Source organism: Ictalurus furcatus, chromosome 18, assembly GCF_023375685.1.
Source record: "Ictalurus furcatus strain D&B chromosome 18, Billie_1.0, whole genome shotgun sequence".
Lineage (NCBI taxonomy): Eukaryota > Metazoa > Chordata > Actinopteri > Siluriformes > Ictaluridae > Ictalurus > Ictalurus furcatus.
This window is the reverse complement of record NC_071272.1, coordinates 9183598-9255686: the sequence shown is the minus strand read 5'-3', so window position 1 is coordinate 9255686 and position 72089 is coordinate 9183598. Positions and strand designations below refer to the sequence as shown.

Here is a 72089-nt window from a genome sequence, read left to right as displayed (position 1 = left end):
GTTATTAGTGTGTTATTAGTGTAACCATGTGACTGTGTGTGTGCCGTGCGTAATAATCATAATCATAATCATAATGAATATTATAGGTTTAAAGACAAAATAAAATAAGAATAAGTGAAAAAATTTAGCTAAAAATACTAAAGAAAGAAACTGGGCTGAAAAAATAAACAAAAAGGCTCAAGTTGAAAAGGTAAAGAAAGAATACGAGAAAAATAAAAGCATACAAGGATGAAATAATAATAATAATAATAATGATAATAATAATAATAATAATAATAATAATAATCGATTAATTGATTGAGTATGTAAGTAAACGAATAAACATGGCAACGCATTACTTAGAAGAAAATTATACATGCATGACAGGTCAGAGTAGTCTGGTGTCTACAGATGTTTCTCACCTCCATCTATCATACACATTATTCTTAAGTTTTTTCTTTTATCTTATTTTGTGTTTTAGGTGAAAATTTGGTTTCAGAACCGACGTGCCAAAGAGAGAAAAATTAACAAAAAGAAACAGCAGCAGCCACAGGCTTCCACCACCACGCCAACTCCTCCGGGCTCCAACATCACCAGCAGCAGCGCAGGTCTGGTCTCATCCTCCATGCCCATGACCATTAAAGAAGAGTACTGAGAAAAAAACAACCCACCGTACACATCTGTAATATTCATAATAACAATGATATTCAATATTCACAGAATTCTCACTTGTTGAGTCATTCTGGACAGTGGAAAACTCCAACGCATGTTTCTGCGCTTTATAAAACAGAAATACAATAACTCACTGCTGTGCTTTTAGAAGGAAAACTTTTACTATTCATAAAACAGTCATTAAAAATTTCTTTGGTCATGTTTGTTTCTGCTGTTAAAACTACATTCGTTTTGCTGATTCCACGACCTGAAATATTTGTAAATGCTTTCGATTCAAATGTTAAAACCCCAATAAGTGTATATTTTAAATATAATTTGTATTAAAAGCTTCATTTGTGAAACCTGTTTTGTTTTATTCATACATTTCCACAAGGCACTGAAGCTCCTACAGTTCTAGGTTAATCCATACTGAACTTCCGGAAAATAACATAACAAACTGATCGGGTCAAATATGAAATACGGGGCCCAAGAAAACAGGGTATGAACATGAGAAAATGGGAGGAGGAAGAAGTCTTGCTGGAGTTCCTGCTTAAACACAGAAGAGTTATAAAGACAGTGTTTATGCTAATGACACTAGTGTACAAACTAGCCAACAAGTTCAAACAATGATCAAGGGAGAGGTCAAAGATGAGTTGTAACTGGAACTGAGGAACATTCTGTAACATCAAATTCAGGTACGAAAATGACCAAACAGACCAGATCATTCGTTTATTCATTTTCAGTAAGTGCTTCATTCTGGTCAAGGTTAAGGTGGATCTGCAGCCAGTCCTGGGAACACCTGGCATGAGGAGGACCATCCACACCCTGGATGTATTGTAGAGCACCATGCGTACACACATTCACATGTAGGGGTAGTTTTAGCCTAGCCAATTCACCTATTGGCATGTTTTTGGAAAGAACCCAGAGAACTCAGTCAAACACTGGGAGAACATACTCAGCTCAGGATCGAACCTGAGACCCTGAAGATGTCAAAGCCAACCCAAAATCTGAGGCGCCGGTGGGGGCGGCACCGAGTGTCCTGATTGACAGAAGACCTAGAAGAACCCACTTCCGAGGAATGCTATTTGTTTGGTGTAGGTGGGTAGGATTCACACAGGATTAACCTGTGAAAGGGGCCAGAATTCCTCCTGGTGACCCTGATACGTGTTATTAGCACCGCTGGAAGAATTGTTCACAGCAGGAAATACCAGGTCAGTGGTCAGGGGACTTGAGAACCTGCAGAAGTCCTGGAAGTGGTTGAGATTAAGAGGTAGGGGAGATAATAATATATAAAAGGCATGGGACCAGAATGCTAAGCTAGGGTGAATAATGGCTTAGTAAAACCCTGCCTCAGGTTTATTAGCAGGACGAGTCTGTGCTGGAGACTGGAGAAGCTCAGGGCAGGGATGAGTTCAGTCAGGAGCTGAAGCATCACAAACACCAAGATGTGCATAGATAGTCAAAAACCAGGACAAGAAAACACTGGACTGGTTTAATTCCCCCTCAAGTATTTAAAGTTGGTGTGTGTGTGTGTGTGTGTGTGTGTGTGTGTGAACAGGATTCACAGGGCTGTGTTTTAACTGTTTACTCAGTGTAACGAGACGGCTGGATAAGAGATGATTGCACGCTGGGAGTCCCTCTCCACTCGTCCTTATCAGGGAGGGATGGAGAGATGAAGAGATGCAGCGGCCATGTTTACTAACGTTTACCAACCACGCTAACAAAGTCAGGGCGCGGCGGCCAAAGGGCAAAGCCATTGCAGTGCATGAGCAAACACAACATATGTGAGGCCAAGCAGATCATCGACTGACGTTCATAGGTTTTAAACTGGACCAACACTAGCTCGCTCGCTTTTAAAGTTTACTTTCAATGCAGAAATACCTGATATGATTAATTCACTTTTCTTTTTGGCCCTATATTAGTGCAAAAGATGACTTAACCCCGTAAAGTTCCTTGATGGTTTCATTATTCAGTTATTCATCTGGAAGAATGGTAAATAAGTGCTATAAATCCAGAACTTCATTAAGACTAATAAAATTAAACATGTGTCTCGGTCTCATGATTATATCCTAAACTCACTGGCTATAAATGTTATACAACCAGGCTGAAGAGGCGTGAAAGTGAGAATGGGTCACCGAATCGTGGTGACCAACAGGCTGAATTTATCAAGAGATAAGACTACACACATACACACACACACAGACACACACACACACACACACAATAACACTTTTGTCCTGGCCGGGTGAGTTAGTGAGTGGAAAAAGTCTGTCAAGAATTTTAAACCCAGTAGAGGAAATGATCTGGTCATGACTTTGCAGTGTGACTGAAGAATGTGGCAATATTTCTGAGAAAAACACACTTCCTGTATCCAGCTACGTCTTGTTTAAATGCCAGTAAATCGTAAATGACACTGCTGCTAACCTTTGATCACCAGAGAGAGAGAGAGAGAGAGATGCACTTCATGAGAAAGTAACTCCACATGACTTCATATGATGGGCTGTGATAATTTTGATAATTATACATTGATAATTATACATAATTATACAGACTGTGATAATTATACATTCTCTATCTGCATGTGTCATGCTCCAAATATCAGTATTCTGGTATTCACACCTGAAGTGGGTGTTGCCTAATCTGGAGGTGTTCTGTTCTTTCTTTCTTTCTTTCTTTCTTTCTTTCTTTCTTTCTTGTCAGCATAATTGTTCATAATTGGTCTCAACTATGTACATTTTTAATTTATTTATTTAAATCGATGAATCAAGGAAACAACAACAACAACAAAAATTGTCGCACCTCCTATTTATATCTGTATTCCTATCTGTTTATAGCACAGTAACTCTTTGTATTAATTAAATCTCTAGAAAAACTATGTCTCATTTGAAATGATGCATAAATACAGCTCCGTATTTTGGTAAAGATGCAAATAAACAGCAAGTTAAGGTCTAATCTCAAAACGTGTCATTTTTCACAAAGACGCATGTTAATAGTACATACAGTCAATACGTGTGATTATTTTCTGTTCTTTTAGTGACAGTTTACAGAAATAGCATGCTATTTTTTTGATATGACAGTTTGCTTTTTAAAGAAACTTTAAACCACCGTGACGTTTCCAAAAGAAGGACTCTTGACTTGCAAGACAAGCTGCTGATCAGAAAAAAAGATTTGATGATAATATAATATTGAATATTATGATATTCAACTGATTATTGGTTATAACTGCGCTGAGGAAATTGATGGATCAAAGTATTTAAATTAAAGGCATTTCTACTCAAGTAAAATATATAGCTTTAACATATCTGTATAATGTTTATGCTACTACAATTAACTGAGTTCGTAAATGCTCATATTTCTATTAGATGAGTTTAACAAAAACCTGACATTATTGACCTGTTTACTTTTTCATTTCATTTACTTTTAATTCTGCCCTTAATTTAAATCCATCGATCCACTTTCATCATCGGCTGTGGTCTGAGTAAATCAGAAATAGATCAGAATTGCCTTTCAAGACACTGAAACGCTTGAATAACTTCTTTGAATAACATCCTTTTGTAAAGAACTGCACGAATACTGAAGCTACATTTTATATTCAGCAGGGTTTTATCGCTGCTCAGATTCTCATGAGCGATCTATTTTCAGTAAACACGATGTTAATTGTTAAAACAACAGGAGGCATTTGCTTCTTTCCCCAGTGGCTCGTAAAGTTTATTAGAGGGCTGCTGTCGTAAAACTGGCCTCACCACAGTAACACAAACACGCTCGGGGAAAGTCAATACAACAGGATCTAAACGGACGGACTTGTTAGAAGAAAACATTAGCGTCCTTCCATTTAACCGCTCAAACAAACATGAAAAAAAAACATCAAAAAACTTACATCATGTCAAGCTGGACATGATGGAAAATCTGGGATTTTTATCTCGGCAGCATTTTATCTATGGTTAAAGAGTTTTCAATCTATTAAATTAAATAAATGTGAAACTATATTGCTGAAGAAGTGAAGGATATACCACTATGTTTGTAATATAATCTAATCTCCAAACTGGTGTTAAATTGTGAATGTCGTGACTCCGACGCTGGCACGTGTGAGATCTGCTGCACTTCATGTCGATTACTGCTCAGTCCTCGTACCGAACAGTGTTTATGGGGCAGTTTTACCATAAACTCTCATTTACAATATACTAACTGCCCCCCTAATATCCTCTATATTGGTGAGATTTATTCTGAATAAACACTGAAGCTGTAAAGCAATAGCAATCAGAATGCAGTAGTCGTGTGGAAATTACAGACAGGTTGAAGAGGCCGTGGTGCGTTATGGCTTTTAATCTGGACCGCTGGAATCCGATCGTGGATAACGGAACACGCTCGGCCGTTTTTACATGCTTCAACAACACTGTATCTTAATTAGAATATCAAAAAAAGATTCTTAGGAGTATTAAAAGCAGTAATTAGTAGCAGTTGCACTTATAGTGGCAGTAGTAATAGTTTATACTTTAATACTGCATTCATTTTACACTCTTAGAAAAAAAGGTCAAATCTGGAATTGATAAAAGTTCTTTGTAGAACCATGTATATGGCCGAGAACCCTTCATATAGCCTACAAAGAATCCCTTAACCCACCCGTTTAAACAGTGAAGACAGGAGGAGTAGCAGCAGTAGTAATGTTAGTATCAGTAACAGTTTAGTAATAATATCAGTGTCAGTAATATTAGAATATTGTCCGTAGCATTCACACTAATTTTAGCACTGGTTTTAGTAATGTAACATTAGCAGAATTATCAGCGCTACTAATAATCATAATACTGCTGTTACTACTAAAATATACTACTAAATTACTACTACAATTAGTGTTAATGCAACTGCTACCTCATCTATGATAATGCCATCAAAGCTAATACTACTTTACCTTACCTACTGTACTAACACTTTAGTAGTAGTATAGCATTATAAGTACAATAGTAACAACAGTAATACTAATACTATAACTGTTATTACTATTGCTATTACTATTACTAGAGTGTATATAGGAGTATCTATAATAGGAATAGCATTATTAATTACAATAGCAATAGTAGTATAAGAATTAGTAGTATTCTAGTAGAGCTAGTAATATTAGTACTAATCCTAGTACTAATCCTAGTGTGGTATAGTTATTACTATAAGTAGTATTAGTATAGCATTAGCAGTATTGATAGCAGCAGTAATAATAATAACTGGCACACTTTACTAGCAATATTCATACTAGTATTAGGAGTATTAGTCACAGTATAAATATGATAATACTTCTACTAATATAATAGTAATTGTAATAATACAAGTAATAATACCATGATAGAGGTGTTGGTAATAAGCATCAATACTAGTACTAACACTCTAAACGCACTTTACTAGCGATATTAGTATCAGTATTAGTAGTAGTATACAGCACTGTTGCATTATAATAATAATAATTATTATTATTAGCAGTAGTAGTAGTAGTAGTAGTAGTACATTAACAGGATAAACATTAGTAGAAAAAAGTTTTAAGGACGAAAGCATTACTCCTAGGCTTGGTAGTGAAAATAGTAGAGACTTTGGTAATATTAGTACTAAACAAATACATGTTACTAGCAATAATAATATCAGTATTAGTATTAATAGTGTAGTTTATTACATCTGTAATATTGGTATTAGTAGCCTTAATAAAAATAGCATCTGTATTAATAATGTTAGTAATAGTAGTAAGAGATGTTAGTTGTAGTGAGGAATGTATTAGATTGTGGGATTAGTATTACAGGTGGGAGCAGTAGCAATTTTTTAAAAATTGGAATAGTTCTTGGAGTACTGTTAGCACTTTTAATACTAGCAGTAAAATAGCAACAGTGGTAGTATAACTAGAGTACTAGTAACAGCAGTGAAAGTGTAAGTAGAACAACTTTAGAGAGGCCTGTTTCAGGCGAATGTGTGGTCATTTTATTCATGCGGTTTATACTGGAGGCTATAAGCTTGTATTACTTGTTAGTACCATTAGCATTAGCGTCATAGCCTCAAGTGCAAAAACACATCTCGACTGATCGGCCACATCTGGTGGGTGTTTGATGTAAGTTTTGCCCAAACTGTAACACGTACACACACACACACACACACACACACACACATACACACACACACACACACAGCTCCAGTTAAAGACTTTCACCCTTCACTCAATTCATTAACCTTTGCCTCCATTGATAAATGTAAGAATTTCACCATGACCGAGCAGAATGTGTGTGTGTGTGTGTGTGTGTGTGTGTGTGTGTGTGTGTGTGTCTGTGATGCTTAGTTCAAGTTTAGTAACATGAAGTATATTTCACCCTTTGTGAATGATTGATACACTTGGATAGTAATATATTCTGTAAAATCTCACGACATTCCTATAAACTTTCGAAAGCTGAAAAGCACAATAGGTTATTCACGCGCCTCACACTGCTGGGGTAGAGTGACCAAGCAGAGTCACTCTTATCACCCCAACGCTGCTTATTTTCCTATTCCAGCATGTCCCTGATAGTCTTATTCCTCTCACTCCACAGCAACTTACCAACAATTACAATGTTTTATTTACTACTAAAGAACAGCACACTATGCTTTTATCCATTTAGAGTTACATTTAATGTTGTTAGTTCACGTTACCACCAAAAGTGTAAACTCCTCTGTGCTGAAGATGTGGGAAAACTTAAAGTTACAGCTTTACCTCTGACTGTTACACAGCTCTGACAGTGGAGACTCCTTCCATACACGTTACATAAATAAACATCTCCTTTCTTTAAGAAAACAGGACCACATCCACAATGGAGTCCATATGAACAAGCCGTTACTATAGAAACAATAACGTATTAGAAAGAGCACATTAAATGATATATAAACCTGCACTACTGTCAGAGCTGCTGTTATAGAGAATGAATCAACACCTTCTGACCAATCACAGTCCAGATCTCATTAGCAGCGCTGTGGTATAGTATACACAGTGTTTATCGTTTATTGTATAATGTTTAATGTCTATATTTATGGTCTTGTCTCTAATCTTATTACCTGTCACTTTTCCTTCCTCACATTACCTCTGTGTGTGATGAGATGAGAGGAAAGTCAGAAAAGCCGACTCGACCCGACTCGACTCATGCGTTTGTGGATCAGCTGACTCGGGGAATCCTGTAACATCATGTCACTGCGCTATGCTGCACTAGTAAAGAATGCTGACTCATTAAGGTAATTAGCCATATAGAGATTATATAACTCAGGTATACAGTTTCTGTTTTATAACACGTGACAGGCTCATCACCTGTTTACACACATATTATTATTATTATTATTATTATTAGTAGTAGTAGTAGTAGTAGTAGTAGTAATAGTAATCTATTCACTTTTTATTCAATTTTTTTCATTTATTCATTTTTATTCAATTCATTTTTAACACTTATTTCACAATCTTAACTTGTAACTTGCATCATGTTTTAAAAAAATAAAGCTCTATAAAATATCCTCTTTATTTGCTCTTGCTTATCGAACCAACACTAAATATACATATTTATTTAAAGTCTTTATTATCTTGTATTAATATGTATAAATTTCTCTTTATTTTATAGTATTATTATTATAGTAGTTTTATTTTTATGGTATTAATTTGTCTTTAATTATTTGCTTATTACTAATAATAAGGCGACTGTGGCTCAGGTGGTAGAGCGGGTTGTCCACTAATCGTAGGGTTGACGGTTCGATTCCCGGCCCACATGACTCCACATGCCGAAGCGTCCTTGGGCAAGACACTGAACCCCAAGTTGCTCCCAGTGGCAAGCTAGTGTCTTGCATGACAGCTCTGCTACCATTGGTGTGAATGAGAACCAGTGTAATGCGCTTTGTATAAAAGCACTATATATAAGTGCAGACCATTAACTTTTATATATTTATTCACTTAACTGGTATATTTTTATTTTTTGGCATTTTACTGTATCGAGTTTTTAAACCATAAATTAAGATCTATTTATTTCTCTTTATTTATGATCTGAAAATGATGAAGTAATTTATTACCTGTATTTTATTTTATATAAAGTTTTTATTTTATAAAGTTTTAAAACATTTTTTTTTTCTGTTTTATTGTAGAGGTTTTAAGAGCTATTAATTTATTCATATTTTTTTGTGTATATTATATATAAAACAAATGTGAATATAAAAAATGTTGTAGTGAAGTGTTGTAGTAAAGTGAAGAGTGTGTCATGGTGTGTGCTGTGATATAAACACATACCTGCTGCATCGTCATCCAGCAGCAAGACCTCAGCTACGCTCATGAGAAACTTTTATTTATTTTAAATGTGAATAAAATAGGTGTGATAGCTCAGGTGTGTGTGTGTGTGTGTGTGTGTGTGTGTGTGTGTGTTTCACCTGTCTGTGTCACTGTCACCTGTCTCATTAATGATTGACTAAAGTAAAGCAATAAAAGGTGTAGATTATGGAAAGGTTGATCATGGCATGGTTGTAAAGATCCCGCGGTTTATTGCTCTCAGCGCCGTTTTACCTTGACACGATTTGCATGCGAGCCTTTGACCCTTTCTGAAGAACTCGCAGGTCCTCAGCTCACTGATCACCTTTACACAGCGCTTCTGTTTATTTATTTCACGTTAATGTTATTCACCACAGGTCTGTCGAATAACTTCATACGTTATAGCGCGCAATCCGGTTTTAACGCAAGTTCGCACACAGTTAGATGGCAAAAAAGTGTGTTTGATTAATCATGTTGTTCCATTACGTTAATTTAGTCAAACATAAGAAGTCTGTCCAATCCAAATGAAATCCGCTCTCACAGGGACATTTCGGCTTCAGTTGGATAACGTGTGGATTGACACTACCGCCTTCTTCAGAGGACCATGGAGTTTCTGTTAGAGTTGTTTAGATGTGTCACAGCGTAATTAAGTCAGGTAAATGTGTAAAGCAACACTAGGAAGTGCAACCAAAAATGATAAAAAACAAATAGACAAGACACACAGAACACAGTAATGCAGAGACAAATAGAGATAATAATGGCAAAGTAAAGCGTAAGTTTAATAGCAATAACAACTCATTAATAAGTTACCCTGGACGTAAGGGTTCCAAAACCAGGGAGCAACTGATTTACAAATCTCCTCTTTTGTTTATTTTGTTTATTTTACAAACACAGTACTGCTGGGTCTCAAATCGTCCTTTGGTTTGCTTTAGAAACACTTTAGATGCATTGTTTAGCTGTCTTTCTTTGTTAACGTAGTGCAAAACAGCACTTTCATTCTCATATCTATTCCATAACAATCAGCACAAATGTCTGCCATTTGTTTGAAATGGAAGGACATGACCAACAGATGGACGTCTAATCTAGACGTTATTGAGTGCTACCGCTAACCCTGTTTCCTGTAATCATTAAAATTGTTCAACCTTGCCTTCAAACCTACTGAAAGCTCTGTTTTTAGTTCCAGCCTTCTGGATTTTCTAGATTGGCTAAATACTTTTAAATGTAGAGTTTCCTGCGACCCTCACCAGGATGAGCAGTGTCGAAAATAGATGGATGGATGGAAGAGTTTCAATTTGAGATGCAGCTCATGACAGCAATCACGACAACAGCAGCAAATCTTTAAAAAATTTACATGAATGACTGAAGCTCCGCCCCTCATCGTCTCCTATTGGACTCCTGCGGCCAGTCAGATAATAAAACATAATAACAGAAGCAGAACATTCCAACCTAAAATAAAGCCTTTTTACAAAAAACTGGGCAAAATGGGGTCTCTGTATATATTTTCATACAAATTTAGATAGTATATTTGATTTGTTCCTTTAACTATTTATGGCTTTATGCAGAAGTAGAACGCTCCATTTAACTGTGTTATGCCTCCTGCTGGTAGGGAGCAGAACTGCACGGTAGGAAATCTCAGCTGTTTCTCTCTCTCTCACACACACACACACACACATTGCATGTACCCTCTTACACTGCATTTAAATTGCATTTATTATTTTATAGACCACCATGTGTGAATAAACCACAGTGATTTAATAGAACGACAGTCGAGTGAACAGGAAGTCTTGATAGATTTGATGAGCACGAAATTCACATGTTAGACATGCTGGATAGGCTCTCTGAAAAAGAGCAGACTAAAACATCATCGATATGATCATCTTCTTGAGCAATTCTCCGAGTTAGGTTTGCTATAACTAACGATAGTATCAGGAATCACTAATAGGTTCCATCTATCATGTTGGCTATTAAGGTGGAGGATTTCAATGTCTGTGGGAAAACATGGTGTCGTCTTTAAGACCGACAAAAATAAATGATGTTGTATCTCCTAATATGAGTTTCCTTTCAGCCTGTTTTGTATCTTGAACTGCCATAACGCTGTCTGACTTCAGAGCAAAACATGAAACTTAGCTTCCTTTGTTCATGCTGCCAAATAGATCAATCCATGTGAGCCTTCCTTCCACAAATGGAATGTCTTCACTCACAAAACATGAAGAGAGATTTAAATCATGAGTAAATTAAATTTGTTTACTATTTGTTTGTTCTGAGACAGACACAGGACCAGACCAGTCATGTGGCGATGAGGAGGAAGATCATCACTGAGCATATCGTGAGAATCTGAGGAGTTCAGGTGGTAGTTTTACCTCAGGAAATTCAATAGAGCTGGAGGATACGCTAACCACACAGCAAGACTGAGAGGACCTGGGTCTAATGCTGCATTCGACTTACCTCAGAAACAGGATAGCAGACCTCAGAAATTAATCATTTTGTGGAAAAATCGTGGAAAAAAAAATCATGGCTGCCACTATGGTTGCCGTCTGTTAGCAACAAGCTAGCCAGCTAACTGTGCTGAGTGGTATATATTTACCTCAGAACAGTGAACTGTAGAGTCAGTGTTATAGATTTATTGATATAATAAGTGAACATGTCTGTATGGGTTAGGGTTAGCACCCCGGTGCCATCTGGTAGCCCCTCAGGGTGCCACGGCCCCCAGTTTGAGAACCACCGATTTAAGCCACTCCAGTGTGTGTGTGTGTGTGTGTGTGTGTGTGTGTGTGTGTGTGTGTATACGTTCCTGACAATCTGTTAATGATCCAACTAAAAGCTCATTCAGAACTAAAACAGTTCATGTCAAAGTCAAAGTCAGCTTTATTGTAATTTTTAGCACCTTGCATGTCAATGAATAAAAACAAAACACACTTCCTTCAGAAGTCTATACCGTGCAACATGTACTAGATAGACATTGACGAGATAATATTACCATAAGGTACACGGAGTCACAGTTAGACATGGCAGTTCAGAAGTCTGACTGCTTGTTCTGAATACTTCTTAGCTTCTTCCCGGATGGGAGGGGCTTAAACCAGTCGAAGGATGGGTGTGAGGGGTCCTTCCTGATGGAGGTTGCCTTCCTCACACGCCTTGTGGTGTAAATGTCCTTAATGCCAGGAAGGTTGGTACCAGTGATGCACTGTGCCATCTTCAGTACCCGCTGCAGGGCTTTTCTGTCAGATGCTGAGCAGTTTCCATACCAGACGGTAATGCAGCAGGTGAGTACACTCTCAGTGACACGCCTGTAGAAACCAGTGAGCATGGAGGGCGTGCCAGCTCTCTTCATCCTCATTAGAAAATACAGATGCTGTTGGGCCTTCTTTACTAAGGAGGAAGTGTTCAGTGACCATGTCAGGTCGTTGGAGATGTGTAGGCCCAGGAATTTGAAGGTCTGCGTCGTTTGTGTGTGTGTGTGTGTGTGTGTGTGTGTGTGCAATTTTACAAGAAACCCAGTGTTATATTTTTATGTAGGCATTTCTTCGGAAATGTTACTTCATCGAGCTGTTCTCTAACCTTCTAAAGATCACAACCTCGGTTACCAGAGAACGGAAATAAACACTTCCTCCTCTGGCTGCTTGGCACGAAACGGGTCAAAAGGTAATCAGGGTGTTGGGAAATGCTTTTGTGTAGATTATTAAGAAATTGATTCCAACTACAGTAACTTATGTGATAACCTTCCAGAAATCAAGAGAAACCTCCCAGAAATTATCTGGAACAATGATGACACTAGGCGTTACCTGAAACTGAGTAAAAGTATAAGCCTTCTCGTGTCCTATATAAGACTCGGATCAGCAGCCGGATTTCACTCGTTGGTCAGGAAGAACGAAAAGCAAAAAGATGGCAAGCAGAATTCCCAGCGGCAGCAAAAGGACCAGAGACCCCTCTACTCAGGTTAGATCTTACATTTAATAATATCTGTGATACTGTGATACTATTCATTGCTTGCTTTCTCATTATAAATACAGTCAGGAACATAAGTATTTGGACAGCGACACAATGTTGGTAATGTTTCCTCTGTATTCCACCCCAGCAGATTTGAAACGAAGCAGTCAAGGACTGCAATTAGGAATTACAGTCATTTTTTTTACAGCGTCCCTCCATAATATTTATGGTTATGTTTGTTTGCCCAATTACTTTTGAGCCTGTGAGACTCTACCGTTAATGCAATATTTTTGTTAAACTCATTGAATTAAAGCTGAAAGTTGACACTTTAATCACATCTTGATTGCTGCGTTTCAAATCCACTGTGGTGGCTCCACAGCCACTAATGTGGCCTCCACAGAGGTAGCATTACCAAAATTGTGTCCCTGTCCAAATACTTATGGATTTGACTGAATTTTAAATGAAAAAGTAAGCCATTTTGGTCACTTTTGTAGATTAGACTAATTAATGAACTATAATCTGCGCCTGTCCAAATACTTTTGGACCTGACTGTAAGTGTGTTCTGTCTCTTCAGAGGGTAAAGGTCAAGTTTTTGATCAATATACCTTTGAAGGTGGATTCAGAGGATGAGGCACAGAAGAGGTGTGGTTATCTCCTCGAAGCTCTAATTGAAGGATTTAGGGAAGAGGATAGGAAATTAATAAAGGATAAGAATGGCAAAGTCGTTCTGGAAGACGTAGCTGTGATTTTTGGCATGAACGGAAAATATAACGTAAATCTAGCTGAGGTCCTCAAGAAGCTCCAGACCTTCAGGTACAATTGTAAATGCGTGGATATCAAGTATTCTATAATCACGTACACCTGGGGAAGCAGTGGAACAATGGCACCAAATGCGACTATGACACCGTAACAGGATATTCGAGAACATCTGAAAAAGGACGCTGCTACAACAAAACTTGTGGAGGAGTTGAGGGGGGGCGATCCAGCATGTCTGGTTTACTTCAGTTTCGTTGATAGCGACACATTCAAATTCAACTTCATCTACAGTGAATACTTACAAATTGTGAGAGAGGAGCTGGACAAAGACTCCATCCCGCCCACCGTGATGTCGACTGGTTACGAGTTCGTCCACAACAGCAAGCAACACATTGGGAGTTGGCTGGACCGCTGGATTCGTGTAGCCATGGCAGAGGTCGATCCTCTGCTTGTGTACTACCCAGAACCAAACTTCTGTGTTCTAGTGCGTGATGGACTCAACACCCTACAGGAGAGCTTCATCAAGCCACGTAGGAGGACGAACAAGTACAGGATGGAGTCACCAGTTCTGATCTCGCAGGTCAAAAAGCGTGACCATTTTAAAGCTGTGTTTCCTGACAGAAAGCCCATCATCATCAGTGCTCCGGAGAGATTCAGCCTTCGTGGCGAGGGCTTAATTACCGGACAGTCAAGTCTGGATGCGCGCAAATTGGCAATCTGTGCTTACTCTCATGGGGTACTCAAAAATAAAGAAACATATATAAAGGGGGATCGCCCAAATGAAACCAAACTGCTGAAAGGAGTAACTGGCTTAAACAGAGGGTTTATCATTGACTTACTTAACTCTAAAGATGACAAGGAATTTGAAAAGCTGAGTCAGAAAAATCCACACAGAATGTATGAAGAAGATGCAAAACCACTAGTCGATGCTATTAGAGAAGCAAGAGAATTAAAAAAGTTTTTTTATGAGTTTAATGACAAGCTCCCTGAATAGATTTCATTAAACTCATCTGTTTCTTCCCCTCATTCTGATCGGAAAATGACTGTATGCAAATTACACATATATATCCATACGTTTATATACAGTACAGTCATTTGAATCTGGAACAGCTACAATAATTATGGCCTGTTTTATGTAAATAATGTGTGCATGTTATGGAAATGAAGCTGATTATGAAACTGATCATTTTGATGCCGTATAGCATTTTAATGAATAGTTCGTAGCCTGTGTTGAAGCTTGAATCATAAATAACAAATAAATGTGTACTTATTAAAGTGGCATCTAATGCTATCTGCTGAGTAATTAAAATATGAGTGCATTCTGAATTATATTTACCCTTTTACATTTATTTCCCCAAATGATTTTAGTTGTTTGCTGTTGGCCAGAAAAGTGTTTATTAATATTAATTACATTTTGATTTGTGCATTGCTATAATCAATAACCTATAAAATGACTATAAAGGGATTATTTGTCAGTGTATTATTATTATTTTTTAAACAAATCATAATTTTTTAACAAATCGGAAGCTTTATTTGATTCTGGACAAATTTATTAAAGATGGAGAAATATATCCTGGATATTATCATGTTTACTTAATAATTTAAACAAAGAAATCAAAATAAAAATTGATTTTAGCCTTGATTTGTGTCATTTTTTGAGTGTTAGCTCTTAATAGTGAGTTAGCCTATTTAAAAAATAAACAAACTAGATACTTGATTAAAAATATAAGATGCCTTTCTGGCTTAAAACTAATATACAGTAACTGTGGACTGTGTGTGGGGGAACTTTCTGCTTTATTACTGAACACCACTGATGTGTGGACCACAGAGTGTGGCCATTTTACATTTTAATTAAAATGTTTAACGTCTCAAATATTTGGATTTTTATTATTTTTTTCTGATGAGAGCTTTAAGTGATCCCTAAGTGATATTAAGTGATATTTAAGTGATCTGTACATGTGAATTATCCACTACAAGAGGATTCTTTAGAGGATATATTTATATAAACATTTACCCACGTTTCAGCCTTAATTACTTTTTCATTTACATGTTTGGGTTTAATTCATTCAAAGAATTCAAACAAATAAAAAAAAAAAAAAAAAAAAAAACCTGCTCCTCATTCAAGTCACGTGCAGAGTAGAAGAATTAACAAACAAAACAAAAAGCCAAATAAATCAAATATATAATAAATATGAATCAGTCTATATTAATAAGTACATCAAGCAGATACATATTATTTAACATGTTTGATTTATTTATTAAATGTATGCACGAATTATAAATAAATATAACATTAAAGATGATTAATAAATCAATAATAAAATTATAGTATTTGTTATTATCAGTAAATAAACAATATAACAAATATTGTTAATAAATTAATCAACAATAGCCTAATACATGTGTTTTGGTTGGTGTTTTAATGTGCTGCTCGCGCTCCTCTATTAAACATATGTATATTAAACATGCGCCCTCTGCTGGAGCAAAGCGGAAGTGCAGTGTCGGAAAATCAGCCATTTTATCACGACAGAGCGGAAAGCGGAAGGAGGCGTTTAATTCTTCTTTCACTTCCGGTCGGTGCTGATGTGAGTAAAGTGAAAGATGCAGGAAAGTGAGGGAGAAGAGCAGCACACTGTGTTCGTGTTCAATCTGAGCAACTGTGTGAGGGAGGAGATTTTATATGAGCTCTTCCTGCAGGTGACACACACACACACACACACACACGCACACACACACACACACACACAGTAATAATTAACTGATTAATGAATAATTAATTTGAGCTTTAATTACAGTTAATAAAATTTTTAATATAATAATTTATATATAATTTTTTTTTGTTATATTACTGTATGTTACAGAGTGTGTTTATAAGGGTGATGTGTGTTAAAACATCTCACACCACAATGCTGTTGAGTTCTGGATTGTGATTGGTCAGAAGGTGTTGATTAATTCTCTGTAACAGCAGCTCGGACAGTAGCGCAGCTGCAAAGTTCAGGTTTATATTAATGCGCTCCAATGATAATAATAAATGAATTAAAATAATCATTGATGTAGTGACGTTTTCATAAAATAGGGAGATGTTTATGTAACGTTGATGGCAGGAGTCTCCAGTGTCAGCACTGTGTAACAGTCACATTTAAAGTTGGAACTTTAAGTTTTCCCACATCTTCAGCACAGAGGAGTTTACACTTCTTTACTGTTTCTCAGTAAATTGACAAGCTGAGCTTTTTGTCTTATTAACTTGAAGAGAGAAAATAGAGAGAGAAGAAAGAGAGAAAATGGATAGAGAGAATAAAGAGAGCATAGAGAGAGAATAGAGAGTGAATAAAGAGAGAGAATGGTGAGGGAGCTTGGTGAGGGAAGGAGTGTTTACAGCTGCTCTATCATAAGTGACAAAAGGAACTAACATAAATTAACATTAAATGTAACTATAAACAGATAAAAAGTATGACATGTCGTTCTTTAATAAATAATACATTGTGACGTCACTCAGAATTGTACTGTAACACACACACACACACACACACACACACACACACACAGACACACACAAACACACACAAACACACACACACACACACACTTATTCACAGAGTCTCAGCTTTAGTAATTAAGCCTTCACATGTGAGCAGTTGATAATAAAACAGTACAGAGCACCTGGAAAAATCTGTGAGGTTTCAAACCTTCAAAAACAAAATGAATTGAGTTTACTGGCATTAAATGATTAAATGATTATGAAACAATAAACTCAGAGGAGAACTCGCAGAAAAACTCAATTATTATTCTGTATATTTGTATATTATCCTGGATTTTCAGCTCCAGGAGCCAAACTTGGTCTTCAGTATAAACAGCATTAATGACCTACACAGCTACAGGAAAACACACTGTAATTCACTAATAATATTGTAAACCATAATAAAACATTCAATCGGTAAATTTCCTGCTGGTGAAGAATGAAATAACGTATTAACTGATTTTTGTTGCCGTGTTCTCAGGCAGGACCGGTGCGGAAAGTCGTTATTCCCAAAGATCGAGACGGAAATCAGAAATCTTACGGCTTTGTTTACTATAAACATGTCGAGGCAGTTCCCTATGCCATTGCGCTATTGGACGGGATCTGGCTCTACGGCTGTCCAATCACACTGAGGCATCATTACGGTAAGTTGCTCACTTTAACGCACTAAAACTTGTAGGAAATTATCCGCACATTTGGCTGTACCATTTATTTCTGTACAGTACATAAATGCAATCAGGCCTCATTAGCGCATCAGTGGTATGGTGTTTCCTGAGCAAGTCTTTAGCTAACTTCATAAGGAGCTTTTGTTTGTTTATAACAATTTCAGATATGAGAATTTTACTGCTGTAAGTAACAAACACTGTACTTTCTTTTGTAAACACACTAAGACGCTGTCACATTACAATTAAAGTCCCTATTAAAGTTTTAACACCTGCAGCACAGGAGTCCTGAATCATTCGAGTCACTTGAGTTAAATGATTCGTTCACTGATTTGTTTAATTGCATATTTTTGAGTGAATCCTTTCACTGATGACCAAATGATTCGTTCACGTGAACACTGATTCTTTGAACAGGAGAGGAACTTAAGCTTGAAAGATTCAGTGAGTCAAGGAAAGTGGATCAGCACACATGCAGTTGAGCAAATGACTCACGCGATTCTCACTCACTCACATACGGTCAGTGAAATTGCGCTTTGCCACGCCCATTATCAGCAAAGGAATTAAAAACAAAATGACTCACCCAAGTGAAAGTATTGATTCACTCACCTTCACTCAGTGATTCACTCAGTGAGTAACACGATTGAATTATTCACAAACGAAGCATGGCTACAAACGTATTAGCCCGAAAATATATTTTCGTGATATGAACATGCTAATTGCTTAATATTTTATTGAGTTTTATGAAGATCTCATATGATCACTATATTATATTTTTAAAAGCATACATTGTGTTTACCTGCAGCGTTTTATAACCACATATCATTTCTCTTGTTTATTTTTCAGTACACACACTCACAGCTCAGGATGATCACAGCTGGAGAGATGCGGTAAAACACATACACACACACACACACACACACACACACACACACTCTCTCTCTCTCTCTTTTTCAGCTCATAAATATCTTCCTGATGGTTTCTGAGCTTTAAATGTTTTTCTAATTGAATCTAATTCTTTGTAAACCAGAAAGAAATACAGTGCAAAAAACATCTAGTATTCTCCATATAAGGCAATCACAGGAAGTGATGTCACATTAAACATATATACGATGATTGTGCAGAATAAAAGAATTAAAGCGAGACTTCTGGCAAAAATTAAACATCCTCAGTAACAGTGTCTCTTTACTTCACACCAAATGTAGATGATCAGTCAGGTATACAGTATGTTTAAGTTTTTGCACTGGATTTACAAGGCTATTGCTAATGTAGCTAGGAAGTAATGGAAACAAATGGCCACCAGCTTAGCATCATGCAAACCGCTGGTCTAAATCATAAACTAAATGAAGTCTAAGAAACTAAAGCTAAAGATTCCTTCTGTTCCTTTAGACGTATGCCCTACGGGGAGTTCCATCTATGTGCCCTATGCAGGGTCCCTACTTCCCTCCTGTAATTCCATGGGCGTGGCCAAAAGGTGGATTTGTTTCCTGGACTTCCTGTTCAGATGAGCTGACCCAGGCTTCGGACTGTACCAACTCGGAAGAGATGGGCGCAGAGCAAAACACAGAGATGGAAAATCATCGTAAAGGCAGAAGAGGCCATGAGAGGAGAAACAAACCCAAGAAAAAATACAGAAGTTAATTCAAAAGTTTTACACACAGCTGCGTCTGTTCATGTGTTAGGCTGATTACACTGTTAAACATGGTTAATGTGTGTGTGTGTGTGTGTGTGTGTGTTTATTAGCAGGAGGTGTGTTCATGTTTAGACTATCAGGATCATTACAAAACATTTAAGTTTATGAGTATAATAATAATAATAATAATAATAATGATGATGATGATGATGATGATGATGATGATTGGAGGAACAGTCCGGCTCTCGTTCAGTAAAGAGAATTTACACACATCCTACATATTTCTTGAAAATTAGTGGCCTTAGAAGTCAGCTGACCTTCCTAATGTGACGCACTTTGTTCCTGAAGTGTAAATGTTGTAAAAAAGAAAGAAAAAAAAAGTAGAAATATCTCATATATATATTTGCACATTTCCTTATTTACAGTTTGATTGATTTGTTGTTTGTCTTAATTTATTTGATTTCTTGCTTGTACATCAGAAGGTCACCTGTGCGTAACTTTACACTTCTGAAATTAAATGCACTCTTAAATCCAGTTTGTTTTCAGCCAGTTATTACATTTCTGTGAAATCAGACTCAAGAGTGGACGTGGCCTGTATCATAAAATTCCACACGTGCAGCCCGATCAAGACGTTTCTGCTTTTCCGAAGGAGTTGGATTCACATAAAAGAGGACTTTGCATCCACTGCATTTAATGACCTTTGTGATAAAACGATAATCAAACATCTTTAAGTGACGGTTTTATTGCCAGAGGAAAACCACTTTAGGAAGGACACAGAACATTGATCCGGGCTCCAGACGATCCTCCTGATTGATAAATACCCTTTAGATAGGAATTAAAATAGCGGTGATGGAGGAGACTGGAGTTACTGCGTTCTTGGCTTTAGTGATAATATACCGAGTGTGTTTAATAAACCGCTGTGTGCAAGGTCATTCCGGGAAATGATTACATATTAATAAATAAATGTGTTGAGAAATGTATTTACTCAGAAAGCTATGACCTAGGAGCTCTCGTGATTTGAGAAATGTCTGCTCATATGAAGACAGAAAAACATATTGAGAACACGTGGGTAATATTATAAAGACTTAGAGTGCAAAGTAAAATATCAGCCTTTTAAAAACCCTCATTGTGTGTGTGTGTGTGTGTGTGTGTGTGTGTATGTGTGTGCGTGTGTGGTTTGGGACATGCCCTCATTAGACTATTGATGTGTGTCAAACCACATGCCTTATTCACTATATACACACATCAATAATCCATTGTGGATGTGTCCCAAATCACACACTATATTTCATACAAAGGCCATATGCATTATAAGTAACACAAACTAGTGCACTATATAGTGCATGTGTTATCTAGGACGCATCTTTCAGGTTATTTTAACCCATTATATTGAAAAAGCTGTGATCAACTGTGAGTTTAATTGTATTCTCAATGATACACTTGATACCCTGATATGGTTCCTGACTTCTTCTCTGCGTCATTAGCGTTGAAAGCTGCTCATTTGCATTGGATGAGGAGTAATAAACGTTTACAGCCATCATTGCGGCACATAAACAGAGGCGTCATAAAGTTATTACAAACTCAGATCTTCACTGATGCTCGTTCTATTTAAGGAGGAAGAAGGTAACGTGCATCAGATCTGTGTTCAGGGTTAAGAGGGAACACTCAGTAAGTATTAGTATTATAAATATTATTAGGGTTATTAAGTATTATTATAAGTAATATAAGGGTTAGAGTTGGCGAGTAGACAAGTGAATAGCAATGTGCAGGAAGACGAGGAGGACGGCACCATGTTCCTCTCTGGAGGTTCTGCTGAGCACCGTGACCATCGTCTTGTTTGCGGTGTGTGTCGGGCTCATCGTCGTGTCCTTTTTAGCGCTCCAAACAGGTGAACTTTCTGCTATTAATTGTGTACGCTGCATAGACTTGACATAGAGGCTTAGACTGATGTAGTGCACTTTGATGAACAGGTTCACTAAACGAACTGTAAATATTAAATATTACAGTTCCACATGTAACGTACAGTAGAATCAAAAGGGGGTGTGGTCTGGGCAGGGTCGGGAGCGTCATTTAAAAAATTTATTCCGTTAAAGTTACAGATAACATTTTTAAAAATGTCATCAGTAACGTAATCCAACTATCACCATATGAAAGTAATGTAATCTGATTCGTTTTGGATTACCTCAAGGCCCTAAATGTAAATAAAGTCAAGAGAAAAGCAGTATGATCTAAAATTCTTTTATTTAGAGCTTATTTTAGAGCTAAATAAATAAAAGATCACTGTCCCTGATGCGGGTAACATTACATCACAAAAGCTAGACCATATTCTGGTTTTCCAAAGAGAGCTCAGCTTTTATTTATTTGATGCAGTATTAGACCATAAACACATCATAACGAAACTAAAGCTGAATTTTCTCAAACATTTTCTCAAATTTAGACGCATCCTTAAGGTCCGAGGACATGTCCCGGGAAAAGAGGACGTATGGTCCCCTAACAAAAACATTTCAAAGAACAATTTGTGTTCATTTCTACCAAATTAACTTTGCCTGAAATTTATTAACACCTGCACCAAGAGGTTGTTCACGTGAGTCACGACTGGCGAGAGAACCAGAACTTTAATTAAGAGTGTACCTGTAATCTGATTACTTTGTTTTATGACGTAACTGTAACAGATTACAGCTACCAGTGTTTTATATCCTGATTACGTAACGCCATCACATGTATTCCTTTAATCCCCAAACCTGGGCCTAGGACACTCCCACCGTGGACTGATTCTGGTCTACGCATTGAATAGATCATGATTTGGGATTTGTTAATGAGGACATCTTTGTGTAATTAAATCTTTACAGAAATGTTCAGTAATTAAGGACAGTTGTGCTGTTGTAGGTAACGAAGGACAAACAGGAAGCAGCAACTCGTCGTTCAGTGGAACTCTGACCATCTCAGAGGGAGCGAGTTTCACTGAGGAGCTCAGGAACAGTAGCAGTGGGACCTTTAAATCTCTGGCCTATGATACGCAGCTTCTGGTGAATCACTTTGTCTTTATTACGGATGTTATAGTGAATTATGACATTACTTCAAGCTGTACAAGATAAGAGTGTGACATGATGTATAATGTCATCATTTTCAGCAGGTGGCGCACGGTGATGTGTAGACAATGATCTTTGTCTGTGTTTTATTTTGTTTTAGATCACCGAAGCATATGAACTCGGCTCATTAAACTCGCAGTTCAGGAGCTGCAGAGTGACCAGCTTCAGGTCAGAGTTTATTACTGAAAGTCTTCATCACTCAGGAGAAAAGGTTTATCATCAACCAACATCAGCTTGAATCATAAAGCTGTGCACTAATCACAGTTAGAGTTAGAGTAGGGTCGGGATTAAAGGCGGGGATAGTGTTTGTACCATTTCTGATGACCTATTTAAAAAAATATCAGTTTTTACATATATTAATTATTGTGTGTGTGTGTGTGTGTGTGTGTGTGTGTGTACAACAGTTCAGGAAGTGTGATAGTGCACTTCACTGTGCTGTTCAGGGATGTTGTGGAAGTAACAGTGGTGCAGCAGCAGTTAATTTCCGGTTTACAGAATATTCCAGACTCAACACTCATCATAAACAGCAGCAGCATTCACGTCACAGGTACGTCATCACCGCTCACACTCACGTCACAGGTACGTCATCACCACTCACACACTCACGTCACAGGTACGTCATCACCGTTCACACTCACGTCACAGGTACGTCATCACCGCTCACACTCACGTCACAGGTACGCCATCACCGCTCACACACATTTTATTTCTAACACCATCATCTTCTCTCTTATGTTCTATCAGACATTTCCACCACACAGATTCCCCCTACAGCTACACCTGAAACAGGTGAGTGTCTCTCTGCCTCTCTCTCTGACTATCTGTCTGTCCGTCTCTCTGTCTGTCTGTCTGACTGTCTCTCTCTCTGTCTGTCTGTCTATCTGTCTGACTGTCTGTCTCTCTGTCGCTCTGTCTGTCTGTCTGTGAATTTAGACTGCATAAATCTCTGCTATACATGATATTATATGTTATGCATATCAGATTTTTTCGTCAGATTTATATTTATAAACGATGCACTTCTGTCCAATAATAACTGAATGTTTTTGTCTCCGGACTTTAGATTAGATATGGGTTTAAAGTGCAGAAAATCAGAACTGATAAAAACAACAATAAAACAGTAAATAATGACGAGCATGTTTAGTTAATTACTAATTTAATAACTATGATTCATTTTTATTCACTGATTTTCTGATAAAGAAAAAAGTCATGTGCAGCAGATTTGAGTGACGGTTGATTTTTTTCATATTACAGTACATGGTGTGTGCGTGTGTGTGTGTGTGTGTGTGTGTGTGTGTGTGTGTGTTTATGCAGTTAAATGTCCTGATGAACAGAAATTTTGCAGAGACAATGTAACTTGTGTTCCTATAAACCTCTTCTGTGATGGAGAACCAAACTGTCCCAACGCCTCTGACGAGTCTCACAGCACCTGTGGTAATAACCTGTCTGTCTCTTTGTCTGTCTGTCTGTTTCTCTCTATGTCTCTCTGTGTCTGTCTGTGATCAGTCTGTCTCTCTGTGTCTGTCAGCGGCCTGTCTGTCTCTCTGTCTGTTCACTTTTATCTCTCAGGTGTATATCTCTATATTTATGTCTAACACGCTTCATATATGTATAAGTGTGTTAGACATAAATCAGTAAGACTTTAAATTAAGATTTATTAATTGTGTATATAAACAGATATTACATAGTTTACTATTAATTAACTATTGACCATAGACTGTAAACACATTAATTAAGCAATCTGAAAAGAAAATAAAAATCCCATTTTCCCTGGTTTTATTTGGGTTTTTAAAAAAAATTAATGAAACTTTTCTTTTTTTAATGTGAACCCTAAATTTCATCACATTATATAAAATGCATTTTAAACTTCATTTTAATTGGATCAAAATATATTATTTTAAATGACTGATTAAAATGTATGTATTGATGTATAACTTTATTGAGTTAATTGTAATGAATTGATTTATTTCCGAGTGTAACTTGTGTTTCCGTAGCGACGGTGTGTGATGGACAGTTCCTGTTGCTGGGGCCGAATGGATTTTTCCACAGTGATAATTTCCCCCTGGATTATGACAGCAGTACAGAATGTCTCTGGATCATACGGTATCTCTCTCCTACATTTTAATATCTGTGTTTTCCTCTCTACACTCGGTCCTCTGGGGTTTTATCCTCCTTCACTCAGTCTCCACTCCTTTCTGCTTTTCTACTCGTCCTTTTTTATAACAGTTTTAATGATTTTTTAAATTATTTCTTCCGTCATCGTCCCGAATATCATCATACAATAATCATACAGCTTTACTCTGATTAAAGGGTTTGTGCTCCTTAATTAACTTTATCTTACCTGATTTATACTTCTTTTATTATTTCAAACAGTCATTTAATTGGTTGTAATATTAAAAATTACTGATTTATTTTTCACCTCTTTGTCAGTGTTAATGAAGGACTGAGCATAAAAATCGATTTCGAGACTTTTGATACGGAGCAAGAATTCGATGTTCTGAATGTGTACGAGGGAATCGGAGCTGCGAAAACACTGGAGTGTGAGTTTATAAACTATATTTCAGCTAATATGAATATTCTCAGCTCATTTGCATACTCTTTGTGAGTATAAATATGATTGAATTTAAGAACAGAAGGAGTCATGGAATGTTGAATAGAATAAACTTTTAATAAACTCCCATTTATTTACCATTTATTTATAACATTTATTGTTAGTTTTAATGGTGTTTTATTTATTTATTTATTGACTTATTTATTTATGTATTTATAAAAGTGAATTTTAAGCACAGGTCATTGTGCTTAAACAAATATGTAAATACGAAATGTTTTGCTTATTTCTTATTTAAAAGTAGCGTAAATGTCCTCACAGAAGTGCTTCCAGGCACAATTTCCTGTATTCCAATACCAATGTTAAATAAATGATCACTAAACGAGTTCATTATTCTGTATATAGCAGTAGTTATGAAGTAAGATGAATTAATGTGAGTAAGACATGACGCAGTGTCTCGTGTCCTCCTCAGACTCGCTGTCAGGTTCGTCTCCTGGAGTTGTCTGGATTTTGTCCCATGAGGCCACAGTGAAGTTCTCCTCTGATTTAATATACAACCAGCGAGGTTTTAACGCTACGTACCGAGCAGAGAACCTCACACACCTCAGCAGTACGTCTCACATCTCTAATCTTTACACTTCTGCACTTTATACCTCCAACTATTCACCATTATCAGCTCGAGGTCATTAGATTAGGATCAAGGCGACTTCGCTGCAGACTTCGTGACTAACCTTCAAGTCTTTTATTTATCAACAGGTTTATTCGCTTGTCGCTATGGTTATGTCTTGGTCATTTCATGCTCTTTTCGTTAAAATATTTCCACACTTCTTTCGTCTTGATGCATTGTGCTAATGAAGTGTAATCACAGGCCTGGCACAAAAAACACCACTCATTCACCATTCGTTATCATGGTTACATGGCATCTCAGTTTCAACCTCCAATGAAATTAGAGTTTTTTTCTGTAGCTGTGGAATAAAATAAAATAATTGATGATGATGAGATAATAATAATAATAATAATCTTATTTCTGTGTTCAGATGAGGCGAAGATAAACTGCTCGTTTGAGGAGGGATTCTGTTTCTGGAGACAGGACGCTGATGGTGATGGAGACTGGATGAGGAAGAACGGATCTTCTTTGCCTGCTCTGTCTGGACCGAGCTTCGACCACACGTTCGCTAACCAGTCCGGTAAATGTCCACATCTGTAATCAATCCAAAACAATTTGTTTCAGCTTTCCGTCATGTGAATTCTATTCATCATGACTTCATTTTGGACATGTCCCGAATCACCCACGTTTTCTAGGGTACTACATCATAACTCCGACGAGTCCCGGAAGTTGGGAGAAGATTTTCCGTCTCCGCAGCTTCCCATTGGCTCCTGCAACAGAATCGATGTGTCTGAGGTTCTGGTTAGTTCCTTTTGTCTGCCTGTTCCTTTTTCTCTGTCTTTCTAAAGAATACAATCACTGAGCTTATAGGCTAAATATTAAATATGATCAAATATTAACCAACAGCGTTCGTGTTTTGATCTTTGAGGTATCACATGTTCGGTGAGAACGTTCGGCGTCTGACAGTAAACGCAGAGAGAAACTCAAATGTCATGATTCTGTTCCAGAAAGAGGGAAACTACGGAAACAACTGGAACTACGGACAAGTAACCATAAAGGACACGACCAATCAAACAGTCAGTATAACATACAGGAAATGAAAGATACTGGTATCCATAGTGATGTAATAAGATGCTTTATTTCCAGATTCAGCAACATTTTCAGCTGAGTTTGTGCTTTGACTTGATTTATGTCTGAAGTTTAAGTTTGATGTAAAAGTTATTACAGAAAATCTATAAATAAAGTCAACTGGAATTTTGTTCTGTAGGTTGAAAGAAATTCAGTAATTAATATAATATAATAAATAGGCTGACTATTACGGTACACATTTTGAATAATGTACCTACATTTTCTTGTTTGTTTGTAAATATATTCTGTACTGACAGTGTCCGTGAACTGTTTAAATTAATGATTAAAAAATTTATTTTTCATTTTTTTTAACTTATGACTTTCACTTTAAATGTTCATATTTAATTGAATCTTATATCACTGTTATCATTTTACAAAGCAAAAATACAGTGCTTTTCTGGGAAGGGATGAGTTTTTATTTATTTGTTTAATTATTTATTTGTTTGTTTGTTTACGTTTGGAGCTCATTGTCAGAGAAATTAGATTGAGATAAAACGGTGAAGTTTCTCATCGATGAATCAGAGAGAAATGTACACTTTTATAACTTTATAACATTCTTTATAACGCTTTTATGTAGAATTGATCAAATTTAGTGTAGAAAAATGTTCAATTTCATCCGCAAATTTATTTCCATCCATCATCTGTCTTCTCATTTCAGATCGTATTTGAAGCGCGAAAGCAAGGCACGAGGAACGATATTGCACTAGATGACCTCAGCATGACCTCTGGGCCGTGTGGACTGTCGCCACCTGACCCGACTCACGTCCCACTCCCGACCACGCCTCATCCAGGACCAGGTACGACACTCTGCCTTCATTTAGATTCCACTCTGCGTTATACATTATAGTACAGTTTCACATGGTAACGTGCAGGAGGTCATGTGAGGTTCTTCATCAGTTCTCCTGAGTTCTCTCTTTAACCCTTTTATGTTGATATAATGTTTATGTTCTGTGTCCATGCTCGTACAATAATACTTTAAGGTTGTTTTCTTTTCTTTTTCTTTTTTTTTTTTTTTACAAATAAATTAGATCATCTCCAAATCATCTCCAAACCTCTCCAACGTTATAAACACCATGATCCTGATATTTATTACTCATTAGGTGTTTCTCCTCCTAATCCAACATCACACGCAGCACGTCTCAGTGTTTTTGTAATTACTTTATTCGTTAAAAATATAGTTAAATATACATTTTCATCACTGTTTTTAAATAAAGTTCTGTAAGCATGTTAGTGAATAACTTTACAAACTGCAGATCTTTTCACTGTTAATGTTTTTACCCTATTTAAGCACCAGTACTAACTTCTGTCTTCCTCTTTTTAATTCTAATATTGTTTTGCTTGATTAACGGTTATGTTTCTCCACTACAGCTGATTGTGGAGGTCCGTTTGACCTTTATGCATCAAACTCGACCTTCAGCTTGCCAAATTATCCTCACGGCTATGGACACAGTTTATCATGTGAGTAATTCATCTGTAATAAACAGCGAAACACCACACGATGTCCTCAAAAATCAAAAATCCTCTCATTCTACTCACTGTATATATTTATCCCACAGAGCTGCTGAGTTCTGGATCGTGATTGGTCAGAAGGTGTTGATTAGTTTTCTATAACAGCGGCTCTGACAGTAGCGCAGGTTTATATTAATCATCTTGCTCTAATACATTATCATTTCTATAGTAATGGATCATTCACAGGGAAAACTGTAGATGGTGAAGTTTTCTTAAAGTAAGGAGATGTTTATGTAACGCGTATGGAAGGTGTCTCCAGTGACAGTGCTGTGTAACAGTCAGACGTGAAGCTGTAACTTTAAGTTTTCCCACATCTAAGGACAGAGGAGTTTACACGTCTTTACTGTCTCTCACTAACACCACAAACTGAGATTTTTAATCTTAAAAGAAAATAAAGAGAGAAAATAAAGAGAGGGAATAAAGAGTGGGAATAAAAAGAGAGAATAAAGAGTGGGAATAAAGAGAGGGAATAAAAAGAGACAATAAAGAGAGAGAATAAAGAGAGGGAATACAGAGAGAGAATAAAGAGAGGGATTGTGAGGGAATGAGTGTTTATAGCTGCTATAACATAAGTGACAACAGGAACTAACTTGTCTCACTGATTGAGTGTGTCTGTGTCTGTGTGTGTGTGTGTGTGTGTGTGTGTGTGTGTGTGTGTGCGTGTGTGTGTTTGCTCAGGTGTGTGGATTTTACACGCCGAACGAGGGCAAAATATCCGACTGCATTTTCAGGACTTCTCTTTAGAGGCAGCGTATGACGTGTTGGAGATTCGTGATGGAGTTGCGCCGCATTCTACTTTACTGAGTGAGAGAGAGTTTCACATCTCAAAACATCCAACATTCACTCCTCTGTCCTTTCAGCATCCTGTTTACAATCTGAATTCATTTAACATTAATCACACTGCGGCTACATGGGATATAAATCATGGGAAGTCACATTAAAAAGTATATAAAAATAAATATAGTCCCAGATTAATTTCACTGGCATTTAGAATGAGACATGTCCTCAATTCATATCATGATAATAGCTTTACATTTTGCTGTGGATTATGATTTTTCCCACAGTAACTATAACAGGATAAATATTGTGGTTTATTGTGATGTTGATTATTAGCATGTATGCTGTACATTTAATGAAGCTGATGTGATCATAATCGCTTCTCAATGTCTCACTTTCAATTATCTATATTATTTAACATATAAAATTATATATATATATATATATATATATATATATATATATATATATATATATATATATATATATATATATAGTATCTCACAAAAGTGAGTACACCCCTCACATTTTTGTAAATATTTGATTATATCTTTTCATGTGACACTGAGGAAATGACACTTTGCTACAATGTAATGTAGTGAGTGTACAGCTTGTGTAACAGTGTAAATTTGATGTCCCCTCAAAATAACTCAACACACAGCCATTAATGTCTAAACCGCTGGCAACAAAAGTGAGTACATCCCTAAGTGAAAATGTCCAAATTGGGCCCAAAGTGTCAATATTTTGTGTGGCCACCATTATTTTCCAGCACTGCCTTAACCCTCTTGGGCATGGAGTTCACCAGAGCTTCACAGGTTGCCACTGGAGTCCTCTTCCACTCCTCCATGACGACATCACGGAGCTGGTGGATGTTAGAGACCTTGTGCTCTTCCACCTTCCGTTTGAGGATGCCCCGCAGATGCTCAGTAGGGTTTAGTCCATCACCTTCACCCTCAGCTTCTTTAGCAAGGCAGTGGTCATTATCATGCTGGAATACTGCCCTGCGGCTCTGCTTCAGTATGTCACAGTACACGTTGGCATTCATGGTTCCCTCAATGAACTGTAGCTCCCCAGTGCCGGCAGCACTCATGCAGCCCCAGACCATGACACTCCCACCACCATGCTTGACTGTAGGCAAGACACACTTGTCTTTGTACTCCTCACCTGGTTGCCGCCACACACGCTTGACACCATCTGAACCAAATAAGTTTATCTTGGTCTCATCAGACCACAGGACATGGTTCCAGTAATCCATGTCCTTAGTCTGCTTGTCTTCAGCAAACTGTTTGCGGGCTTTCTTGTGCATCATCTTTAGAAGAGGCTTCCTTCTGGGACGACAGCCATGCAGACCAATTTGATGCAGTGTGCGGCTTATGGTCTGAGCACTGACAGGCTGACGCCCCACCACTTCAACCTCTGCAGCAATGCCTGCAGCACTCATACGTCTATTTCCCAAAGACAACCTCTGGAGATAACGCTGAGCACATGCACTCAACTTCTTTGGTCGACCATGGCGAGGCCTGTTCTGAGTGGAACCTGTCCTGTTAAACCGCTGTATGGTCTTGGCCACCATGCTGCAGCTCAGTGTCAGGGTCTTGACAATCTTCTTATAGCCTAGTCCATCATTATGTAGAGCAACAATTCTTTTTTTCAGATCCTCAGAGAGTTCTTTGCCATGAGGTGCCATGTTCCAGTGACCAGTATGAGGGAGTGTGAGAGCAATGACACCAAATTTAACACACCTGCTCCCCAGTCACACCTGAGACCTTGTAACACTAACAAGTCACATGACACCGGGGAGGGAAAATGGCTAATTGGGCCCAATTTAGACATTTTCACTTAGGGGTGTACTCACTTTTAATTAATTAATGGCTTTAATTAATTAATGGCCGTGTGTTGAGTTATTTTGAGGGGACAGCAAATTTACACTGTTACACAAGCTGTACATTCACTACCGTACATTGTAGCAAAGTGTCATTTCTTCAGTGTTGTCACATGAAAAGATATAATCAAATATTTACAAACATGTGAGGGGTGTACTCACTTTTGTGAGATACTATATATATATATATATATATATATATATATATATATATATGCAGTTGGTTATTTTCGACATGTTTATATCTCCTCACCATCTTTTTCTACAAGTTTTTGCACAGTGGTTATTATTATTATTATTATTATTATTATTATTATTATTTAGCACATTAATAACACCCATAAAAAGAATCATATTAGTAATACAGTGTGTTATTTTGTTGTTGTGTTAATTACATGGTGTTGAAGGTGTGTTAACGGGCGAGCGTGATTTTCCGGACATCTTCTCCACGACCTCAGAGATGACGCTGATGTTTTTCTCAGATTCTTCTGGAAGTGATCGCGGATTTCTCGCTAATTTCAGCACGGGCTTTAACCTTGGCCAACCAGGTCAAATAATAAATGTCATAATAAATAATAAATTAGTGAAAAAATGATGAAAAATACTTGTTTTTATTATCACAGCCTGAATATTGTGGCCAGTCAGTCCAATTAATTTATTTTAAATTCAATATCTTTTTAAGTCTGAAAAGTTTCAAAGTCTCAAAGTTCCAGTGTAAATTAGAGCAATATTTTTTTTAATTTAATGTTGAAGTTTTCAGTGAAATGTAAGACATGGAATGGAGTGAAATGGAGCCAGGCTTTAATTACTTTAATCAGTAAGTGTTTAATTCTACAATCAGCTCAAGGTGTTTCTGAACAACATAGAGAATTTCATTTGAATTGAATTCGTTCATTAATAAATGAGATCTTATGTGAATTAAGTAAAATAAAAGTAAATTCTGTAATGTTTCCTGCAGAGGCGTGTCAGGCTGGTGAGTACCAGTGTAGATCCGGAGTGTGTGTGTCCACTGCCAGTGTGTGTGACGGCATCAGGAACTGCCCCGACATTTCAGACGAGGCTAACTGTGGTGAGTTTACATTACCCATAATGCACTGTGGTGAGTTTACACGACCCATAATGCACCGTGGTGAGTTTACATTACCCACGATGCACTGTGTTGAGTTTACATTACCCATAATGCACTGTGGTGAGTTTACATTACCCATAATGCACTGTGGTGAGTTTACATTACCCATAATGCACTGTGGTGAGTTTACATTACCCATAATGCACTGTGGTGAGTTTACATTACCTATTATGCACTGTGCTGAGATTACATTACCCATGATGTACTGTGGTGAGTTTACACTACCCATGATGCACTGTGATGAGTTTACATTACCCATAATGTACTGTGGTGAGTTTACATTAGCCATAATGCACTGTGGTGAGTTTACATTACCCATAATGCACTGTGGTGAGTTTACATTACCCATAATGCACTGTGGTGAGTTTACATTACCTATTATGCACTGTGCTGAGATTACATTACCCATGATGTACTGTGGTGAGTTTACACTACCCATGATGCACTGTGATGAGTTTACATTACCCATAATGTACTGTGGTGAGTTTACATTAGCCATAATGCACTGTGCTGAGTTTACATTACCCATAATGCACTGTGGTGAGTTTACATTACCCATAATGCACTGTGGTGAGTTTACACGACCCATAATGCACCGTGGTGAGTTTACATTACCCACGATGCACTGTGTTGAGTTTACATTACCCATAATGCACTGTGGTGAGTTTACATTACCCATAATGCACTGTGGTGAGTTTACATTACCCATAATGCACTGTGGTGAGTTTACACGACCCATAATGCACCGTGGTGAGTTTACATTACCCACGATGCACTGTGCTGAGTTTACATTACCCATAATGCACTGTGGTGAGTTTACATTACCCATAATGCACTGTGGTGAGTTTACATTACCCATAATGCACTGTGGTGAGTTTACATTACCTATTATGCACTGTGCTGAGATTACATTACCCATGATGTACTGTGGTGAGTTTACACTACCCATGATGCACTGTGATGAGTTTACATTACCCATAATGTACTGTGGTGAGTTTACATTAGCCATAATGCACTGTGGTGAGTTTACATTACCCATAATGCACTGTGGTGAGTTTACATTACCCATAATGCACTGTGGTGAGTTTACATTACCTATTATGCACTGTGCTGAGATTACATTACCCATGATGTACTGTGGTGAGTTTACACTACCCATGATGCACTGTGATGAGTTTACATTACCCATAATGTACTGTGGTGAGTTTACATTAGCCATAATGCACTGTGCTGAGTTTACATTACCCATAATGCACTGTGGTGAGTTTACATTACCCATTATACACTGTGATGAGTTTACATTAGCCATAATGCACTGTGCTGAGGTTACATTACCCATAATGCACTGTGGTGAGGTTACATTACCCATAATGCACTGGTGAGGTTACATTATCTATAATGCACTGTGACGAGTTTACACTACCCATGATGCACTGTGGTGAGTTTACATTACCCATAATGCACTGTGCTGAGGTTAATGGGTCTGTAATGACCCATGATGCATTGTGGTGAGTTTACATCACCCATAATGCACTGTGGTGAGTTTACATTACCCATAATGCATTGTGGTGAGTTTACACTACCCATGATGCACTGTGATGAGTTTACATTATCCACGATGCACTGTGCTGAGTTTACATTACACATAATGCACTGTGCTGAAGTTACATTACCCATAATGCACTGTGGTGAGTTTACATTACCCATAATGCACTGTGCTGAGGTTACATTACCCATGATGTAGTGAGTTTACACTACCCATAATGCACTGTGGTGAGTTTACATCACCCATAATGCACTGTGGTGAGTTTACATTACCCATAATGCACTGTGCTGAGGTTACATTACCCATAATGCACTGTGGTGAGTTTACACTACCCATAATGCACTGTGGTGAGTTTACATTATCCATGATGCACTGTGGTGAGGTTACATTACCCACAATGCACTGTGCTGAGTTTACATAACCCCTAATGCACTGTGTTGATGTTACATTGCCCATAATGCACTGTGGTGAGGTTACATTACCCATAATGCACTGTGGTGAGGTTACATTATCTATAATGCACTGTGCAGAGGTTACATTACCCCTAATGCACTGTGGTGAGGTTACATTACCCATAATGCACTGTGGTGAGGTTACATTATCTATAATGCACAGAGGTTACATTACCCATAATGCACTGTGCTGAGGTTACATTACCCATAATTCACTGTGCTGAGGTTACATTACCCATAATGCACTGTGGTGAGGTTACATTACCCATAATGCACTGTGGTGAGGTTACATTATCTATAATGCACAGAGGTTACTTTACCCATAATGCACTGTGCTGAGGTTACATTACCCATAATTCACTGTGCTGAGGTTACATTACCCATAATGCACTGTGCTGAGGTTACGTTACCCATGATGCACTGTGACGAGTTTACACTACCCATGATGCACTGTAGTGAGTTTACATTACCCATAATACACTGTGGTGAGTTTACATTACCCATGATGCACTGTGGTGAGTTTACATTACCCATAATGCACTGTGGTGAGTTTACATTACCCATAATGCACTGTGCTGAGGTTAATGGGTCTGTAATGACCCATGATGCATTGTGGTGAGTTTACATCACCCATAATGCACTGTGGTGAGTTTACATTATCCATAATGCACTGTGGTGAGTTTACACTACCCATGATGCACTGTGATGAGTTTACATTATCCACGATGCACTGTGCTGAGTTTACATTACACATAATGCACTGTGCTGAGGTTACGTTACCCATAATTCACTGTGGTGAGTTTACATTACCCATAATGCACTGTGCTAAGGTTACATTACCCATGATGCATTGTAGTGAGTTTACACTACCCATAATGCACTGTGGTGAGTTTACATCACCCATAATGCACTGTGCTGAGTTTACATTACCCATAATGCACTGTGCTGAGGTTAATGGGTCTGTAATGACCCATGATGCATTGTGGTGAGTTTACATCACCCATAATGCACTGTGGTGAGTTTACATTACCCATAATGCACTGTGATGAGGTTACATTACCCATAATGCACTGTGGTGAGTTTACACTACCCATGATGCACTGTGATGAGTTTACATTATCCACGATGCACTGTGCTGAGTTTACATTACACATAATGCACTATGGTGAGGTTACATTACCCACGATGCACTGTGCTGAGTTTACATAACCCCTAATGCACTGTGTTGATGTTACATTACACATAATGCACTGTGGTGAGGTTACATTACCCATAATGCACTGTGGTGAGGTTACATTATCTATAATGCACTGTGCAGAGGTTACATTACCCATAATGCACTGTGCTGAGGTTATATTACCCATAATTCACTGTGGTGAGTTTACATTACCCATAATGCACTGTGCTGAGGTTACATTACCCATGATGCATTGTAGTGAGTTTACACTACTCATAATGCACTGTGGTGAGTTTACATCACCCATAATGCACTGTGGTGAGTTTACATTACCCATAATGCACTGTGGTGAGTTTACACTACCCATAATGCACTGTGATGAGTTTACATTATCCACAATGCACTGTGCTGAGTTTACATTACACATAATGCACTTTGGTGAGCTTACATTACCCACGATGCACTGTGCTGAGTTTACATAACCCATAATGCACTGTGTTGATGTTACATTACCCATAATGCACTGTGCTGAAGTTACATTACCCATAATGCACTGTGGAGAGTTAACATTACCCATAATGCACTGTGCTGAAGTTACATTACCCATAATGCACTGTGCTGAGGCTACATTACCCATGATGCACTGTGGTGAGTTTACACTACCTACGATGCACTGTGCTTAGTTTACATTACCCATAATGCATTGTGGTGAGGTTAATGCATTGTGGTCTGATCCTCGCGGCTGTGTTTCAGTGCATTTATCAGCAGCACAGTTTCCCGGAGCTCCTCGTCTGAAGATTGAGATTCAGAGCCGTCTCTACATGGCGTGTTCCTCCGACTGGAGCTCTCACTTCTCCAACTACTTCTGCAGATATTTAGGCTACAGGTGAGGAATCAGATCAAAATGTCCACATCATATAACGCATCATAAATATTAATATCAATATAAATAAATATAAAGCATGATTAGTGAGCAGTGCTGCTGTTGGAGATCTGCTGGTCTGTGAATTTATATTTATATGTGTGGAATTTAGATGTAATTATCAGTCTGTACAGGATTTCTCTCAGCTCTCTTGGGATTGTTGAGGCCAAAAATTGTTTTGCAAAAAACTTTGATTTTGCTGTGGCTTTTAAAACCATTTGTGTATTATTATTATTATTATTATTATTATTATTATTATTATTATTACTATTATTACATTTAGATCTGTCATTAGGTAAAACTATTTTTATTTATTTTTATTTTTTTAATTATTTTTTTTACTGTAGATCAGGAACCGCTTCATTCGTGTCTGTTTTGGGTGAAGAAGCTCCCTTCGTCATGGTAACTCAGGCTGCTGATGGCTCAGTGGATGTCAAACCCAGGTAAAAACAATCCCTGTGTGGAATTAAAACAGTGTTATTATTTTATGATAAAGTAACAGTCCAGTTGTTGTTTGTGTGAAAATAAAAGTGCAGTGTTCCTACTGAGGTTGGCATTGTTTTTCTTTTTAATTTGGCATTTAAATGAAAGTCTTTCCTTTGTTTTTTATTAATAATTTCATTGTATTTTTATTTAATTACATGGAAATTCTTTTATTTGTCTTTTGTTTTTATTTGAAGTGAAAAATGTCCCAGTGAGAAGGTCGTATTGCTCCACTGTGATAACCAACGTGAGTCAGGGTCCTTTAATTAAAATTAATAAATAATTAATAAAACCAGATTTGTAATTTTGAAAGATGAAATGTAAACTGATGATAATATAATGTTCCAGCGTGTGGAAACCGGAAGGTGATAATGAACACGGAGTCAGGCTGGTCCGTGGTGAGAGAGTTGAGAGTGAAAATGAAGGATGAAATCAGAGAAGGTGTGGAAGGGAGGATTGTGGGAGGAGAGGACGCGGTAAAGGGAGCATGGCCGTGGATCGCCTCGTTACGCTGGACAGGACGACACGCCTGTGGAGGCACATTAATCGACTCACAGTGGCTCGTTACGGCCGCGCACTGCGTTTACGGGTCAGACAAAATATTATATATATATAAATGATACATTTTATATAAATTATTTTTATGTAATACAACCAAGCACATGATGAAGCCCTGATGATGATAATGATAGTAGTAGTACTTTCTGTTTCTTAGCTCATCATTTTTGATCATTAACTCCTGCAGGAAGAGCGTTCACCTGTCCAACTGGAACGTGATTTTGGGTCTTCATGCTCAGTACGAGTCCAACACTTCAGACAGACAAAATCATCAAATCGACCAGATTATCATGAACCAAAACTATAACAGAAGAACTAAAGACTCAGATATCGCACTCATACACTTACAGAACAAAGTCAACTTCACAGGTAACTAGCGGATCATTTCATCACACCCTGTATACGCTCCATCATCATGCCCCTCAGTGTGGTAAACGTCCTCTCACAGTCATATTACTGAAAAATGATCATGCTTTTCTGGAGAGTTCAGATCCTACTATTCGGAAACGTTAGGAAACGTTAAAGCATCAGGCCTTTGTTTCACTCCTTCATTATCATCAGTCCAAAAACTGTGTTCTTATAGGAAAAAAGTATACAATAAACAATAATGCAATAATGCAAAAAAACAAAACAAACAAAAAACAACAACAGCCACTGTCATGGCTGACATTCTAGCGTTCAAGACGCTGGGTCAACAAGGGCAGAGCTTACAAATGACATTTGTTCATCCAATTAAAACTTCGCTCATATGACATAACCATCTGCTTTTCTTTAGCATAAATGACTCACTAAGCTAAGATTTCCTAAGCTACCTAGCTATCTAAAGTAGGACTGTGCTAGCATTAGACAGACAACCTTAGATCTCAGCAATTAAAGATAAAAGCACAAGGCAGGTTTGCTAGCACTATTGTGGTCACCTTACAGTATGATCAGATTTTTGATTTGATGATTAAATGTAAATCTTCATCCCTGTTCAAACCAGGGACACTTTTCACTAAACAAACTCATAACTTGTGACACAAAATGGCTGAAATTCAAGAACACCAACGAGACCTGAATTCTAAGTCAGTTGTACTAGTTTGTGATAAATAATAAAACAATAAAGTAGGAGCAGCTCTTTTTTTATTATTATTATTTATTTATTTTTATTATTTTTTACCAGAAATCTGTATAGCTGATAAACTGATGTGCATTTCGAAATCTTTTTTTTTTTAAATTATCATATGAATATTATTTTCCTCAGACTACATCCAGCCGATCTGCCTGCCGAATTCTGCTCAGCAGTTTGCAGCAGGAAGAAAGTGTGTGATCGCAGGCTGGGGGAGATTAACTGAAGGAGGTCCGTCACTCTGGGGCCAAAATATATTTCTTGGCCAACAAATAGTAACCGATCTAACAATCAGCCAATTAGAGAAGAACTTTATTATTTATTTACTAACGTAGAATCTTATGTAAATATTTACTGTCAATTCACAAACCAAAACCCAAGTTTGAAACTTTTTCAGAGACTGAACTTCTTGTAAATATAGTCAGTTGCAGGTAATAAAGTTATACATTACTGTGTGTGTGTGTGTGTGTGTGTGTGTGTGTGTGTGTGTTGTAGGTACTGTAGCTGATGTATTGCAGCAGGCCGTGTTGCCCCTCATTAATAACACTGTGTGTCAAGTGAGACTTCCTGAATACAACATCACTGAACGGATGGTGTGTGCAGGATACCCTGAGGGTGGAATTGACACTTGTCAGGTGTGTGTGTGTGTGTGTGTGTGTAGGTTTTACAACATTTTATGGCTGAAAACAAGTGGGGACCAGTTACAGAATGAGGGCTAGAGACAAAATGGGGACTAGAGACAAAGTGGGGACTGTGTGGGGAAGTGTGGAGAGAAAATGGATTTTTCTGTGTAACAGGGTGACTCTGGAGGGCCGCTGATGTGCGAGGAGGAGGATGGGTCTTGGATTTTGGCGGGTGTGACGTCGTTTGGTGTGGGCTGTGCTCGACCTGGACGTCCTGGAGTTTACGCACTGGTCACACACTTCACAGACTGGATACTGGAAACTCGACGCCTGTACACACACTGGGATGGAGCGAGATGAGGACATAGTGGAAGGGATGCTGTAAATATTGTCAATTTCTAAATAGTATATTGTTGTTTTTTAGATGTAATCATGATATTCATGCTGATGATAAAATCTCACTTGTGTACAGGAGCAGGTTCTCAGTTCATTAAACAATGTAATTGAATAATCAAATAATAGAACCAAAAGCTTCTCTGATCAGGTGATTGCTGTTTTATTCTTTAGGCTTGTAATCAAGTGGCTCTAAATAAAATGATTTTGAAACAACTTCATCTGTGATTGTTGTCTCGTGTGAAGAATTATGGTGTGTCATAGTGCTTCTGTTCAAAAGAGAGAAGTGGAATTGATTACAGGACCTCAGTCTGAGAGCTCAAAGTTTACCTGAAGCACTAAACCTGCTGTAGGGACCAGAGACAAATTGAGGACCTGTAACAATATACCTGAAGTCCAGATCCACAGCCTGACCATTATATAGTGCACTACTTAGGGAGCAGTTTTATAAATCATATGCATTTATAGTGGAGAATATCCAACACATTCCCAATATCCCACAATGCACTGCAGTACTGAAAATCTGCTCACTTGCACAACTTAGATAACAATCAAATAATTTTTACACTGTTTCGAATAGTAAAATTATCATCATCATCATCATCAACAACAACAACAATACTACTACTACTACTACTAATAATAATAATAATAAGCAGTTGGCTGAATTTATTAATAAACACTGTACCATGTTAGCTGGCTAATCAGGGCTTTTGAAACCAACCATGAAACACTCATATCCCAGAATCAGTGGAGCATTTCCAGTAGACTATTAATTTGTAAAGATGATAACTTTATGTGTGAAACTTTTGAAACGTTTAGCCACACCGTTATTATGTATTGTGCAAGTATGAGTTCATGGTTAGTTAAACTCACTACACATGAAGGACAAACGGTGAAACATGTATTGCTGCAATGCATTTAAATGAAAACTTAGTTGTTTAGAAAAGCAGAAATTAAAATAGTACTGCATCTCTATATATTTTATTGTGACCAGTGTAATTCTGATATGTTTATCCACACCTCCAGGCCTATAGATGGCAGTATTTATGGTGCTTGTCAAGTCGAAGAAGAAGAAGAAAGTACCCGTATGAAAACGCGGACGCGCATCACAGCAGTAACAATGCTGCAGAAAAACTGTTTAGGAACTTCATATAGTGCGCACAATGTGTTATTAACGGTTTATATCGCTACATTTCTGATCGGTTATGCAAAACCGGGACTCTGTCATGAATATAAAGTTGAAGTAAGTCCAGAAAGATGCATAATTTGGGGACCGGGTTTGGATCCGCGGGTTGTGGTTCCTGTCCGCTATTTTTACATTCAGGCGGTGAATCAAGACGGAGAAAACATCACCGTGTCCCCGGGTGAGAATATTCAACACCTCTAAACTCCTTTCAGACACATTTAAACTCCTCAACACATTCAAACACCTCTAAACATGTTTAAACACCTCTAAATACATTTCAGCACCTATTTAAACGCATTCAAACACCTCTAAACGCATTCCAAACACCTCTAAACACATTCAAACACCTCTAAACACATTCCAAACACATTCCAAACACCTCTCAACGCATTCCAAACACCTCTAAACGCATTTTAATCATCACCATGAGTTCAGGAGCATGTTAACTATCTGTAATATTATGAATTTACTTTTATTCTTTGTTTTAAACAGAAGCAAGTCAAGCAAAGTGTGTAAATGTAATTTATTATTAAAATATTTATTTAAAAATAATTTTTATCAATCATTTATTGTTTAAAAAAACTTTTGTTCTGTTTTTCCACATGGTTCAGCTTGTATTTAAAATTGTGGCTATTGCTCTCTTCGGTTTTTAACAATTGTTATTTATTTATATTCATATATAATTTATTTATTGTGTCAATTTCAAGGACAGAAATGAAAGGTGACATTTTTTATTTTACATATATTTATATTTTAATATTTTTTCTTTTAGAATAGGCTGTTGACGTGTGTGTGTGTGTGTGTGTGTGTGTGTGTGTGTGTATCAGATACCGATTCGTTCCAGGTGAGAGTGAGCGCTGTCTCGGTACAGGAGCGAGTCCGTGTTCATGTTCCTGCTCCTCTGGACCGGAACGACGGCTCCTTCCTTGTGAGATTCCGGCTTTACTCCAGTGCGGTTAGCGGCCTGAAGGTGGAGGTGTTTCACAAGCACAAACCTGTGGCTCAGTCTCCATACACACTGACAGGTGTGTGACACTAACACTCCACACTAGAACATGGTGTACATTATTACACATGTGTGTTTGATCCCAGTCCTGAGTTTCTGAGACTGATAAAACACAGCTGAACTCAGTGAGACTAGACTGGCCTGGTGGGTGTGGCCTAATATTCTAATGAACAGCTTGATTGACAGACAGGCTGTCTCCAAGATACTCAGACTTTGTTTATTTGTGTTTAAAATATATTTGTTTATTTTACATTAATTTATTTATAAATAAAATCTGTGTGAGAGGTCTGAAATCAGCTGTGTGATTGGTGTGTGTGGAGCTTACAGAAGCGGTACCCAAGATAAGCCCCACCCACTTCACATTAGAAAGGGAAGAAATTATAGATGTTCAGGAGCGGTGTATTGTTGTTGCTGTAAAACACTCTGGCCCCGCCCCCTGCTGCAGGAGCAGTGTATCATGAGGACTGCGATTGTCCCGATGAGGACGCGGAGGCGTGGTTGAGTGTGATGAAGTGTCCGAGTGCAGATCCTCAGATCGAGCAAGATTTCAGCGCTTTTCCCTCCATTGAGCTGCAGCAAGTGAGACAGGAAGTTCCCTTGCGCTTCTCTAACAGGGGTGTCATTCACTACACCATCATCAGCAACCAGCTGCACCGCCGTGCGCTCGGGAAATACACCGACTTCAAGATGTTCTCCGACGAGATGCTGCTTTCACTCACGCGCAAAGTGAGACGTTTCTACACCTTTCACATCACGTCATAACAAACTTCTGTCCTGTGGCTCTTCTGATTGGTCGGCTGTACATCTCCCTGCAGGTCCGTGTGCCCGACGTCGAGTTCTTCATTAACGTCGGTGACTGGCCCTTAGAGACGCGCAAAGTTTCCGACGTTCCCAGACCACTTCCCATTATCTCATGGTGCGGCTCGAAGGACATGCGTGACATCATCCTGCCCACCTATGACATCACACACTCCACCTTGGAGACGATGAGGGGCGTGTCCAATGACCTGCTGTCTGTACAGGGAAATACAGGTGTGTGTGTGTATCATTCATTCATGTATATTTAACATGTAATTTATTTTTATTATCTTTTTTTACATTTAATTTCATTACGTGGCTTGGCATCTATCTTTCTTTCTTTCTTTCTTTCTTTCTTTCTTTACTTATTTATTTTTATTTTCATTTATTTATTTTATTTATTTATTTATTTTGCTTTTATTAAGGTACCATTATTAAAATTTAATACATTATATTTATTAAACAGTAATTTATGCATTTATTTCACATTTATTTTTCTATGGAACATTTCAACAACTTTCATTTATTTAATTGTTTGTTTTTGTTTTTCACATTTATTTATGTCAATAGCAGCTTCTATTTTCAGTAAAGTCTTGATGTGTGTTAAATAAAAAAAATACTTTTAAGTGTGTGTGTGTCAGCTGCAGATTTAGCGTTTAGCATGTTAGCATCTTCTGGTTTATCAGGAGGACAGTAAGCTGCTGTTGTCATGCAGGTCCTGTGTGGGGGAATAAAACGGAGCGAGCGTTTTTCCGAGGCAGGGACAGTCGTGAGGAACGATTAAACCTTGTCACCATGTCCAAGAAAAATCCCGAGCTGCTGGACGCCGGGATCACGGCTTTCTTCTTCTTTCGCGAACGAGAGAAAGATCTCGGCAAAGCACCGCTGGTCGGATTCTTCGACTTCTTTAAGGTGAGAAGGACAAAAAAAATTACTTCTAATGATATTATTATTATTATTAAGATATTTCATTTTTATAACACCTCTATCAGGCCTGAGGAAGCTTTTGCAAAGGAAATTATTACAAGAACACAAATAACAATAATAATTCATAATTTGTCTGTGTTTATAATAATAACCATAATTAAATAAAACAGATGAAATACTCATCAGGTTATTCAGAGGAAATTAAACATTCATGTATTCAGAAAAAAAGATAATAATAAAATACAGAGCGAATTATTGTGTGTGTGCGCAGTATAAATACCAGGTGAACGTGGACGGGACCGTAGCTGCGTACAGGTTTCCGTACCTGATGTTGGGGAACAGTGTGGTAATGAAGCAGGACTCTTCGTATTACGAACACTTTTACACACACCTGAGGCCCGGGCGTCATTACTTACGGCTAAAGAGAGATCTGTCTGATTTGATCGAGAAAATCCAGTGGGCAAAGGTGAGAGATTACTGAGTAGTTATTGTGTAGTATACTGTTTGATAGCTGCATATTTATCATTAAAGCAGAAGCGTAGGTGAGTTTCTCCTGAATCACCTGAGATGTCTGTGTAAAAATACCTGGCCACGCCCCTGCCTGCTGTGGCAGCAGTGTAACTGTGTGTGTGTGTGTGTGTGTGTGTGTGTGTAAAACAGGAGAATGATGGTGAAGTGGAGGCTGTAGCGAGGGCGGGGCAGGCGTTGGTCAGAGAACTGCTCCAACCTCACAGACTCTACTGTTACTACTACATGGTGCTAAAGGTAACTCTACTAATTATTATTATTATTATTATTATTATTATATTACCAAAACGAACTACTGGTGTTACTCTGCTGTTACTAATATTACTAATATTCCTATTCCCTCTATTATTACTACCACTATCTGTGGAAGTACTGCTACCACTACTAATAAATAATATTAATAATGATGATAATGCCAGTAATGAACAGTAAAAAGAAATGTAAAAGTGATGCATATCTACAACATAGTAATAAATGGCAATTTATACCTGTAATAAACACTGAACAGTACACATCATTACACTGTAATATGCTGAAACAATATTAAACTATAATAATAATTACACAGTAATAAAGGATAAAATCACCTCTGCAGCAGCTGTATTCCTGCCCTCTCTCCCCCTTTATAGTGCTTCTTGCGCTCTCAGTTGGAGTTTTAGTTGAGTTTGATCGTTTTCAGAGAAAGTTTGGTGTTAATTCTTAGTTTAGTTTAGAGTTTAGTTCTTCATTCAGGTTCAGGAGTGCGTTTGAGCACAGAGTGTACGTTATTGACGTTATTACTGGTATGTGTGTGTGTGTTTCAGTCGTATGCAGATCGACAGGTGGATAAACCTGCTGTTCATCCCGATATGGAGAGAGTGAGACAGCCGTCTGACCACAGCGCAGCATGCGACTGTCGCAGGAGGACACGGGAACGGCCGAGCGATGAGCTCTGACAGATCTGACTGAGGAGGAGCGTAATCATCGGCGTTAGAGCTCTCCTCTGAGAGCGAGAGTTCCTGCAGAGAACCTTTCCACCTGCCACACTCACCTTCTTCCTCTCAGGCCTTCAGATACCGTTACATCTGGTCCACTGTGGCTGAGTCCCAAACCGCATGCTATGTTTACTGCGTAGGCTGCAGAAACACCTTCACCTGGGCCTGGGGCAGAGGAACCTCGGCTGTGTCTCATTCAGCAGTGAAGCACTCGGGCAGTGCTGCCTGGAATATAGGGACCTTTTCCTTTTACTGTTCCGTATGTATGTGATTACAGTGGGTAAATCATGTCATAATTTTATATGACTGACAGACACACAAACTTGTGCGCGCACACACACACTCACAGTAATTATATTTTGTAAGTGAAGATGCTTTTAGTGTGTATCATATTTTCTCAAAGAGAAACCAAGCCTGGCTTTTAAGCTGATTGTTTACTGTCCTGTACTGTAACAACTGCAACATCAGCAAAGTAAGTGTGTGTGTGTGTGGGGTGGAAATGCTTTTACATTTATTGTTTACATTTCACAACAGAGCTGCTGAGATGGAGTTATTAGTCACTTTGGATCTGCCGTCTGAATAAAATGACTTTCATCTCATATTTTTTATTTTTATTTAAATACTTCTCAGTTTCATCCACAACAGAAGAATGTTGCTGCTTTTTTAAATAATTTTTTATCCCCCCACAATTATTTGTGTTGTGGACATAGTGGAGTGCTTTGGAAGTGTGATTTGGTACAGAGAGAAGAAAAATAAGAGAAAAAAACATGGAAAGATTGGTTGTGGAGACTCAGGCAGTGAGAGTTGTCTGTTCTGCAAAGAGAATTGGAGGTACAATGCGAATAAATATTCCTGTTTGTTTACTGAGTTTAGAGTTCGACCGATAGTGGATGTTACTGATACCGATAACCAATCAATCGATCTTTTTAAAATTGATTCTGAATGAAACCGTGACACTCAAAGTAAAAATATCGCTGAACTTTATTACAAAAATAAACAGTACTGAAATGAAATAAATATTAACTATTAATACATATTAAAGTGAATAAAAGATAAATATCCAAACTGAACCAAAAAGTAACGCAACAAATAAAAATAGAGACGTCCAAAATGAACCAAAACACACTTCAAATAGTACAACAAAATTGGTCAGTGATAGTTTTTATTTTGCCTCTAGAGGCCGCTCTCATACCATATAATCTTGTAGAGGCCCTCCGTGAGTTTGCGATGGCAGAAATTAGCTCAAAATCAAGGAAACTTCACAATAATCAGAGGAGCTTGCAATTTTTCTAAATTAGTTTTCTACAAAAAAGCACAAAAAATATTTTTTGCTGCAGCAATCACAGAAACACCACGTAATTCTGAGTGGACCGTCTAATGACAACGGCCTCTTCTCAGACGCTCTCGCACCGGACGCAACCGGGAAAAACTACCGGTGTGGATTTGTGCAGATAACCGATAGTTACAGATCTGTTATCATACTGATTAATCCTCAAAACCGATAAACCGGTCAATCTCTAGTTGAGTTATTGTGTGTTACGCTGCGACAGGGAACTCGGAACTAAACTTGTGTAGTGTGCGTTTGGCTTTCTGCGTAGCATGCAGAGTTAATGACAGGAAGTGTGTTAGTACAGTTACAGGTTACATAAAGAAGAGGAAAAACAGTTCTGCCATTGTGATATGATCCGGGATGTTGATTTGACTTTCTCCTTTCCCTTTTCTCCTTTATCTTCTCCTCTTCCTTTATTATGCCTCTCTCTAGTTCCCTTTATTATAGAGTCTGCCGAACTCACTGCAAAACATTTCCTCACATTCAGTCTGACATTCAGTGTGTGTTAGGAAACAGAGCTGAAGTGTGTTTTATACACACTGTCATGTGAACACGCCCCTCATCAGGACTTCACTCCGGCTGATTCAGCTGAACACCTCGTCATCTTGTCTGACATCCGTCTGTGGGATTCGTAAAGGAGAGAGAGCCGAGACTGCAGTGATACAGTCTGATTACATCTGATCAAAGCTGATTGGACTGTAGAGAGGAGAAGGTCTGGTGATGAGGGTGAGGCCGAGCAGCGTTTCTCTGTCATGGACCTACAACGATAATGTGATTTATATAACAAAGCTCATAGGCTGAACATTTACCCAAGATCAATGAATATGCAAAATATGCATTAATATGGAAACACCCCCATGACCTCCTGCAATCCATACCAGCCTAATATGGCTGACTTTTAGATACTGCTCACATCCTCATTTTCTCATTCTCACTGATTTATTGAACAGCAGCTTAGAATATAATTCAGTGTTTCCATGACAACCACCAGCAGATCATGGTTAACATTAGCTAAGTAAGCAAGCTAGCACAGCTAGAGGTTCGGTGGTGGGTGCCATGATATTTGGATGTAAATTGCTGTTCTTAAATGATGATTATTTTCATCACACGCATGCATGAGAGACTGATAACCAATGACAGCCGAGATGAAGCGAACTGTGGTCCGCCATTTTGGTTTCAATCTAAAGGTTTTCACGACACATTCTGAAGATCACAGGTTCTGAAATTCAAGATCTTTAATTTGGTCTTCCTCTGATTCCAGAGGAAGAATTAAAAATCTGATCTGTGCTGTAAAAAAGATATAAAATTCTTCATAAATCCTGTAGTGTGATGTTTTTAATGACCGACATAACATCCAGGACATCTGTCTTCTCTCATATTTACCACAAAAAAAAGGGGGGAAGTATCATTTAAACATCTGTATTGTATACTGTAGTACTCCTTTCCTTTCTATTCTTCCCCCGTTCCTCTGACAGTGTTCTGTAGGGGGCGATGTTGCTTCACGCTTCATCCTCTATCATTTCTGTGGTTTTAATCATGAAGCCCTCTGAATTTTGGTGTTATTTTTGTTCTCTCAGGAGCTGAAAGAGGTTTTTGATAAACTGGCTGAAAAGACGACGACGAGCTCCTCGTGCCACAGAAACGTGACAATGCTATTTGAAATGGAGAAGTGGAATTTTTATCCCTCAGAGAGAGAGAAGGTGTAGGTACAGTGAAGATCTGAGCCCTATTATACCTTCACATTATCACAATGTCATTTATAAGACAGTCTGTGCAGGTTTATGACTATTTTCTGTGCATTTTTACACAACGTACACAGCATAACAGGGGACATCACTCACAAGGCTTGTATATATTTATATATTTTATTAAAATCAAACATTTTCCTGTTCCCTCTTAGCTTTCTATCTAATCTCTGGGTTTTCCTTCTCCATATATATATATATATATATATATATATATTTATTTATCTAGAAGCCTCTATAATCGGTACAGTTTAGCACAGTAATATTCTGTATGACGTATAATATAAACACACAGTTGTGTGTTTGCTGAATGAGAGCTCTTACACACACACACACACACAGAGGGTTTTTTTTTATTACTATTTAACAATCTGCTGCAGTCACTGAAGCTGAACCCCACACATGCCTTGTTACACACAGCATATGGGACAAAGTGATACAGAGAGAAAGAAAGATAAAAATGGACAGAAGGTATAGAAAGATAGATATAGATGGATGGACAGCTGAGATGAGAAAAGGCGTATGAAAAAGTTTTGATCTTCATGTGTAAGTGCTAATTGGAGTCAGGTGTTCCGCTTAACGAGGCGAGGTTAGAGGTGTGGGTTGTAGAGGTGCCTCACCCTGTAGAAAGAACATTTCAGATATTGGAAGAATTGTAGAGAAAATACTACATCATTTCTAAAGACATGCATGTTCAAACGAAGTGAATTTGGTACTAAGGGAAGTCCTGCAAAGATCCCACCAAGATCCCACCCCCTCTCAAAGACTGCTGCACATCAGTAATCAAAACAAAACAAAACAATGGACTCATTATATTTGGAGTCCTGCACATCAGCACTGAAATTTTAGCTGTGAAGCATGGTGATGGGCGCATCATGTCCTGGAGCTGCCACTCTAAAATAAAACCAAAACACAAAAATGATTAGCTACTTCACAGGACTCTTTAAATGTTTGGGCTAACTGTGTAGCTAAACGAATCAGTGAATGAATCCAAGTGAATCATTTAACTGAACAGAATCAAATGACTCATTGTCAAAAAAAAGAGAGAAAGAGAGAGAGACTCAAAATTTCAACTCCAGTCCAAAACCAAAGTAGCAGCGTACAAAACACAAACGTAAACATAAAAATAATATTCATTCTAATAAATTAATAAACTCTCAATGGTCATCACAAATAAAATAGTAAAATAGGCAAATAATAACAATGCAATAAATTACACTGCAATAAAAAATAACTGTGACAGAAAGAATGTATATATATCAAGAATATATATATATCAAGAATATATATATATATATATATATATATATATATATATATATATAGAATATATAGAATATATCAAATATAATAATGTATTAATTAAGAGTTTTTTAAAAAGATTGAATAAAAATATAATAATTATCAAAATATAAAAGGGATGTAAAATAATGTGGCAGGAAATAGTGTGATAAATAATAAAGGCTAGGTCAGTTCTAAAATGAACAATGAGATGTTTTGAGCTGTTTTTGTTTATTGGAATGAGCGCTAGATAAATAGCTACGTGAATGTTTTTTGGTGTGTTTCAGATCTTTATTGGATAAAATATAAATCCTGATGTCTGACCGTTATATCCGCCCTTCAGCAGGCAGAATCCCATCATCAGGAACATGTCGAGGTTTTCCCCGTAGCAGAATTAGCTTGTCCTAGTTTTGTCTTTCTGTAAACACAGCGTGTTGCTGATGTCCATGTGGAGACAGTCTGTTGGACACTGATGCAATACGTAGTAATGTCGTACCGTCTCAGGCTCTGAAGTAACGTCACGGTAAAAATGTTCCTCGTTGTGCTCTTGTCGAGCATCAACATGTTCCTGAGTCCTGACAGTTCCAGTATGAGGATTTTTTTCTTGTCCAAATCTGCCATTTGTTTCAATTGTCTGTACTTAAATAGATAATTAGTTCATTTATATCGCATTTTATTTATTTCAATCTGAGGAGCATACACAGGGTGAGACAGCGGTGAGGGTATAAAAATAAGCAGACATGCTAACTGCTGATTTTCCTGGTTTTGAAACTTTCTGATCGTTTAAAGTTCAGGTTTGTTGTTATTGCAGAACTCAGAGAAGTCGATGGTAAGTGTAGAGTCTTTCTACGTCTAACAGAAATGTTGATGCTGCTGTATAAAAGATATACACTAGCAAAAACACGAGCAGTTAGCTACTGTAATACACCTGGTATCCATATCCGTGTCTGTATGTCCCAGTTGCCTAGCAACAGTGTTCTCACGACTTCTCACCAACTCCTAAAGTTTAATTTCATTAAATATATTTAAATTTTAAAATGTAAATTTCAAGAGTCGTGTAGCATTGTTGATGTTTCTCAGTTGAATTAGCAGTTAGCGGGCTATGGAAAATGTTTTCCGGAAACTGAAGTTGCGAGAGGAAAAAAAAAGAAAAAAATTCTTTCACAAACACAGAACTTCCGTGAGTTTATTAATGTTCAGTAGTCTAATGTCATCATGTGTTATGAACAATGCAGTGTTTCAGCCAATCAGAAATCAGCTTTCAGCCAACCATTTGGACTGAAATGTAATTGAACAAAATTTTGACTGTTGACTTGAGAGACACCTAAAAACTCTCTCTGAAGCCATTAGATATTTTGTGTATTTAATAATAAATTATTTAATGTCGGAGTTCTACATGAAAGAAAAGAAAATGCATGGCCTTCATTTGCATATTGAGCCTGATTGGTCCTCATACTTTATGATGCAATAACACTTTGCTGTAATGTGAGCACTGACTTAAATTTTCCTCTCAGATCTTCAGCTGTTTTTTAAAATAAAATGGGGGAGAATTTTTTTTTTTTACACCAAGACCGTCTGTTTCACCCAAAAGGATTTAAACCCGTTGAACGCTAAAGTTTAGACTTTAAAGGTTTGTCCTTGATGGTTTGAATGTCATGAAGCTCCATTGATCTGTAGAGTTTTTCCTGATGGCGGATGGTGAGTTCGGAAGTTCAGTTCTGATGGATTGCCGTCCTGCTGAAGATCAGAGAGAATTAACGCTGTGGCTGAACATCTGAGAGCTGCATTGTCAGCATCATCAGCCTGTTTAACTTCCAATATTAAACTTTAAATACAGCTGAGGACGGCAGTGCAGGACCAACGCTTTGCTATCTTTGCTGCCAGTGCGAAAAGTTTGAGCCATGACGTGACGCGATGCCCCGGGTCTGAAATGATGCAGTTTTTTTTTAATGCTCTGGTCTGGTTTTAACTGCTGACTCACTTCTGGAAATCAATGAGCTGTTTACACTCACACGAGGTCTTAAATGGAGATAATTAAACGATTGAATGAATGAATAGTTTTCACCCTGTAGTATAACTCTGACTCAGAAACTGAGTTTCTCCAGCGATGCAAATGCGCGTCTAAAAATGATCTATTTATGAAAAGCAATGATGTGTTTAAAATAAATATGAAGAGATAATTGAATACATTATTAGACGAGAGTCTTTGGCAATGAGGTGAAATAAATACAATGGGGGAAATATCGTCTTCTTAGAGTAAAACTAACACAGGATTTTATTTTTGGTTTGTTTTTAATATTTAAATCACCATCAGCATTTAAACCTCAAGTATCACACTCGAGATGTCACAAGACTGGATTTGTAAAATTGCAAAGTAAAGATGTCAGACCCCATCCCCCCCGGCCCCTCCCCCATCAGAGGGGCCGTTTGTTCCAGTTTGACCTAGATGGCATTCTTTACTCATCACTGTGGGGCTGTTTTTTTGTCCAGAAGGTCAGCTCTCAGCTCATAATCTGTGTTTAAAGTGTCCGTGTGATGGAAAGTCCAGTAGACCCACCCCCCCCCATTCGAGTCCCGTTTAGGGTTGTTCTATTATTTTATCAGCATCAGTTCATTAGTTGAGAATCGAGTCGACATCACTGTAGACGAGTTTCTTTAACAAATTCCTGGAACAGCTGTTGATAAAGATATAGAGCTCCTCTGTAGTAATATCTGGAGACATGAAGTGTTGTACATTTGACACTTTTTTACACTCTGAGGGTCACAGCTGAGTTACAGAGCAAGCAGAAGGGGCGGAGCCTTCAGAAGTTTGTTTAAAATTTTGTTGAGGAAGCTCAGGTGTCCTGAAGTAACATACTCTGATCTGTCATTTCTTTTCAATGCAACATGTTAATTACAGTGTTCAGTTTAAGACGTTAGCATTACAAATATCCTGCGACTAAATATCCTGCTCCGTAGTGTACCGTCTCAGAATATCCACTTTCAGTCTCTAAATGGACTGTGGAAGTAAATCGATATCTCTTTGGTAACTTTTTGTGACTATAATAATCACTTGTGCAATATGAGCTGAGCTTCATGCAGCGTTTTTTATCCCCACGGAGAAGGAAAGAGAAGCGTATGAAGCTGAGAACGGGCATACGGTATCTAAAACCCTGACTGTGTCCCTGTGTGATCTCATTAATTACTCAGTCTCATGTGGTCACGCCGCTCGGCTGGGGTTTGGTTGCTTCTCCATGTCCCGCTGTTTGTTTTTCCACTTTGTCCCTGTTTCACACTCCAGATTATATTCCACTTGTCCGTGTTGTTTACTCACTCCAGCCCACGTTTCAGTTCAGATCTAACGCCATGTTGCGGCATGTCACCGCAGTGGCCTTGTTTCTCGCTAGCTTGGTGCTGGTTTTAGGTTCGCTCTTCTTCTTGCTCTTTAGCTTCACTCTGATTAATGGACCAACTCGTAGGTCGTGAACTCTGTGCTCTGGTATTTGACTTTTCTTGTATTGGACTTTCTCTCCTGGGATTACTGCTGGATAGCTGGTTTATCAGCTCCACCCATCACAGAGGTCATTGTGTAGGACTGTAGCCCAGCTGTTATGCTGCATAAAGTATTGGCCCCCTCTCTGTGCTAGCCGTCCATCTATACAGCAGTAAACATGTTGATGAAATGAATCCCCATTGGGTTCTATGATGGTCACATTCCATCGGTTATAGAGGGGGGTCTCATCCTGACATGAGAAACTCTAAATTAATCCACAGTAAATCTCAAATGTGAAATTAGTTAAAATGTTAATAATAGAGATATTCGGGAGTTCGATGGTGTAAGACGCGAAGTTGGAGGCTCCTGCTGATTTCAATTAAAATTGTAATTAATTTGCGCTTTTCGGTCATACAATATATTTTGACTTATTCTACTCTGTTTCCTTGTTTGCAATTTTAACTTTGTGGTACGTTAAAATGTCTGGAAAGAACACGAAAACCCGTGGTAGCATTCAGACACGACTGAGGCCAAGTGTGTGCGCCGTGAGCGAGTCTCCTTCTCCCCCTGTGTCCACATCGCCGCATGGTGACCCTGCCTTCACCGCACTCAGGCTTGAGTTGCTGGCTTTACTGAGGAAGGACATCGCCGATATTTTTAAAAAGGAGCTCCAGAAGCTCCAGGAGACTCTCGGGGAAGCGCTGTCTACTGTCCAGCTTCACCTGCAGGCCGTGAAAACACAGCTGGCTAGTGATAAAGTTTCTACCGATGCTACCATATCAACACTGAAAGGTACTGTTGGGGAAATGGAGCACGTGCTCTCCGGTTGCACCGATGACATAGCTCATATGAAGACTACTATCGAGTCTCTCACTGCGACCGTGACTCAATTAGAGAATAAATGTGAGGATTTGGAGTCGAGGTCATGGCGCAATAACGTTAGGATAGTGGGAGTTCCAGAGGGCGCTGACACCTGTACAACTGCTGCTGTAGCGGCCTTGTTAAAAGAGGCGTTTGGTCTGGAGAAGGAGCCGATTCTGGACTGCTCTCACCGGACCCTTCAGCCGAAGCCCAAGCCTGGTGAACGACCACGAGCTATTGTGTGCAGATTCCACTATCACAGTGACTGTGTTTTTTACGCCGTGCGAGAGAGATCCAGCGGATTAAAGCGAGGGATTTGACCATCTCCATTTTCCCTGACTACACAGCCAAGACCGCCCGGGCCCGGGCTGCATTTAACGAGGTTCGGCGTCAACTTCATGGTATTGAGGGAGCTCGCTATGGAATACTTCACCCAGCTCGGCTTCGCATTACATATAACGGTGTTCAGAAGGACTTTATTTCAGCGGAGGAAGCAGGAGACTATGTTAAACTCTTGATATTGGGGTGAACTGCATCACCTACACAGCGGAGTCTTTTTCGCTCTTCTATTATTTTTATTTTTTGCAGTCGGCCTTCCAGCTCTACAGAATTCGGATTTTTATTGAATATATTGTCGTTGCATTACTTCACCTAGATTTTGTGGACTCACTCCTCTTAAAATTTACTTCTGTATTAATGTGTTTCTCTGTTTTGAGGCTCTGACCGGGTTAGAGTTTTTGTTTATTTAATTTTATTAGTGTTATCTCCTCGGCTTTACGTGCTACACTGTTATATTATTTGTTACAAGTCTTTAAAAGGTAAGGACATTATATTTATTATTGTGTGCAGACTGTTTATCAGTCTTGGTAATTTTGTTGGTTAGTCCAGCTTACTCTCCGAGTTGTTTTCACATTGTGGACAACGTTCGGTTTTTGTAGGATACACTGCTATCTCGTTTGTTTATGGAGACTTTGGGTGTGGGAGTTTGGAGGATTGTGAGAGTAAGCAGAACATGCCAATGCTTTGAAGGATGTAAAGTTATTTAATTGCGAATCTGTTTTTAGAGGATTTATACCTAACATGGTGAACAAATTATATTATAGAATTCAGGCAATTTTACTGGGGTTATCTCATACAGTGTAGCAAGTAATAATCTGGAAAAACCTTTGTAATATCACAGTCTAAAACTGGATTTAAAGAGAAGCAAATTAGTAAATAAATCACATGTAAATGAATCATACGTAAATGAATCACATGAAAATGTATCACTTGAATATGAATCACATGAAAATGAATCACATGTAAAGGAATCATACGTAAATGAATCACATGAAAATGTATCACTTGAATATGAATCTCATGAATATGAATCTCATGAAAATGAATCACATGTAAATGAATCATACGTAAATGAATCACATGTAAATGAATCACATGTAAATGAACCATATGAAAATGAATAAATAAATTAAAGACAATAATAGAGATACTCTCAGCATTAGGGACAGAGTTTAGGGTGGGGCCGGGCGTGGCAGGGTGGGGTGTAGCTAGGTGGGGCAGGACAGGCCGGATTGAGACTGTCCATGGCTAGAAGCTTCTGATTTTAGCAAGTGTGTGTGTGTTTGTGTGTGAGATAATCATTATATTATCTATAATGAGACCCCGTGCTATAAGCCTCAACCCCCGTTAGTCAACCTGAACCCTGTAATTTGTTGTTATTTGAGTCTGATTACAGGGCGGGTCATGTGACTCGTCCACGCCCTTGGTTTACGCCATGCCTCTACACATCACACCTGAAGGACAGAAGATGATTCTCCTGTGTTGGAGTTATTTTATATGTACACTCTATAAGTGTGTGGGGGGGTGGGCAGGGGGAGGGGGGGTGCTTAAGTCCCCAGGTGGCATAAAACTATGAAGGCACAGGATGTCAGTTACAGCAGATGGGTAAACAATAACACTGAGAAAGCTGAGTAATGAAAAATTACACAATAAATGAGAGACTGAGAGAGTGGGAGAGAAAGACAGACTGTCTCACTTTCTCTGTTACACAAATGAGCACAGATGTAATTATAGATAGCGGTGAGTTTAATTAGACTCGGTCGGAGGAGAATAAAACAGGCATTATCCACTGAATTTATGTCTGTCTGTGGATCAAAGCTTCAGGACACTTCACATGCTCACATTTCCACATTTCCTTACACAAATAAATCCAGCATTCATGCCATAAGAGCCGAGCAAGTCAATATTCACCTGAATCATTTTGCCTTTTCTGGCTTCTCACAATCTCTACTCGCAAATCAGATTTATTTTTAATCTAAACGAGTAACTCGGGAAAATGTAGATGTAATGAGGTCGAGGTTTTGCTTGAAATCAAACAAAAAAATTCTCAGTGGACATTTTTACTCTGTTTAGACCTTTTCTGTGTCCTCATCAATCATCATGTGCCTGAATAAACAGTGAAAAATCAATAACGAGGCAGTGTTTGTCCGTTCGCGGTTCTCTAGTAACGTTAATAAGAGCACTAACTAGGCTAGCAGGTAGCATAAAAACGCCACATCGCGTTTTATAAAGTTTGAGTTGCGCTGTTTACAGACGTCTGGATGCCATCACATGGACGTTTAAAAAAAACTTCACAATGTCACTTAAAAAAAGTTTTAAAAAGTTCAGTTTTTCAGAAAATCACTGTGTGACATCAAGAGCCTGAAATTGTCTCATACCATTGATATTATTCCGTATGTATTTTTTTTAGAAAGAATAAAAATGATCTGCCGATATCACAAAACAAAATAAGATGGAGCCTGAAATGAGTCAAATATCTGCATCACGCCAGCGCTGGTTATAGCAATGAACTCAGATTCCCAGAATGCATTGCAGCGTCACAAAATGGCCACCTTGAACTCCATTACCCAGCAGCCACCGCTATTGCCTCGTTATTCTAATATGCCCACTTGTTTTCAGCTTCACCTTGTTTATCTTTCTTATTTAAGTCCACATGTTCCTGTGTCTCTGTTGCTTGTGTCCTGCCTCGTCTCCACATCCTTCCTTGTTTATTCTCATTTTGTGATACTGGTTGGGGTGTTGTTGTTGTTGTTTTGTTTGCCTGCACTTGTGTTCGAGGCTTACTAATCATATATTTGTCATGTAATAATCTCACAGTTTATTCTACAAATTCAGGATATTTTTGCAGTAATTTGCTAAGATTCAAGGATTTCCAGTTATTGCATCAACAGACTGAATCAGCTGAACGGTGTATGAGTTTGTCGTTAGCGGTTCTCTGTGCTGTTTTCAGACTTTAGAAGTGGCAGAGATGGATGTGGACGTGTTGTTAAATCAGGAGTGAAGGTTAAACTGTGTGCGGAGAATAAAGAGGAGACAAGAAAGTGAAGTTCGGAGAAAAGTTTCACCTGTCTGACTGTCATAAAAAAAGAAGATGAACTAAAAACAATGAACTACAAAAAACATCGCTGAGACGACCCTGAATGTTGTTGTGGACGGGTCACTTATTAACACAATCAAGAGAGCATCATTTAGTAAATTAGCCGCAGGCTAACAGCTTAATCAGCTCATCCTGATTTAAGAAACAAAAAATGTGTGTGTGTGTGTGTGTGTGTGTGTGTGTGTGCGTGTGTGTTAAAGACAAAGAGGTTTATTTTCTCTTTGAACATGAAGTGTAAATGTGAAAGCATCATTGTCTTTAAAATACTGTCCTTCACATAACTACTGAATACATAGGGTTAATAAAAATAATAATGAAAAAATTATCAGTAGATTTGTCCTGGTTTATTGATTCTTTTCAAAATTGTTGATCATCCCAGTCATCGTTTAATTCCTATGGTTTCCGACCTCATTACTTTGATATAGTTTATGATATTTGATATATATTCTTTAAAAATGTAAATAATAATTTGGTCTGGAAACAAATCTGAAGCCGGACACTTTTGAGTATTTTTCCAATATACTTTTAATAAAATGTGTCAGTGTATTAAATGTAATATGAAGCAAAAAGTCAATAAAACAAAACTCAGGTCTTTTTCCTCTCTTAATAAAGAAAAAAGAAACAGCAGGACTAAATTCCCCAGATAGAGAGAAACCTCGGCTGCTGTTATTTTCTCATTTTCTGCCCCATAGTGAACTAAATTACGGCGAGAATAAATAATACATTTGTGTCTTTCTTTTCAGAGGAAAGTTAAACGACTAAAAGTGTAATTTCTCCCAGAGCTGGTACAGAAACACTGAGATTGCTTTTCTAATCAGTTTAACTCCTCGTCCTTCACATCACACTGCGTTTATGATTTATTATCACATTTATTAGCTTATTAAACTCCTCTGGAGTTTACAATCAGTCAACATACAGCAGTAAACACAAATACAACACACACACACACACAATACTGATAGGAGTGAAGGAGAAAATATTACGGACCGTTCATGGTGTCGCTGCATTTCTATTCTGATAAAGTTTAGTAACTTCAATCACAAATGGTTACGACGGTTAACATTTAGAAGTGAACCAAGTCCATGATTCTGATACAGAAGTTGTTTGATAACTGATAATAACATAAAAGTAATAATATTTCAGAAAATATAAATATAGATATATCGATGAAGCAAAAGATAATGAAATAAAACAAAAAATAATGAAATAATAAAATGAAACCAAGTCGGTACATGATGTCCCTCGTTCCAGGTTTGTGCAGTTTACTTAGTTATATGAAGGTGAAAAAGTCTATAAAACACGTTGCTTGTTTGAGATCCTGTTGCTCACGTGTCTGAGCGTTGCGTCTGGGTTGAGAAGTTGCTGGAGAAGAAAGGAGTTATGATGCTTGGAGTGTGAGTGTCAGTTTTGTTTTGTATAATATTGGGACCAATGTAAGAGCTCAGGTGACAATCACTCTCTAAGTGTTATAACCCCTTTCATCTCCAGATACTGCTGGGGGCAGCTGCGCAGATATTACCCCCTTCCCGTGTCATGCCCTCCTTCCATAATGCTCATCCTGCCACTTCCTACCCTCACATCCTGGACTCCTGGCTGGGGTTTGAACCATAGCAACTTCTCAACCTCATGAGCTACAAGATCCTGTCCACAGACTTGAACCGGGGAAGTCGTGCACCATCTTGGTTTAATTTTTTTTTTTACACCACTACCAGTTACATTTTTCCAACTAACATACAAAGTACTGGGACAATCTGGACTCAGACCAGCAACTGCCATGTTCAGCAGAAAGGGTTTTACCACAAAGCCACCAAATCCCTTACAGACAAACTGGTGTCATAGCACATTTGTGTTTTAAAATGAGGTGGAAGGGGTTCGAGGGGTTCGAGGTGGGAGGGGTTAGATGTGTGAGGAGATAGATGTGGGAGAGTTTAGATGTGAGAGGGGTTTGAGATGAAGGGTGGTTTGAGGTGAGTAGGTTTGAGGTGGGAGGGGTTCGATATGGGAGGAGTTAGATATGGGAGGAGTTAGATGTGGGAGGGATTTGAGTGGGAGAGGTTTGAGGTGGGAGGGGTTTGAGGTGAAGGGTGGTTTGAGGTGAGTAGGTTTGAGGTGGGAGGGGTTAGATGTGTGAGGGGTTAGAAATGGGAGGGGTTTGAGTGGGAGTGGTTAGAAGTGGGAGGGGTTAGATGTGGGCAGGGTTTGAGGTGAAGGGCGGTTTGAGGTGAGTAGGTTTGAGGTGGGGGGTTTCAGTTGGCACTCAGATGTTCCTCCTCTCAGGACTTGGCTCAGTTTGGTTGATGAAGTTTGGATGACATCCTGCCACCGGGGAAAAGCAATAAACAGCTCGCGTCCCTTCATGTCTCCTGCTTCTTCCAGTTGGTTTGGGCCAGTGTGAGATCAAAGAACAACCCATTCTGGCAGAACCCAATTATACAACACCACGGGGGGTGAGAGAGGGTTCACCTGATAAGAGAAGAGATATGTGATGAATTCATGTCTTTAGGTTTCCCCTCTGAAAATCCCAGCAGCTTGTGGGTGTGTCTTTACCCTTCAGCTTCTGATTTTACTCATTACTTATTTAAACCTTTATTTCAGGGCCAAGTTCATCATATAGAGATTTCAATCTAAAAAAAAAGCGTGCTTATAAAGAGAGACCTGCCACGAATCCTCATCAAGACTGTCATGTTACTGAGGCTGTGGAATATAAAGAGTTAATACATCAGCCATTCATACTAAAATAAGATAAATACAGTAAGAGTGAGCGTTATTCTTCACGCGGGACAGAGTTCGGCTTTTAGACGTCCGCATCGTGGAGACGGAAAGAAAGTGAAGATGAAGTGAAGTGTTAAAAATCAATATCATGCTCGATATGTCCTCTGTGTGTGTGTGTGAGAGAGATGGTGGTTGATTCTGGATGCCTGTATTACCTTTCTGTTTTACTGATATTTTAATAGCAACATTCAGCATAATCTATTTAACTCTCTGTCTCTCTGCCTGTTTCTATCTATCTATCTATCTATCTATCTATCCTTCTATTTATTGTAGGGAATTTAGTCCGCGCTGGGCGGAGCACAGACGCACAGGAGGCCGTTTTCGTGTTGTTCGTGGAGGAATCTTTATTTAAGATGGTCGGTGGGGGGAGTGCGGGTGCGCGTGTGTGTGTGTGTGTTGAAGTGTGATCGGGCGGTGAGGGTCTCAACCGTCTGTGGTTACGGCCGGGGTGGTACCTCCACTTGCGTCGGATTCGTCTGAAACCAGAAAACACACAACAGCGATTAGCAGTCATGCACGCGTCGCAAAGAAATCACCTAAAACACGCCAGAGAATTGCACACATGCTCTGGGATACTTCTCTTCCCTCTGCGAGTGGAATATTGTCCTTTTATATTCTCCCCTCGCCTGCTGGATGGTGGGATTCTTCCGCGCGGTGCACCATTCACGAACCGTGGGTGTGTCAGCGGCCCCGCCCCGCCCTGCCGCCACGTGCTCTCTGGCCGTCCAAAACATTGGTGTCGCTGAAGCGGAGCTGTCTCTTCAGTGCCACCCCGGCAGTCACGTGAGGAGCAGTCTTTGCTTCCTGTGCGCCGGCCATCGGCCTGTCGCCACACTATCTATCTATCTATCTATCTATATGTCTGTCTCACTGCCTGTTTCTTCTATCTATCTATCTATCTATCTATCTATCTGTCTGTCTGTCTGCCTATAGATCTATAGATCTGTCTATAGAACTATCGGGGTTACCGGTCAATCTTCTTTTGCATCTCCTGCACGTAGTTGATGACCGAGCGGAATGGGGACGGTTGTTCCTCCCACGCTTCGCGGGCCACGTCCAGCAGTCCTCAAGGTCGCCGTCCGAAGAGGAGCTCGAAGGGGGCGAAGCCCGTGGACGCCTGGGGGCACTCCCGGACGGCGAAGAGCACATAGGGAAGGAAGAGGTCCCAGTTCCTTCCTTCCTCGTCTACCACCCAGCGCAACATCTGTTTTAGCGTCTGGTTGAATCTCTCGACCAGTCCATCAGTTTGCGGGTGGTAGACAGACGTCTTGAGGTGTTTCACCTGTAACAGCTGACACAGATCAGACATTAGTTTGGACACAAAAGGTGTACCTTGGTCAGTCAGAATGTCCTTTGGGATCCCCACATGACTGAACAGGAGTACCAGTTCTCTGGCGATGTTGCGGGAGGTGGCTTTGCATAGTGGCACTGCCTCGGGGTACCAGGTGGCGTAGTCCACGATGACGAGTATGTACTCGTGGCCCTGGGTGGACTTGGGGAGCAGCCCTACGAGGTCCATGCTGATCCTTTCGAAGGGGATGCTGATGATGGAAAGTGGGATCAGGGGCGCCGGTGGGGGCTTCCTGGGGGTGGTACGCTGACACTGAGGGCACCATTGACAAAAGGCCCGGACCTCTGCATCCATCCCCGGCCAGGTGAAGCGGTCCCTCAGTTTTTCACTGGTGTTTCCGGCCCCCAGGTGGCCCCTGAGCGGATGGGTATGGGCCAGGTGCAACAGTGTTTGGGTTCGGGTCTTGGGGACTACCAGGAGGTCCACGTTTTCCCCTCTGCACTGGGTTTGGTGGTATAGCAGACCTCCCCTGACTAGAAAGTAGGAGGTGGGTAGCCTGTGTTCTGGGTTTTGGTCGACACCATCAATCTGCCGCACCTGGACCCAGCAATGCTTCAGGCGGTCATCCTCTTTCTGCTCCCGGCCGATGTTCCCCTGCCGGCTCACCTGTTGAAATACAGACGACAGTGGGTTAGGGGGTGTGTGTGACTTACCTTCTGCCGGGGCATTCTTCTTGCCCCGGGCCACGTAGGCCAGCCGGGCTGGGGCCTCCTTCCTTTGCTGGGCTGGTTTCGGCGGGTCTGGAGTGTGGGGGCCCCCTCCGGTAGGCCCGGAGTCTTGATCCTCCTTCGGCGTCCCCCGATCCAGTTTCATCGGACTGGACTCCTCCTGGGGTGTCCCGTAGGTGGGGCGGTTTTGGATGACCTCTTTTCCTTCGGCAGCGCGCTGGCGGTCGGGCCGATGTGATCGGCCCCCTTCCAGGCAGGCTATGGGGTTGCTGCCCATCCCGGCCGAACTCCAAAAGGGGCAGGGCGAGTTCTAGGGCAGTTAGCAGCTCCTTGGGGGTTTCAGGTGCACGTATTTCCATGGCTCGGCGCTCTGGGGGCGGCAGAGCTCTCAGGAACCGGTCCATGGCCACCTTTCCTGCCACCTCGGTGGCAGTGCATTGGTCAGGGTAGAGCCACCGTTAGGTGAGGTGCAGGAGGGTGTTCATTTGACCACGGGGTTGGGCCTCCGGCCGGTAGCTCCACCGATGGAAGTCCGCTGCCGCTCGGTAGGGAGTTCTGCCATACCATGCCAAGATCTCTTTCTTTACCTCTCCGTAGTCCGCCGCGTCCTCTGGAGAGAGGGCATAGTAGGCGGTGCTGGCTTCTCCGGAGAGCAACGGACCGAGGATGCGCGGCCAGGCTTCCATGCCCCAGCCTTCTTGGTGGGTGACCCGTTCGAAGGTCTCGAGGTAGGTCTCGATGTCGTCTTCTGGGGTCAGGCAGGGGAGAAGGTGCTGGGCTTCTTGGCCAGGGTGCCGGAATGGTGGGGAGGCTAGTCTCCATGAGGCGCTGTAGCGTGGGGTCCATGTTCCCCATGTCCATCTCTCTATCCACTCGAATTATTGATTTTTTTTTAAAATTATTATTATTATTATTTTAACGTGTGGTTTTTCTTTTAAATATTTAAGTGGGTGAGTCTGCGCTCAGTGCCCGCATCCTCCACCAGTGTAGGGAATTTAGTCCACGGTGGGCGGAGCACAGACACACAGGAGGCCGTTTTCGTGTTGTTCATGGAGAGATCTTTATTTAAGATGAATAAAGTCTCCAGTGTCAGCACCATGTAACAGTCAGAGGAAAAGCTGTAAGTTTTTCGACATCTTCAGGACGGAGGAGTTTAGGCTTCTTTACGGTTTCTCACTAACACGACAAGCTGCAGGTTTTTTCTCGTATTAAAAATTACGCTGTGGTGTTCTGTAATAATATATAAATTAAAATACATTGTTGTTTGAGTATCTGGAGTATCATTAATAATTTTATAACTCCGAGCAGCTCCACTGGTACTGACAGTAAATACTGATTAGCAAAACACAACAACTAAAGTGCAAACTTCAAGTTCTTCCTCAACTCAGGATCAGAAACTTCAACAGAAAGTTTCGTTGAAAACACGGTGCACGACTCGTTTACGGTTTTTTACCCTGGTCCGGTGAGACGTCACGTCTTGTCAGATGTTCATCTCCATGAATGTCATTGCAGAAGAGCCGAGCATGCACACATCAGCGTTCAGTCGAATTACACATTCTGCTCGCGTGTGACATTTGGGCTGTAATCGATTTCTGCTCATGGCTCCTGCAGGGAAAATAAACAGGATGGAAACGGAGGCAGACGCCAGCACCGGTCTCCGGAATCTGACAAGCTGGCATTTTGTGTGCAGGAAGAGTGACAGTCTGGCTGCAGAGATCCGGCGGTCCGGTCTGGACATTCAGAAAGCTGGAATGGAAAGAATCTGAAAGTCTTAGCGGCTTAGCAGGACATGACATAAAGCTGCAGACTGGACGAGACAATCTCCTGAGGATTAGCTAACATACAAGAAAGTATTTTCATCTATCCAACTAACCAACTTTCATCTAACATCAGTGTCTGCTACTATAAAACTCTAGCACTAAACTAGCATGCTAGTTTAGCCAGAGCAGCTAATGTAGGCTAACTACATCGATGCTGGTGTTTTGGGGTGATGTTAAGTCAGTTAGCTAAATAACTTTAAACTGTTCCATCAGTTTATATATATTGTATAGTTATATATTTTTAACATATATTGTGTTAATATTCAAAGAACCGGAAATTATATAAATAATAAACACTCTGTGTGTGTTTGTGTGTAACAGGGTGGTACGACAAAGTGGATGGTACGATGTTATTTATTTCTAATGTTATCTCGTATTGTAAGACACTAGTTAGTAAATATGTTCAGACTCTTTGGTACTCAAAGCTTTTCTTCCATGGCGGTTTTCATCATCGTCACTTTAAACGTTTCGATTGTGGCAATTCTGGTGCTAATTGGTAGCTGAACACAGACAGAGGAGGAGAAAATGGAGCTCTTATCGCAGGATTAACCTCAATGCTCCATATCCTTCAGCTGTCTTTCTGCAGAAAGCCACTGAAATTGTTACCTGATCTCCAGGATGGTCTTGGAGCCTGGTCACTTTTTCAGCTGATGATCAGTTTTCAGGAGCTTCAGAGTTTTCACCTCAACACTGAGTCATAACACTGACATAAACATGTCGTAAACATGATCTGCGTCGTGACTTTTTTGTTACTCCTGAACATCCCCACTGATATTTTCCTGAGCAGAGGAGTTTGATAAGGACTGGAAAACCTCAGTGTTGTTGGACACCACTTGGCTAGCATCTCCATCCTCCCAAGCGCTAACAACAGCACCGTCAGCAGGAAAGTCTGTCAGCCTCAGCTCATCATTGGGGCACAACTAGATGTGACAGAGTTTTTCCTCTGCTGTTCCTCCAACCTCTCTCTCCGTTTACATGCCCCAGATTTATATCTTTTCATATTTTCTCATTTTTCATATCTTCTTGGCAAGCAAAGGCTAACAACATCAACAACATCTATCTCCCGGTAATCACACTGTTACTGTTCTAAAGGGAAATGACACATATGTAAACAAACTGCAACACATCATTTAGTAGCCTGTGATGTAATTATTTTTTTTAAACCAATTTTGTAATAAAATGATTTGGAATGGACATATGATCTATGTTTTGCTATTAAAAAAGAGAATAAATTTACAAAAAAATCTTGGTGATCAGTAGGGGCCCCCCTAGAAGGCGGACCCAGGGTTTTTCGTGCTTTCGCCCATCCCCTCCCCCCCAACCTCCTTCACAGGGTGTACCAGCAGGGGGCAGAGTGGGCCAGCTTCTCTCATCAGAGCAGGAATAAAAACCTGGTTAAAAATAAATAAATCTGTCTCTCAGCTCTCTCGTGATTATTCTGAGTAAATGTGTGAGAGTAGAGAGAGCAAGAAATGAAAGGTCAGGAGTTTGTGTATCAAGGCGGAAACTAATCAGCAAGCTGTGCGTGTGTGTGTGTGTGTGTGTGTGTGTGTGTGTGTGTGAGATGTGTTTGTTGATGAGTTCGATCTGTTAGCTGGATTTGTTTGTACATGAAGGACAGACACGGTCTCTCTCCTGTGCACACAGGTGGGACTCAGTGCTGTGTCAGTAATTAGTGGCGACAAGGTCAGGAGTTCAAATCCCAGGAGGATAAAGCCGGCTTTGTTGTTATTATAGACCAAAAGGAATTCTTTGGTCATGAGTTGGTCGTGAGATATGCAGTGTTAGAACACCTAACATTCTATGCTCATGTTATTGGTGGCTGATTTAGTGCGCTGCTATGACGCTCATCTATAAGCCACCAGTCGGGCCTTCCTCATATAATCTAACACGGAGAAACATGCTAATGTACAGTCTGTTACACAATTCAGAACAATGTTTACTAGGATCTTAAAGAACATTCTGGAAAAAGAAATGTTCAAGATATCACAAATGTACTCAATTAGGCTAGAGGTATCAGTCAGGTAGAGGGTGTGGCCAAACGTCTGAAGGCAGAGCTTGGACATTAAAGATGATAATACACTTCTCATTTTATTTAGATACAGTATGTTAAGAAGGACTAAGTTTATAATCTAAGACTCACCACTGAGAGAGAGAGAGAGAGAGAGAGAGAGAGATCCACATGTATCAATTATATTATTTACTAATCGATTTCACTCTTGACATCAACATCAGTGAGAGGAAACTACACACCCCTCCCCTGTATAATTTAACTCATAACTTGTGTTCATGTGTGTGTGTGTATGTGTTCAGATTAAAATTGACACATGACTCACAAATCAGTGATTTGTTTAGAAACCCACAGTTTTAGCATCATTACACATCACATGGTGTTTTAATTACAACACAGAACTCATTTAAATATGCAAATTAGCCTTAATTCTAAACAAACATTAAAGAGGCTTCCACTTGATTCTCAGAATTAAGGATAAAACATGCTCACGCAGATTAACTCAAAACCACGCTGATGGTAATGTCACGTCGGATTTATTTCTGGTATGTGAACCTGAAAACAAATAGAATTAGAAATAAATAAGAAGTTTCATTATGCTAAACATCTGGAATATTTCGACAGAATCTGGTTTCCAATCCCAAATCTGATGGTTTAGGGTCTTAATCAAGGGCGCTGAGTAACTCCACGGCCATATTTCACTGTAGAGATCTGTAGACAGGTCATTGAGCACATCCCTTCAGACCATATTTGGGAATGTGGGTGTGGCTTTACAAGGAAATATATAAGGAAATAGGAAGCAGAAAGTAATTGGTATTGTCTGATATGTATCTAGAGTTTCACAGATCTTTTTTTTTTCACCAAAACTTGGTGTTTAGTTTAGTTTAGTTTTAAATTGTAATGCTAGCTACTCACTAATATAAGCTAATGTGAGTCCATATATGGCGTCAAAGACACGCCCATCTCATAACAAGCATAACGTAATTTCATCACAACTGTGAGGTTTTTTTTTTACACATTTATTATTATTATTATTATTATTATTATTATTATTGTTGTTATTATGAAATTTTTTTTTTCTCACACTGCTTTTGTTTGTTGCGTTATTATTGTTTGTTTTTATTGTTTGATTTCACTGCTTAACACTGAGAAGCATTTTGCATGCATGACAGGTGCACTAGAAAATCATCATTATTATTATTATAACTCAGTGTAATAATGTGTTTAGAGGTCAGATGAAGGTCGTTCCTCTCAGTAATGTCTCTGCTCTGGGAAACAGATCAGTGCCGGTGTATTTTTCTGTCTCAGCCTGGCGGTGTTTTGTGTTTGTTCTCCTGTTCCTTCTCAGAAACATCCAGAAGACGTGTCCTCTCATCACCGAGTCTGTCGGCTCATGGAGTGTGTGATATTAGTGAGAGAAAGAGAGAGAAACCCATTTCTGCGTCTCGGGTCGTGTCCTGAATGCAGTCCTGGACTCTGCCTCTAGGGGAATTGCATTTGCTCGGCAGTAATAGCAGCCAGAGTTTCAGATATTAATCTTCTGCACTGCTGTGTGGAAAAAAGGTAATAAAGGCGCCTCAGCTTTTCTCTCATACCTGCTTTCATTCCAGCACATAATCTCGTTTAGATCCCTAACGAGTTTTCCTTCTTCATTCTTCCTTATCTTTTTCTTTTCATGTTTTTTTCTTCTTCTTGAGTTCAGAGGAGAAAAAAAATCACAGCTGGATTCTGCTGTAAACTTTATTTTTCTCTAAACTAAAAGACCTGATGTTTTTGTTTTTGTCCTCTAGCTGGTGCAGTGACGCGACAAAACTGCAGGAAGTCATTAATTTTTATTAATTAAGCAGCGATGTACTGAGACAGGAGGCGAGTTTACGTGAAGTGAAGTTATGCAAATGAAAGCTTTGCAAAGTGACGAGCTGATGACCAATAGGAGTGAGAGTGAGTTTTTAAATACTGTGTAAAACAGTCACTACTTTATCGCGTTGCGAATTAAACAGATAAGACACATCTGTACGCATATAAAGTAATCTTACACGTCTGAAGAACTAGCATGTAAACTACCTAGAAGCTAACAGGGTAACCATGGCAACCTACAGGAAACCTGACTATTGACCAGTGTAAAGTGAACACCTCAGCGTGACGATTAAATGATTAACTCCTCTTTGAAAACTGATTAGGGGCGGGGCTACGTTGAACTCCACAGCTTTGAACCAATCACAGACTGATATGCAAATTACTAGAGGATGACAATGTAGTACACCGGACACTTTTGCCTAGAGAACCTGTGTGCTAAGTTACATAGCTAGCTAAATTAGCTAAAGTCAGTGATGATCAGACAGTGGTTGTCAGGGTAACATTAGAAAACAAACAAACAAACATAAATAAATAAATGAAAGGGAAGAAAGTAAGAAGAAAGAAAAATGGGTTGGTAGATAAATAATTAATAAAGTTAAAAACAAGAACAAATAAGTAAGTAAATGAATAAATAAAACAAACCCCCCAAAATACAATAATGAAAGAAGGATAAAAGGAACAGAGTTGCTGCTGATAAACAATACAATTTTAATAATGAAAGAAGGAAATACATAGAGTAAGAAAGAGAAAGAAGGAGTGGAAAAAGAAAAGCATAATCATAACACTCATGCCGTTCTGACATTTTAAAATCTCAACACACACTGAGCATCAGAACGAACCTGACATCAACATAAACTAGCATTACAGCATCTTTAATGAACAAAAAAACTGAAACACTCTCATTAGCGTTAGCGGTGAGGTGTGAGTTAGCGTCAGCTGCTCGCTATTTTAATGTGCGTTTTGCTCCAAAAATAATTTATACGATATATTTATATATTTATACGAACAGATCGCGGGTGAAGTTTTCCGGCTCTGAAATAGTCGAGACTGTTAATCACACGTCTCAGTGCCAAACTCAATTAACTCAGTTACAGCGCTGAAGTCTCACGCTTTCCTCAACTTCCTCCATTTCTGGGTCTATTTCTGAGCTCCCTTTATAACTCATCACACACACACACACACACACACACACACACACACACATACACACACTCACAAAACCAGATTTCTGCTGTATGTAAACATACACACTGTAGTAGTGAATGAATCATTCTGTTCAATTGATTCTTTGGTGACGAATCGGTCGACGCGGTCAGTCCGAACTAAACGCCGTGTGGCGTTTCTGCTGCGTTACTGTTACCAGGTTAATATCTCCAAATGTCTACAAATCCTTATAAAACAGAACATTGTATAAAATCTAGCGTTAACATTGTCATCTGTATTTGTCTGAAAAGCTAAACATGAGCTGAATCCAAGATCCACTGCGATTGAATCATTTAACTCACTCACTGAATCAGAATCAGTTCAGTGATTCAGTTTCTGTGTCATATAAACGTTATGAATTAGATTTATAGTAAATTAAAGGCTAACTCACAAAGTTTTAAAGTAAACATAGTAAACTCACAAACTAGTTTTAGTAAACAGGGTAACTCGTGAATTAACTCCTTCCTGTTAGCCAGCTAAATTAATCTGAGATAAATTAATCTCCAGTTTTTAAAAAAAAATTTATTATTATGAACGTTCATATTAATTTAAGACCCGGTGCGATGGAGTCCATGATTCACACCAAGTAACGTAATGTTAAGCTCTCAGCCAGTCAAATCTTTCGGTGCTGGTTTCAGAATGAAGAGTGACGGTGATGGTAAAGGGTTTGTTGGTGGATTCTGAATTATCGCTTCCTCTTCCTGAAACTCATGCTGGAGATTTTTCCTCATTATACAGGAGAATGTCAGCGGCTGAACGTTACGCTTTTCGACTGTCGTTATGCGGAGCACAGAAAGGTCAGGAGAGAGCTAATTGGTTGACGGTAATTGGCAGCTTCTCGATGGCGCGAGAACATTTCTGCAGCAGCATCAATATCGCATTCAGGCAACAGTAAAATATTCTACATCAGCTGTATGGAAGCCCTGAAACACAAGCTGTTTTGCCATTATTTCAACTAAATATTTCATTATTTCAGCTTAATATCTCCTTATTTTGAGTTGTTATCTCCTTATTTTACAGCCCACTCTGAATATTAGTCTATAATTCTTCCTCCACACGCTGTTCCTCAGATGGTCAGTTAACTAGAAACTGTTGTTTTATATGTAATGATCCTAATTCGCTTAAAAGCGTCAAAGGATTTGTCTCTTAACACTTAAAAAAAAGGAATTCCAAGGAAACATCTGGTTTAATAGCTTATTTCTGAGATAAATCATGACCTTTGACTATAATGTTTGAATATTTTATAATTTTTTAAAACAGTATAAGTAAGTAAATAGGAAGTAGAAAGTAGAAAGAACAGTGAAAAGGAACAGGAAAAAAAAGTTGAATAGAAACATAAAAGAGGAGGGAAACAGGAAGTAAATTCGTGTTAAAACACATCAAGGCCAAGCACTTCCACAAAGCCGAGTGAGGAGACGCTGCTGTGATAATAAAGACGGGTTAATCTATATGCAGATGAGGGCTGCGTCAATCGTCCTATGTCAGCTGAACCATTAACAAGCTTCTCGTTACACCTGTTTAGTTACGATGGAGAGAAAAATAACACACGATGTCCTCTAGAAGGATCGTTTCTGATTCAGACCAGTGACTTCATACAGTAGATATCCTGTAAATAAACACCCCGAGAACATGCGTGAAGAGACTTAAATACATCATTAGTCATATAACTGAGTCAATCTGATGCTCAGGTTCATTTCAATATCTAAAGTTTACTTAAGGGTGTAAATATTAAAATTTATTTAAATTTCACTTCATAAGTTTTGTACAAGCTTTTTAAGTCGGCTTCAAACTTTACAGTGAAACAAACATGCAGTAAAAACAAAACAGAAAGGAAACAAGAAAGGTGATGCAGAACAGAAACAGGAAATAAAAAGGAAACATGATGTACAAAGGAAACAGGAAGTAAACAGTAAATTTGATGTAGAAATGAAACAGGAAGTAAACAGGAAATGTCATGTAGAAAAGAAACAGGAAGTAAACATGAAAAATAGAAAAGAGACAGGAAGTAAACAGGAAATGTCATGTAGAAAGGAAACAGGAAGTATGTTTATTTACACTTTATTTACATTTGTTGTCATGGTTACACTGTATCAGATTAAAGCTGTTATGAAGGATTTGATTGGATTAACTTCAAAGGCATTCTGATGTACTGCAGGAAAATGACTCACAGCCAATCAGAGAGGATTATTTGTGGCCATGGTGATGTTATTAAAGCTAATTATAAAATTGTGTCATGGATAATTATCGAAAAAGGAGCGAGCACCCTCTGATATGTAAGGGCACTTACACACACACACACACACACACACACACACACACGTTTGTTAGCTAACACATTTTATAACATCTATAAGGACATCATTAAAGCTGTTTCTCCTTTAAACAACTTTTTCTTTAGTGAGGACATTTTGTGTGTGTGTGTGTGTGTGTGTGTGTGTGATAGAAGAGCCATTGGCCCGAGTCTCGAGAGGAGGTCTGATTAATCGGACACACACTCATGATGGATTGGAGAACTGCAGCTTCACGAGATGCTTAATAATTCGAGCTAATTGCTTCATTCATTATTGATTGAGTGGAGTGTAATCTAAAACACACACACACACACACACACACACACAAGAATAGAGACTAAGGTGGCAATTAAGCGATAGAGAAATCGAGTGACACGACAGGATGCTTTAACTCGTTATAAAGATGATATAAATATAAATCATTTTATAAACTGATTGTGATGCTTCATAATGCAGTTATATCAGATTTATTATATATTACTTATTATTATTATTATTATTATTATTATTATTATATTTATTATAAACTGAAGAAAAGCGTTGATGCTGTATTTTGTCTTTACACTTCCAGAGTGTGAAATTTACTTTACATTTAAAAAAGATAAATGTATAAAATTTATTTATTTTCTTTCAAGTTTTCAATATTATTTACTTCATTATTTTTTATACATTTTCGCTTCCACTTCCGGTTATCAGAGTGATGTAAGATGAGTTTAAAATTTTACTTCCTGTTTTGTGATGATGTCACAAGGTTTCGCCTTCCCTTCCTGTTCTGTGATGATGTCACAGATTAAAATGTTCACTTACTGGTTATTAAAATTGATGATGTCGGTCAGAGAAACTGATCACGAACTCAAACCTAACCGTCTTAGTTTATTCCAATTTTTAACTAGTTTTTTTGGTGCTGATTTTCTTGTGTGTGTGTGTGTGTGTGTGAGTGAGTGTGTGTGTGTGTGTTTGTGTTAGTGTGTGTATGTTTGTGTGTTAGTGTGTGTGTGTGTGTTTGTGTGTGTGTTTGCATGTGTGTGTATGTGTGTGTGTGTTAGTGTGTGCTAGTGTGTCTGTGTAAGTGCGTGTGTTAGTGTGTGTGTGTTTGTGTGTGTGTGTGTGTTAGTGTGTGTTAGTATGTATGTATGTGTGTGTGTTAGTGTGCGTGTGTTACTGTGTGTGTGTGTTTTAGTGTGTGTGTGTTAGTGTGTGTGTTAGTGTGTGCTAGTGTGTGTGTGTAAGTGCGTGTGTTAGTGTGT

The 72089-nt window shown here is 38.9% G+C and overlaps 4 protein-coding genes and 1 long non-coding RNA gene across 9 annotated transcripts in view; all 5 read left to right on the top strand.

The window, feature by feature from the left end:
- Positions 1-1028, top strand: part of cdx1b (caudal type homeobox 1 b) — an 11396-nt gene extending 10368 nt beyond the window's left edge. The window contains exon 3 of the mRNA XM_053649563.1: positions 461-1028. Within this exon, the coding sequence (XP_053505538.1) occupies positions 461-634 (174 nt within the window). The 3' untranslated portion in view covers positions 635-1028. The remainder of the gene's footprint in view (positions 1-460) is intronic.
- Positions 1029-15970: 14942 nt separating this feature from the next.
- On the top strand, positions 15971-20253 carry rbm11 (RNA binding motif protein 11). The gene is made up of 4 exons (XM_053649665.1): positions 15971-16282; positions 17584-17746; positions 18608-18651; positions 19151-20253. The coding sequence occupies exons 1-4, from the start codon at positions 16187-16189 to the stop codon at positions 19400-19402; spliced, it is 555 nt and encodes a 184-aa protein (XP_053505640.1). The 5' UTR covers positions 15971-16186; the 3' UTR covers positions 19403-20253.
- Positions 20254-21012: 759 nt separating this feature from the next.
- On the top strand, positions 21013-40080 carry tmprss15 (transmembrane serine protease 15). The gene is made up of 25 exons (XM_053649382.1): positions 21013-21282; positions 22281-22420; positions 22584-22651; positions 22888-23353; positions 23749-23914; positions 24475-24583; positions 24911-25020; positions 25501-25638; positions 26066-26215; positions 26331-26436; positions 26564-26711; positions 27422-27560; positions 28132-28221; positions 28951-29203; positions 31331-31479; positions 31890-32060; positions 35797-35883; positions 35989-36121; positions 36505-36600; positions 36838-36887; positions 36989-37229; positions 37386-37567; positions 38442-38537; positions 38802-38941; positions 39104-40080. The coding sequence occupies exons 1-25, from the start codon at positions 21156-21158 to the stop codon at positions 39287-39289; spliced, it is 3741 nt and encodes a 1246-aa protein (XP_053505357.1). The 5' UTR covers positions 21013-21155; the 3' UTR covers positions 39290-40080.
- Positions 40081-40403: 323 nt separating this feature from the next.
- On the top strand, positions 40404-47895 carry poglut3 (protein O-glucosyltransferase 3). The gene is made up of 9 exons (XM_053649530.1): positions 40404-40689; positions 41339-41536; positions 41963-42243; positions 42333-42549; positions 43031-43227; positions 43514-43708; positions 43903-44007; positions 44574-46800; positions 47652-47895. Exons 1-8 carry the CDS (start codon positions 40413-40415, stop codon positions 44703-44705), a joined length of 1602 nt encoding a protein of 533 aa, XP_053505505.1. The 5' UTR covers positions 40404-40412; the 3' UTR covers positions 44706-46800; positions 47652-47895.
- A 22729-nt stretch (positions 47896-70624) lies between these two features.
- Positions 70625-72089, top strand: part of LOC128622763 (uncharacterized) — a 13994-nt gene continuing 12529 nt past the window's right edge. For all 5 annotated transcript variants that reach the window (XR_008388445.1, XR_008388446.1, XR_008388442.1 and 2 more), the window contains exon 1: positions 70625-70824. This is a non-coding gene — a long non-coding RNA (uncharacterized LOC128622763). The remainder of the gene's footprint in view (positions 70825-72089) is intronic.

Coding starts and splice junctions, on each gene's coding strand:
- rbm11 (XM_053649665.1), top strand. CDS start 16,187: ATGCAGGAAAGTGAGGGAGAAGAGCAGCACACTGTGTTCGTGTTCAAT. Junction 17,747..18,607: donor CACACTGAGGCATCATTACG/GTAAGTTGCTCA, acceptor TTTATTTTTCAG/TACACACACTCACAGCTCAG. Junction 18,652..19,150: donor ATCACAGCTGGAGAGATGCG/GTAAAACACATA, acceptor CTGTTCCTTTAG/ACGTATGCCCTACGGGGAGT.
- tmprss15 (XM_053649382.1), top strand. CDS start 21,156: ATGTGCAGGAAGACGAGGAGGACGGCACCATGTTCCTCTCTGGAGGTT. Junction 23,354..23,748: donor TGACTGTCTCTCTCTCTGTC/TGTCTGTCTATC, acceptor CATGGTGTGTGC/GTGTGTGTGTGTGTGTGTGT. Junction 25,021..25,500: donor AGCTGCGAAAACACTGGAGT/GTGAGTTTATAA, acceptor TGTCCTCCTCAG/ACTCGCTGTCAGGTTCGTCT.
- poglut3 (XM_053649530.1), top strand. CDS start 40,413: ATGAAAACGCGGACGCGCATCACAGCAGTAACAATGCTGCAGAAAAAC. Junction 40,690..41,338: donor AAACATCACCGTGTCCCCGG/GTGAGAATATTC, acceptor TGTGTGTATCAG/ATACCGATTCGTTCCAGGTG. Junction 44,008..44,573: donor ACTACTACATGGTGCTAAAG/GTAACTCTACTA, acceptor TGTGTGTTTCAG/TCGTATGCAGATCGACAGGT.